The 71,384-nt window shown below is 50.6% G+C and overlaps 2 pseudogenes across 2 annotated transcripts; both read left to right on the top strand.

The window, feature by feature from the left end:
• The first annotated feature begins 14,463 nt into the window (after window positions 1-14,463).
• Window positions 14,464-24,704, top strand: LOC309889545 (dual specificity testis-specific protein kinase 1-like; annotated as a pseudogene). The gene is made up of 10 exons (XR_014319581.1): window positions 14,464-14,700; window positions 20,469-20,590; window positions 20,697-20,745; window positions 20,886-21,032; window positions 21,162-21,244; window positions 21,558-21,648; window positions 21,848-21,931; window positions 22,321-22,410; window positions 22,556-22,706; window positions 22,900-24,704. The product of XR_014319581.1 is annotated as a dual specificity testis-specific protein kinase 1-like (transcript).
• Window positions 24,705-35,812: 11,108 nt separating this feature from the next.
• On the top strand, window positions 35,813-65,894 carry LOC309889520 (non-lysosomal glucosylceramidase-like; annotated as a pseudogene). The gene is made up of 18 exons: window positions 35,813-35,841; window positions 36,690-36,781; window positions 38,051-38,157; window positions 38,301-38,519; window positions 39,376-39,615; window positions 39,937-40,039; window positions 41,883-42,036; window positions 42,125-42,250; window positions 42,327-42,510; window positions 42,712-42,813; window positions 43,414-43,521; window positions 43,655-43,806; window positions 43,926-44,032; window positions 45,657-45,789; window positions 48,358-48,436; window positions 64,771-64,904; window positions 65,115-65,171; window positions 65,823-65,894. The product of its transcript is annotated as a non-lysosomal glucosylceramidase-like (transcript).
• Window positions 65,895-71,384: the final 5,490 nt, after the last annotated feature.

Below are 71,384 nucleotides of genomic sequence, written 5' to 3'. Positions count from 1 at the left end.
TACTATTATCACCAAGAAAATAGCCAAAATCGCAGTAACAATAACCAGAGTTAAATACCACAATCCATGAGTCAGAAAACCAAAATAGGCAACACAATTCCAGATGGACCTTAAAGCGAGCTCCTTCCTTAAGGTCCCCAAATATACTTATGGTGCTAACCACAAAGTATATACCAAATACTGCCTTGCAGAAGATCACCTTCCGACTTACAGACAGTTCCAGATACAATTCCAGATGGACCTTAAGGTCCCCAAACATATACTTATGGTGCTAACCATAAAGTATATACCAAACACTGCCTCGCAGAAGATCACCTTCCGACTTAACAGACAGTTCCAGATGACCGGTCTACCAGAAAACCAAAACAGAATAAAGAATATACTCACTTACAATGATGGGGTCCTTGTCTACCTCCGCAGTGATCCGGTGAGTCGAGGAGTCCCTCCGGGAAATCCCGGGGGTACCCTAGGGAGTCCTGTCCCCAGCGGGTCCTGCAGACCGGCAGAGAAGTTGTCCCATCTGGGTTGCCAAATTGATTTAAAGATCAAAGCCGAAATTTCTTTAAGTGGTATATTCTTTATTGCAGCGCTGGATGCACGGGGGATCCTTCCGCCTATCGTGCATGTTCGAAGTGACAAACTATCTCATATTTATACAGCGAAACAATTAATATTCTATTAACGCCATATCTGATGCTTCACAGACAATGCATGGCTTTAAGTACCAGCCTGTTATTTTTCAAGTTTCTTGTGACATTTTACTCTGTGAGGTGATAATGTTTCTACCCTTATCTGACTTGACACCATGATTTTTACCTAATTGCACTAGGTTCTGTCTGGTTGTTGTCTGCATTTTACAAGGTTGGCATGGTGTAAAATGTATTATCTGTGAAGCGTCAGATAGGTTGTTCTACTGGGTCTGGCTCGGATGGAGTTAACTTTCCCTGCAGCAGCCCAGACAGTGCTGGGCTCTGTACTTTTAGATAGAACAGCACTGAAATCACACCAGTGTTGTGTCTACTGCTGAGCAATACTGGCACCGCATAAGGATTCCCTTCAACCCCCCCAGAGCCAGCAGGCTGGGGGTGGGCAAGAGGTGAGGAAGGAACATCACCAGGGCAGCTGACCTAAACCAACCAAAGGGATATTCCATACCATATGATGTCACACTCAGCAATAAAAGGTGGAAAAACAAAAAAGAGGGGAGGGGTGGGTTCTCGTTGCGAAAACATCTGTCCTCATGAACAATGGCTACATGCGTCAAGGCCTTGCTTCCCAGGACGTGGTCAAATCATCGCTCGTTGGTGGGAAGTAGAGAACAAATTATTTCCTCTGCACTTCCACACAGTCTTTGCTTGTTTGTTTTGTGTTTGTTGTTTTGTTATGTTTTTTTCCTTTTCCCTTTAGTTAAATTATTTAATTAATAATAATTTTCCCTTAATAATTATTTTTCCCTTTAATTAAATTATCCTTATCTCAACCTGTGAGTTCGTTCTTTCCTTTCTTTCTTCACCTCCTCTTCTGAGGAGGGGGAATGAGACAGCGGGGGTGGTGGAGTTCACCTGCCTATGTAGTGGGTTTAAGTGGCAAGGTTTTGGTAGCAGGGGGCCATAGGGGTGGCTTCTGTGAGAAGGATCTAGAAGCTGCCCCATGTTTGGTAAGGGCCCTGGTGCTGACCAGAGCCGAGCCAATAAGTGATGTTGTTTTGCGCCTCTGTGAGAGCATATTTAAGTCAGGGAAAAAAAATGCTGGGGCACACAGCAGCTGGGTGTTGAAGGATTTTTGAAACAGCAAGAATCCCATGGCTTGCTGCAGCTGAGCAAACCAAGCTACCAGGGCAACTATGAGAAGTTCCCATGACAGTGTTCCCACATCGCCCAATTGAGGAATTCAGAAAAATATTGTTACCAGTAGCTGGCTTCAAGGACAAGGTCTATGTGACTGCTAATCACAAGGGGGTTGTTTTCTTGCAGGTGGGGTTGTTTTCGTGCAGTTGTTTGTCTGAGTGCTTTTGACCAATGATCTTGTGTGAGACACTATCCACCCCTGTTAAGTTCACTATAAAAGTTAGGCTATTCGGGCAATAAAAGGGAGCATGATCTGACCATACTGGTGTCTGTCATGCTTTCGGCCGTGTTTCCTGCAACATATGGCGCCCGAACAGGCTGAGACCCGGACAGGCTGACAGATGGAGAGACGCTGAGAGAACTCACAGATGCTGAGAGGAACAGAGAGATTTCAGAGACCCGAGAGACCCGAGAGTCGCGGGGAGACGCGGGAGTTGCGGGGAGACGCGGGGTAAAATCGCGGTTACACGCGGGGAGAGATCGCGGCTAGACGCGGGAAATAAAGGAATCGCGGTGGGACGCGGGAAATTGACGTCATCGCGGTGCGACGCGGGACATCCGGGATCGAGTTGCTACGGGAGACCAGAGGCGTAACTGAACAATGGCAGACGACCGCCACCGCGTGGCGAATTGGCATAGCAGCAGGGCGGAGATCACGACCCTGCAGCCCGTCTGACGTAACCATGGAGACGGAGGCGGCTGTGCAGCTTCTCTCTAGCATTCTCACTATGAGAGGCGTATCTTGCAATGCGAAAAAGATCAAATCCTTGGTACAATGGGACCAGAAGGAGGGTTTTCTAAAGGAAATCCCTCAAACCTTTAGCCCAGATGAGTGGGAGCTCATAGGAGATCGTTTATGGCAGACAACCACCACAAGTGGAAAGTTCGATAAAGATCTATGTACAACCTGGCGTTCGGTGATTGATGCGCTGTGCGGTCTGAAGGCCGAACGCCAGGTGGTAATGGCGGTGACGCAAGCTTTGTCAGTACCGTCCAGGGCCGACAAAACATCAACTACAAAATCCGACACCTCAGGACCACAATTGTTTCCATCGGTTCCTGCACCCACCCCGGTTCGGAGTATGACCTCTTCAATAAAGGAATCAGCGGCAGCCATAACTAAGGGACTATCCGAGCACGGTGCAGATGCGGCCTGCGAATTGCCCTCTTTGCCTCCCGCACCAGAAAATCTTCGCCCAATTGAGGAATTTAAAAAATATCGTTGCCAGCAGCTGGCTTCAAGGACAGGATCTATGTGACTGCTAATCACAAGGGGATTGTTTTCTTGCAGTTGTCTGAGTGCTTTTGACCAATAATCTTGTGTGAGACACTATCCACCCCTGTTAAGTTCACTATAAAAGTTAGGCTATTCGGATAATGAAGGGAGAGCATGATCTGACCACGCTAGTGTCTGTCGTGTTTTCGGCCATTCTTCCTGCAATAAATGGCGCCCGAACAGGCTGAGATCTGAGAGACCTGAGAGACGCTGAGAGACACAGAGAGCCTAGGAACAGAGATGCGGTAATACGCGGGACGCTGACAGACTCGGAGTACAGACCTGGACAGACGCGGTGAGACGCGGAAAGAGAGGAATCGCGGTGAGACGCAGAGACAGAGGAATCGCGGTGAGACGCGGAGAAGTGACGTATCGCGGTGAGACGCGGGACATCCGGAGTCGAGTTGCTACGGGAGATCGGAGGCGTCAGTGAAAACGGCAGACGACCGCCACCGTGTGGCGAGTTGGCACATAGCAGAGGGGTGGAGATTACGACCCTGCAGCCCGTCTGACATAACCATGGAGGAGGAAGTGGCTGTCCAGCTTCTCTCTAGTATTCTAAGACAGGTGTATCTTCCAATGTAAAAAAGATCAAACCCTTGGTGCACTGGGCTCAGAAGGAGGGTTTTCTGAAGGAAATCGCTCTAATGTTTTGCCCAGATGAGTGGCAGCACGTAGGAGATTGTTTATGGGATAAAGCCATCTCCAGTGGAAAGCTAGATGTAAGTTGGACGTGGTGCACAGTGATTAATGTTCTGTGTGGTATGAAAACCGAACAGCAGCTGGCTATGGTGGTGGCGCAAGCTTTGTCAGTACTGTCTGGGACTGACAGAACACCAAGTACAAAACCTGAGACCTCAGGAATGCGGTTGGCACGATCTTTTTCGTCGGTTCTTGCACCCACCCCGGTTCGGGGTATGACCTCTTCAATAAAGGAATCAGCAGCAGAAATAACTAAGGGACTATCCGAGCAGAGTGCTGATGGGGAGTGGGGGCTGCCCTCCCCACCCCCCGTGCCAGAAAATCTTGATGAAGCTGCGCTGCCTGCACCTGTGCCGCTGCCAGGCAGCAATAAATCCACTTGGGATGCTTCGCCAATGAGAGGTGCAGCAGCAGCTTGCGGAAATCGACCTTCACTGGAGGAGTTGTTCCAAGAACTGCTAGAGAAATTGGAGAACTTAAAAATTACGGATTCGGAGGAGCTTCCTCTCTCATCTGCCCCACTGGAGCCAACTCCTTCATTATCCGTTGCTACAACACCGTCAGCACCAAGGAGGGACAGGTGTTCCGATGTCATACGTGATGCCATCATAGAAGGGCATTGGCATGCTACATCCTTGGCCTGCCCTATTATTATCAACCCTGTGCAAGGCACCAAGTTGTGGCAGCCGCATGACTGCAAGCTTTTACAACAAGCTCGAAAAACGGTTATGGACTACGGTTTACAATCCCAGGCGGCTCAACAGATAATCCAATGGATTTTCCAGGCAGAACTAATGTGTCCACTTGACTGTCGAAACTTGGCACGCTTATTGTTAACTCCTTCCCCATTGTTATTGTTTGAAAGGGAATGGTTGCAGTTAGCACAGTGGGAAGCGGGTCAACTGCGTCAACCGGGGGACCCTCTGCATGGGATTACTGCAGAGATGTTAAAGGGGACGTGTCCTTATCTCAATACCCAGATTCAGTTGCAGTTCCCTGCGATTATTCACCAAACAGCTGCACAGCTCGCACTGAGGGCTCTTCTTAGTCTCCCAGGGGAAAAGAAAGCACCTCCATTTGCATCTGTAGAACAGGCCCCTGGGGAACCATATGCTAAATTTATCGATTGGTTGTGGGCAGCAATTCCTGATCATCCTGATCTAACAGCAGAGTCTAAAAGCAGTGTGTTTAAAATGCTTGCATTTGATGATGCAAACCCAAAAACTCAAAACATCTTAGTTACACTGCTGAGAACTGCACCGGTAGAGGACATGTTGGAAAGGGTACAAAGAGCTGATCAGTCCAGGCAACCAGATGTGGTGGCACAGGCTGTACAGGACAGTCAGAGATTTGCTTTTACGGTACCCTCCATTAACAAACAGTCCCCAGCAAAGTGCTATGAATGGCTAGTGCTTCCGCAGGGGATGAAGAATTCCCCTACATTATGTCAACTATATGTGGCCTGGGCATTAGAACCAATTCGGACAGCATGGTGTGATGTAATTATTTACCATTATATGGATAACATTCGGTTTGGTAGGCCAGAATGCTTCCATGATTCAGATTTAAAGTTTATTCAGGATACTTTGGAAGCAAAAGGGTTGAAGATAGCCCCAGAGAAGGTTCAACAGAAACAGCCATGGCTATACTTGGGATGGAAAATATCAGACTCTACTATTCGTTCCCAGAAAGGTGATATAACTACGGTGTTACACAATTTAACAGATGTACAAATGTTCCTGGATAATATTCAGTGGGGTTGCCACATTGGACGGATTACTAATGATGACTTAGCTATATTACTACCTTTATTGCGGTGCAGGAGTGCAGAGTCTCAGGCTCTCTGTATGTTGTCAATGTGGTAAAACGGATAGAGGATGCTTTGATATGGCACACTAAGAGGGACAGATTGTTGCCATTATTTCTGCAGTTGCGAGATGCCATTCAGGGGAGAACTGCACCTTACTGTGTTATCCATATCCGTAGTCGTCAGTTCTTGATTGGGTTAACAGAAGGTAATTCACAAGCAGACAAGTTGGTGACTATAGTCACAAAGGGGCCTGGGAGTGATTTTGCACATGCGCGAGTGTTGCACGAAATTTTACATCAGAATGCAAAGGGTCTTTGGAGAATGCTTGGATTTACTTGGACAGAGGCGAAAGGAATAGTAAGAGTGTGCCCTTCCTGTAGTCATCATGGACCAAGGTTAGGTTTGGGTATTAATCCACGGGTTGTTAAGGCACTTGAGGTATGGCAAATGGATGTAATGCATGTATCGGAATTTGGTACTAAAAGATATGTGCATGTGGGTATTGATACCTTTTCAAGATTCATATGGGCAACGGCGCAGGGGGGAGAAAAAGCACTCCATGTGTGCAGACATCTCACGGGGTGTTTTACCATTATGGGAATGCCATAGCAGATCAAGACGGACAGTAGCCCAGGATATGTCAGCAAAAAGATTAGAACATTTATGAAAATGTGGGGAGTAAAGCATATCACAGGTGTTCCATACTCTCCCACGGGCAAAGCGATTGTCGAACAATCACATCAAGTTTTGAAGGAACAATTAGCGAGATTAAAAGAAATCAAGGACATCAATGAGACGTTGTCCAAGGCGCTGTTTGTCTTGAATCATTTATGTTTGACTGGTGACCGAGAAGACCCTCATGTGAGTATTCATTTTCAAACAATAAATAGAGCAGCACCAAATGTGATACCACAAATAAGAGTGAATTACCGAGATCCTGCTACAGGAACTTGGAAAGTTGACTCAAGTTATCTCAAGTCACAACCTGACTAACGGTTAACAGGATAACGGGGTGTTTTCAAATAACAAGATGCTTAAACATAACAGAAGGTCAACAGATAACAAGATGTCATTTACTTTGTCCTTGCTATCTTTTAACCACAATATTTATTCTATCCTAAAGTGAGTTTATACAATATCAACCCCTTCTGTGCTGCCTGTCCCTTCTGAAGAGCTTATAGCCAGGCATTGCAGCACTCCAGTCATGAGACTGGTCCCACCACGTCTCCATGATGGCAACCAAGTCGTAGCCTGCCTGCTGCACAATGGCTTCTAGCTCCTCCTGTTTGTTACCCATGCTGCGTGCATTGGTGTAGATGCACTTCAGCTGGGCCATTGCCTTATCCCCTGACCTTGCTATTGTTCCCCCTGGCACAGCTCCAACAATCCTTGCTTCAGCCCCATCCCCCTTCTTACCTAGTTTAAAGCCCTCTCAATGAGCCCTGCCAGCTCCTGGCCCAGGATCCTTTTTCCCCTAAAAGATAGGGACCCGTCTGCGGCCATCAGGCCAGGTGCTGAGTAAAGTGCCCCATGGTCGAAAAACCCAAGATTTCTGTGTTGGCACCAGCCCCTGAGCCACGTGTTTAACAGGTGGGCTTTCCGTGTCCTCTCTGTACCCCTCCCTGCCACCATAGGGATGGATGAAAACACCACCTGCACTCCCGCTCCATCCACTAACCGTCCCAGCCCCCTAAAGTCTCGTTTGATAGCCTTCAGGCTTCTCTCTTCAATGTCGTCACTACCTGCCTGGACTATCAAAAGAAGGTAATAGTCAGAGGGGCGTACCAGGTTGGGAAGCTTCCTGGCAACATCCCTGACCCTGGCCCCAGGGAGGCAGCAGACTTCCCTACGGGTAGGGTCAGGCCGACAAATAGGGCCCTCTGTTCCCCTGAGAAGAGAGTCTCCCACAACAATAACCCTCCTGTCTTTCTTGGTGGAGGCAGTCCTGAGGCGTGGAGTCGACCTCCTTGCCCTAGGCATCCTCCTGGGAACACTTGCTACCTCTTCCTCACCCACCGGTCTCTCGAGCTCCAGGGTCTCAAACCTGTTGCGTAAGGGCACCTGGGAAGGTGGGGCTGGAAGGGGAGGGCATTGCCTGCGATGTCAAGCAGGGACCTGTTTCCATTCCTCCTCAACTCCCAGATCCCCTCCCTCTGCCCGACTGCGACAGGGCAGGGGGTCCACCCCCATTTGGGGTGTCTCACCTTCATACCTCTCCTTGAGGCCCTGCAGGGAGTAGCTCCACAAGTCTATCTCCCGCTCACACTCCCTGATATCCCTCAACCTCTCCACCTCCTCCTTGAGCTCCGCCACCATGTGGACCAGGTCATCCACGTGCTCGCACCTCACGCACGCAGTTTCTCTGCCTCCCGCCGATGGCAGGAACAGGCTCAGACACTCCTTGCATCCGGTGACCTGAACTGCGGCATTTTTTAACGGGTAGTCGGTCTGGGTGTGTACCGACTTCCTGGAGAGCACCGTGCCTGGTGGAGACCATTATCACCTAGCTAACGGCTGTCGTTAAGGAGGTGTTCGTATGGGCGGGGGGAGCGCTCTGCCCTTCAGCCTCCTGCCTACAGGAACTTGGAAAGGGCCATATGGATACAGAAATACAAGTAACACCTGTGATTACAATGACACTGCTAGGCAGGGTTTAGGGGCTTATAGTGAGGAGACACGGGGTAACAACTATAGCGTTTGGAACAATCATACAGCTATGGCCTTACCTCCTGATGTTTTTCTGATTTGCGAGGATAGGGCCTGGCAAGGTATCCCTGCGAATGCTATTGGAGTTCCATGTTACTTAGATAATCTTACTATATTTGCTTCTAGCTTGTCACAGTTGCATGAGATCACCAGACATAAACGGGCATTGCTCGCACCAGATTGCAATTGTGAGGAATGTTTTAACAATTCGTGTCAATAGAGAGTGTTGAGGGATTTTTGAAACAGCAAGAATCCCATGGCTTGCTATAGCTGAGCAAACCAAGCTACCAGGGCAATTATGAGAAGTTCCCATGACAGTGTTCCCACATCGCCCAATTGAGGAATTCAGAAAAATATTGTTACCAGTAGCTGGCTTCAAGGACAAGGTCTATGTGACTGCTAATCACAAGGGGGTTGTTTTCTTGCAGGTGGGGTTGTTTTCTTGTAGCTGTTTGAGTGCTTTTGACCAATAATCTTGTGTGAAACACTGTCCGCCCCTGTTAAGTTCACTATAAAAGTTAGGCTATTCGGGCAATAAAATGAAGCTTGCTGATCACTCATATTGAGTGTCCCTGTCTTCCTTCCGTCGACAACAAATGGCGCCCGAACAGGACCCTGCTGGGGGTGAACCTGCGAGCCACGGATTGACGGAATACAGGAACCGGTCCTACAACGCAGCTCAGGAGGTGAAAGGGACAAAAACGCTGAATCCCCGCACCCGGGAGCACCTATAGAGGGTCCCGCCAGCCACGCGTCGCCGAGGTCTTGCAAAGGCTGCAACAGCGCTGATGTAAACAAAGGTATGGAGAGACAAGCGGCGTATGATTTGCTCAAGTGCTTTTTAGAAAAGAGGAGCACGCAGGGTATAGACTGCAAAAAGGAATCGCGGAGGGACGCGGAAAAAGGAATCGCGGAGGGACGTGGGAAACGGAGCCGTGGAAAACGCGGGAAATTGAAGTAATCGCGTGAAATTGAAGTAATCGCGGTGTGATGCCGGACATCCGAGATCGAGTTGCTACGGGAGACCAGAGGCGTCAGTGGTCAACGGCAGCCGACCCTCACCATGTGGCGAGTCGGCACAGAGCAGAGGGGCGGACATCAGGACCCTGCAGCCTGTCTGACCTGACCATGGAGGCAGCGGCGGCTGTGCTGCTTCTCTCTGGCATTCTTTGTATAAGAGGTTTATCTTGCAATGCAAAAAAGACTATTCGTCCCCAGATCAGGATTATAACTATGTTTCTGGATAACATTCCGTGGGGTTGCCACATTCTACGGATTACTAATGACGATTTAGCTCTATTGTGGGGCAGGAGTGCAGAGACGCAGATTACACTGCCAAATGACCACCGGCAGACTTGAGGAGACACTGCTCGGCTGCGGGGATCAGCTGCGGCGTGGACGCCCCTAGGTGCACCCTGAGCGTTTTTGCTCGGAGGGGACTCCACTCTCAGCTGCTCACCAGAGGAGCAAAGATCTCCTGAAGCTGCCGACAAACAGTATGTTTTTGGCTGCTGGAGGGATACTAACTGGAGTGTTAATAATTGTATGTGTTATTCTTAAATGTCCAGGTATTTTGTGTTGAAAGTATTTGTGTAAGGGTAAGGTTTTAAAACAAAGTGTTGCAAGTCACTTCACGAGGAACACAAAGAGAGACAATACTTGTTTGTTTGCTTATCATTCTAAATTATATTCTTGTGAATGAGATTGTGGTATGATTGAGATTGAGATGTGCCAGAGGCCTCTGGGTGTGCAATTGTGCTGTGTGTGTGCGAGTGTGCTGTGTACTGTGTTAGTGAGAGCGCGCTTATTGCCATAGTGCAGGCTGAAATCATAGGAAATTAGTGCCAGCAAAAAATCATAGGAAAATGAAGGACAAAGTAGCCCTAGATTTATTACAGTGCTTTTTAGAAAAATGGGGAGTCGATTGTAAGCAACTAGCAGGACTAGTTGCGATCGGTCGAGCAAAATCATGTTTCACAAGTACGGAGTCATTGTTTGAAGTAGCCACTTGGAGAAATTTAAGGGAATGTACTGTTTAAACCTTTTTGATCATAATGAGTCAATTCACAAATCCATTACTTTCCTGAAAGAGCACATGAGAAGATTCAATATGGTAGCAATCCTTTCAATCAATGGTTCACTGATTTGTTTGAAACAATGCATAGATGGTTACTGGGATTAGTCAAAGTGGGATTAAGGATTCTGTTTGCTGTGGTGTCAATCATCATTGCATGTGGTATTATGATAAATGTGGTTAAAGGGATACTTGCAAAAATGTTATATTGGGCGTGGTTTGCTCAAAAAAGTAAAAAAAAAAAAAAAAAGGGGGGGAATTGTTGAGGGATTTTTGAAACAGCAAGAATCCCATGGCTTGCTATAGCTGAGCAAACCAAGCTACCAGGGCAATTATGAGAAGTTCCCATGACAGTGTTCCCACATCGCCCAATTGAGGAATTCAGAAAAATATTGTTACCAGTAGCTGGCTTCAAGGACAAGGTCTATGTGACTGCTAATCACAAGGGGGTTGTTTTCTTGCAGGTGGGGTTGTTTTCTTGTAGCTGTTTGAGTGCTTTTGACCAATAATCTTGTGTGAAACACTGTCCGCCCCTGTTAAGTTCACTATAAAAGTTAGGCTATTCGGGCAATAAAATGAAGCTTGCTGATCACTCATATTGAGTGTCCCTGTCTTCCTTCCGTCGACAACAAGAGAGCTTGAAAGAAAATGTATTTGTATGTTCTTTCCTTGAAGTCTCTGATATCTGGGGGTTTCAGAACAACTGATAACAACTGATAACTATTATGACTTCTGAATGGGACACTATGCAAGCCCCTGATATCTGGCCAGGAGATTAAGGAGAAGGGAAAAGCTGAAGGACAGCTAAAAGACAAAGCTTGCAGGGAACGCTGTGCAAGCTTTTGACATACAGACAAGGAGTACAAAGAAGAAGGACAAGAAAAAAAAGCCTGAGAGGAAGACTATGAGCCTTCAGCATGAAAGACCCCCAGAGGGCCACCAGAGACTGATATGCATGCTCCAGTAGGAGGGTTCAGATTCCGGAACTAATTATAATAACTCCGTTTTTTTTTTTAGAAATAGTAATGAATATGTATTAGTCTAGGAGCATAAAAAATCAGCATCTTGATGTAACGGGTGTGCGACTAGGTGGAGCGGAGACTCCCAGCACACCCAGCGCTGTTTGCTTACCTCTATTCTTTTAATAAATTGTAAACTTCGATTATAATCCTATTTTGGGACTGAACTATTTATAACACAATGATAATGTTGAATTGCTTGGTGCTGCAGCTAGAGCAGCATTGGCAATTTTCGTGCCAGGAGTGGCCTCTGCGGCCACACTTAACAACTTAGAAAAATTGGTATGCTGGGCCAAGAAGCAAGCCCATGCCACGACAGAGATACTTGAGGAGATGTTACCAGATCAAAATAGTCTGCAACATGCGCTCTTACAGGATTCAGCTGCTATTGACTTCTTGCTTTTGGCTCAAGGGCATGAGTGTGAGGACTTTGAGGGAATGTGCTGTTTGAACCTTTCTGATCATAATGAGTCAATTCACAAATCCATTACTTTCCTGAAAGAGCACATGAGAAAGATTCAATATGATATCAATCCTTTCAATTAATGGCTCACTGATTTGTTTGAAACAATGCATAGATGGTTGCTGGGATTAATCAAAGAGGGATTAAGAATTCTGTTTGTTGTGGTGTTAATCATCATTGCGTGTTGTATTGTAATAAATGTGGTTAAAAGGTTACTTGCAAAACTGTTACATTGGGCTTGGTTTGCTCAGAAAAAAAAAAAAGGGGAATTGTTGAGGAATTTTTGAAACAGCAAGGAGACCATGACTTGCTGCAGCTGAGCAAACCAAGCTGCCAGGACGACTATGAGAAGTTTCCATGACAATGTTCCCACATTGCCTGAATGAGGAATTTAAAAAATATTGTTGCCAGCAGCTGGCTTCAAGGACGGGATCTACGTGACTGCTAATCACAAGGGGGTTGTTTTCTTGCAGGTAGGGTTGTTTTCTTGCAGTTGTTTGTCTGAGTGCTGTGGGAATAGAAATGTTGTTTTTGCAGAGTTACATTGTTTGGAAGGAGGGAATGTGGTACTGAGATATGCTTACAATGATATGAAAGCTTAGCAGGCGACCTTGTAAAATGCAGACAACCAGACTCCTTAGCACAATTAGGTGAAAATCATGGTGTCAAGTCAAGTCAGATAAGTGAAGAAACATTACCACTTCAAGCAGTAAAAATGTCAAAAGAAAATTGAAATTTAACAGGCCGGCAACTGAAGGCCATGCATTGTTTGTGAAGCATCAGATAGATTGTGAACCTGGATTACCCACTCAGTGGGGAAACAGGGGAGGGTCCTGCCATCAAAAGGTATATAAACTGTGTTTTGGAGCTAGTAGATGCGCTCTCTCCTGCTTATGGGGCGCCCGCCATTGCAATCGCGAATAAATTACTACTTCACTGAGATCCTCGCCTGAGCCTAAGTTATTGGCTATGGAGTGTTTCTCACAGTGCTTTTGACCAATGTTAAGTTTGCTATAAAAGTCAGGCTATTCAGGTAATAAAGGGAGAGCATGATCTGACCATACTGGCGTCTTTCATGTTTTCAGCCATTCTTCCTGCAACAGGGTTATTATAATTAGTTCCCGGAATCCGAACCCTCCCACTGGTGCATGTGTATCAGTCTCCGGTGGTCCCTCTGGGGGTCTCTTGTGCTGAAGGCTCGTAGTCTTCCTCCCAGGCTTTGTCCTTGTCTTTCTCCTTTGTCCATCTTGGCTGGATATTAGAGACTCCACAAACCAAACCACAAGGTCCAAACCACAAGGTCGATCTCAGCTGTTTTTTGAGACAGGTTCCCCATTTTTGTCAGGAAACATCTTCTGTGAGGGGCCCCAAGACTCCTCATTTTGGTTAATTTGCACAGTAGTAAGCAAAGACACTCAGCAATATCTATTTTAAAGCAATTAATCAAGCCCCCATTCTTCTATCCCTGGCTTTAAGAGAAGGGACCATAAATCTTGCAGCAACAGTTTCCACAGTCAGGACCCTCTCCGGAGCTTTCATTTATCTGTTACAGCTTAATTGGATGTGAACTCAGCCACTTGTAAGCAGCAGGAGCCCGGAACAGGTGTGGTCCTGTGAGCTTCCCTCTGTAAGATGCCTTGCCAGGCCTCCCCATCTCTGCTTTGGCCCTGCTGGGGCTGCTGCTCGTGTGTGCTCAAGGGAAGGGCAGAGATGGGGAGGCCTGGCCCCACCTGAGCTGGCTTTGCTCCTCTAAGCAGCTCCCTCCACCACCGATGAGCTGCTCCTGCTGCAAAGAAATCAGAAGCTCGGGTCCCTTGCTCTAGGTTGTCCTCCCCTCCTGGGATAAAACCCAGGGCTCTTGGTCTGTGCTGTGTTTGTTGTACCTGGAGCCAAGCACTGGCCAAAAATGCCATGCTGGGAGACACTCCATGGGACTGCCTTTCCCAACAGGGTTGGCAGCAGTGGGACAGCATCCCGGGAAGGGCTGAGGCAGGCAGGTAGGTGGGTGGGTACAAGGCGTGTGGAACGGAGCACAGGCAGGCCCCGCGGCAGGAAGAACGGGGCAGATCACCCGCAGAGCAGAAAAAAGGCCTGTGACGGGAGCAGCAAGGAGGAAAATGGGGAGACATTAGGGAGCTCGGGAAAAAGAGAAACGTGGCAGAGTGCAAGAGACACGGGGCGTTCTAGCTGCGCTTCCCACTTCCTCAGGGGCACCAGTCGGGCAAGGGTGGGCACGCAAGGAGAGGCAAAAGCCCCCCACACTCCCCCCCGCCTCCATCCGATCCTGGTTGGCTGTAAGCAGGGACCAGAGCCCATTCCGGCGGCCGCCAAGGAGTTAAGGGCTGAACCCGCCTCAGCTCCGCCCTGCCGGTGCCTGCGCCTGCGTTCGGGGCGGCAGAGGCGCAGCGCTGTGTCGTGGCGGGGGTTGGGGTTTTGCCACTGGGCTATGAGCACCACGCACCCCACCGGCTCCTTGTCTCTGTCACTAGCAGCGTTGGGTTAAGCCGGACCGGGTGGCGGCGGAGCTCCCCAAGCGCCGTGCTCCGGGGGGATGTGAACGGCGCTGGGGGTGCTCGGTGGAGCCGATATGGAGTGGGAGAAGCAGCCGCGAAGGCCTGGGCTGGCACTGAGGGGGAAACGGGTCGAGGAAGACGAGGGGGAGGTAGCGGGGCCGTGGCCGGGCTGCGGGAGGCTGCGGCCTTCCTCGTATCAGGCGCTGCGCAGCGCAGTCTCCACCCTGGCGCGCATCGACGATTTCTACTGCGAGAAGATCGGGGCCGGCTTCTTCTCTGAGGTCTTCAAGGTATGCGCCGCCCCCGGGGGCTCGCCGGGGGTCTTTGGGGAGGGGTCCGGGCGTCCCCTGTACTGCCGCGATGGGGTTTAGTGGGGGGGGGGTCTGGTGGAGGTGCTTGGGGAGCCCGGCAGCCGCCGCTGCTGTTGTCCCTCCATCGGAGGGTGGAGGGTAGCGGCAGATCTGTTCTGCACTGGGGTTACCGGGGGAGACAGCCCCTGGGGGATGCCCAGAGCCCGCTGTGGGGTCCAGGTGTGCTGGTGGCAGGAGGTGCAGCCGCTCCAGGGCAATCCTCAGTTAGAGGTACACAGGGAGCTCGCTGAAAGTGAGAGGGGTAGGAGTGGGGTGATAGTGCAGAGCCTACCCGGCTGTCACCCCGCAGCTGCCTTCATGCTACAGCCATCTGATGCTCAGGGTGGATGGGCACAGCCTGCCAGAGCAGGGACGCTTTTCATGTGGTTATGCACAGGTTGGGGTCCTAGCAGTGGCACCCACCTACTGCCGCTGTGTCCCAGCTGAGGGGAAGTGCACGTGCGTGTTGTTTTTGTCCTCAGTGCCATCACTCAGCATGCCGTAAACCACTGGGCAAGTGCTGCCCTTACACTTTGAGCAGCTTCGAGAGCAGCTCTGCCCTGCCAGGACCCCGCTGCCATCACTGGGATCCTGCCTGTTGGAGGAGCAGCATGTGGGGAGGGGGGATCCAGGGTGGGGACGCGGGGGAACACTCATTCATGGTTGCTCCCACGAGGCCATGGCCTCTCCATTGTCTGGGCTCCTGTTATCGATTCCTGGCTGGAAGCATGTGGCGGCACCTGGGAGCAGAGGGATTTAATAATGCCAGGTGTGGATACAGCTCTTTAATAATGGATGCTGCCCTGTCTCTGCTAGGCTAAGGTGTCTCCTTGTTCACCTTCCCTGCTCCCCTGGCTCACCCTCCCCCCCAGGAGCCGCAGTGTGCTCCTTGCGCTCCAGCACTGCTTCCCCCGGTGGGGCTATGCCTGCGGAGGGGCTGGGGCTGGAGCCTAGAGCAGGCAGCAGTGGGAGGCAGGGTCAGGAGGAGGCCAGATGGGGTTATGTGCTGCATGGTGGGTTGAGGCCAAGATCTCAGCAGGATGGTGGAGCAGGCCCAGCCTCTGAGCTTGGGGTTTGGGGCTGGTGAAGCTCGTGAGGAGGATGCAGCTTGTCAGGGCAGCACAGGATCCCCTTTTCTCCCACCTCCCTTGTTCCCACAGCGCTTTCTGTGGCCGTGGGTGCTTGCAGCTCCTTCTTCCATACAGACACCAGGTCCTGACTCATTTCAGTTGTAGTGGTTGGGTGGGTGAAGGGGGGTGAGGAGGGGACCCGAGCCTCCATCCCCATGCCCTGGCACACAGCTGGCCCAGGGGCAGGCAGGGCAGTGGGTGCCAGCACAGCCATCTGTCAGCATTCCCAGGATCACTCCCAGTGCAGCCAGAGCCCGAGCGCATCTCTTGGAGAGGCCGTGTGGAGCAGGCAGGATCACTGACGATACAAAGCTGCCCTTGTCCCTGGGGGCTGCTTCCTGCCAGGCCCTGCACTGTTACAAAGCTGGGCCTGGTTTCTCTCCCCAACAGCTGGTTTTCTTCTCCTTCCCCAGTGTGATTTTGGAGGCACCAGGCCCACCCATTCTCTAGTGTGCGTGGACATTGCAGCAAGCTGTGGGGTGGTTTTACTGTGCTGGGCAGCTAAACCCCACAACTGCTCTCTCACTCCCCCTCCTTTAGATGAGGAGGGGGAGAAGTAAAGCAAAGAACAACTCACGGGTTGAGATAAGGATAATTTAATTAAAGGGAAATAATTATAATAATTAAATAAAGACTACCATGAACTAAACAATTTAACTAAGGTGAAATAAAAAGGGAAAGGGGAAAAGGGAGGGGAAAAGGAAAAATAAAAAGAAGGGAGGAAAACAAACAAACAAAATAAATGAAGGCTATATGGAAGTGCAGAGGAAAGAAATTACTCTCTACTTCCCACAAATGAGCGATGATTGACCACGTCCTTGAAGCAAGGCCTCAACGCACGCAGCCGGTGTTCGAGAGGAGGACCGACGTTTTCCCAACGAGAGCCCACCCCTCCCCTCTTCTTCCTGTTTCCACCTTTTATTGCTGAGTGTGACATCACACGGTATGGAATATCCCTTTGATTGGTTTAGGTCAGCTGCCCTAGTGATGTTTCTCTCCTCACTTTTTGCCCACCCCCTAGGAGGGTTAGAGAAAGGCCCAATGCTGTGCCACTGCTGCTCAGCAGCAGACACAACACTGGTGTGATAACACTGCTGTTCCAGCTACAAGTACAGAGCACAGCACTATATGGGCTGCTGCCAGGAAAGTTAACGTTCCAGCCAGACCCAGTACACAAGCTGCTTCTCCATCTCTCTGATAGATGGAGCAGATTGAGTCTGGTGTGTCTGTGTCAGACACTTTTTCCATCCTTTAAACCACTGTTGCATCTCCTTCCCAGATCGCTCGCTTGCTTCTCCACGTGCCATCCACAGCAGGCATGGAGGCTGCAGGCAGCATCCTAGCTTCACACACACACCCCCCCTCCCCCCCGGGGGCTGTGCCTGGACATCACTGTCCTCATGGAGATGCTGGCTCCAGGATGCAGCCCTTTGGCATGCCTAGACCTTGCACAAGGGCTGTGACATGGCACCTGCCTGCCTGTCTCTGTCAGCTTCCCTGCGAACCTTTGAGATTTTCTATTTACTCCTAATGGCATGCTTGCTCTTATCTGGTGCCCTTCATTGATGGACCTTGCCTTGTTTCACAAAGCAGGATGGAGTGGTGTGGCACCGATGGGGGAGGGGCAGGCAGGGAGGAAGCAAATTTGCTGAGGCAGGCCCAGGAGCAGCAATTCAGTTTTTCTTGAATGATCCGCCTTTTCTGCATGATGAGCAGCTTTTCCAGTCCTGCCCAGTAGAAGACCTGTTGCACTACTGGGATACCTGGGAACTTAGGCACAGCTGCTATGGAGTTGTCTGTGGCATTGTGTGTTCCTTTACCTGCCCTCAGCACCTTCCTATGCTGCCCAATGGGGAGCAGGGGTGCAGGATGCTGCCCTTGCGAGACAGCTCTGGGCTGGGACACTGGAGGAGTGCTGGGGGAGGGGGGGGGGGGTACTGAGCCCCTCTGGGGGCTTTGCACTGCGTTTAAATGGGAGTGCCAGCTGTGGGGAGGACCCAGGCCTTCTGCTCACTCTGATTAACATGCTCTTTAAACAAAACTCTGTTTTCTGCTGTTAAAAGGGCCCGTATCCCTTGTGCCCAGGCTGGGGCTGCAGCCAGCCCCATCCCTTCCCCCAGCCCGTGTGGGCGGCACTGGCAGCAGATGGGATGGGGAGCAGGGGCCTGTGGGTCAGGTGAGGTGTCTCCTGCTAGGTGCATGATGCGGGGGCTCCACGGGGTGCTGGGTGGCATCAGCGGAGGGTGAGGGTTGGCTCCCAGGTAGGGATCGGTGGGCTGCTGCCTCCCCCAGTGCCAGGCTGAGCTCAGCTCCGGGGAATGTGCTGGAATTCTTGTGTACAAGGCCAGAGTGTGGAGAGGTGAGGGGGGAACTCATGCTTCCTGGGGAGGCTCTGCTGTCCACTCCCTTCGATGCTGGCATTGGGGGGGGGGGGTGGACACGACAGGAAGGGGATGGAAACCCCATCAGCGTGGGCCTGCGTCACCTGAGGCCGTGGCTTGCTACGTCTAGGGGCTGTCACTGCTTCTGGAAGGCATTCAAGGTGCTGGGATGGTTCCAGCCCCTGACGATGCTGGGTGAAGGGGACAGTGCGTGTGGAAAGCCATCTGCCAGGCCAGAGGACCCTCACCCCTTCTCCTGCATGACCAGGGGTGTCCTCCAGCCGTGGAGCAGGCAGGACAGATGGCAGGACAGCTTATGAGCAAGCTCAGGGTGCTAGATGACCCTGTGGGCTTGTGGGTGGGGCTGTGCTGGGACCCTCTGAGCACCAAGGCCAGGCTGCACTGCCGGGGGACTCACTGGGATCCCTGGGAGAGATCCCATGGCGGTGGGGGGGGAGGGGTCCCGGAGCTTCCCTCCTACAGGATCCTCCAGGATTACATTAGACGCCACGTGTTGTGCTCAGGCCTGACCTTGGCTATTGCAATGGGAGGAGGTTTATTAGTGAGGAATTGGGCTGTGGGTGCAACTTAGCCACTTGGAGTGAGCCACCACCCACCAGGGGATGCTCCCCACTGCTGCTGGCCTGGATCCGGCCCTTCCCACAGTGGATGGCAACTGGGGAGTGCCACAGTGCATGCCACTGGACGTTCCAATTGCAGCTGAGTGGCAACCCTGTGTGAGGCAGCATCATGGGACTGAGCCAGGTGTCAGCACCCGGCAGCTGCTAGTGCCAAGCTGGAGTGACCCAGCTGGTCCTGCCAGCCCCATGCCACATGGGAGGGCAGCACTGCCTGCTGGATGAGCTGGCTCTGCATGCATGTGCCAGATGCTGGTGCCCACCACCAGGAGCTCGTGGGGCTGGGGGTGTCAGTGAAACACATCTCATCCCTGGCACATGTCCCTCCTGTCCCTATCTCTGCAGCATGTGCTTGGGGATCCTGTTGTTTTGCAGATGCCCTTTGTGTTTTGCCAGGGGGAGGGGGGCAGGGCGGAGCATGGGGAAGGCCAGGGGCTGGCACAGGCACAGCAGCTTCAACCAGCATTGACTAAAAAGGAGAAGAGTGTTGAGCTGACAGCAGCGCTGAGGAATGCCTGTGCCTCTGTGTGCAGCTCCCCGTGTGCCAGGGGGGCAGCTGCTACCAGGGTCCCATCCCACCCCCTGCACCTGCTCAGGAGGGGATCCCCGGTATTGTCCCCTATCCGGAGCTGGGGCCCCTGTGCTTGTCCCTTGCCCCCCATGCAGGGTGTGGGGGGGCAGGGGTGTCCAGGCTTGACTGCCTTCCCAGCTGCTGTTCCTGGCAGGGGGCCAACTCCTGGTTCATGCGACAGCATTGGGCTGGAGCCAGCTAAATATATGGCTTCGGCCAAGTGCTGTGCCCTGCAGGGCTGATTTGGGCAGGATGCATCCCCTCTGCCCTCACCCCCCACCAGCTGTTTGGGGTCTGGCTGGGCTTGTGATGCTGAGCCAAAAAAGCCAGCCTGTGCTGCACACCTGACTGTGCCCCAGTCCTGTACCTCTGGGGCTGAGCTTTTGGCTTGCAGTAACTGCCAGCATGTCTCTGGGGGTCTGGGCATGTGTTGGTGTTGAAGAATGGCTCAAAGAGCAAGGGCACGGGTCCCTAGAGGAATTGTACAAGCAAGGCAAAGAAAATACAGAGTTTATAGCCATGGAGTAGGCCGGATGAGAAGTACACTTGTGAAATATGCAAGGAGCACTCTGTCCTTGAGAGAGAGATAAACAGGTGGATCTGAGGCCCGGGAAGATAAGGAAGTAGCTTATGCGCTGTAACCGCAAGTAGGAGGAACAGTATTTTTTGCAACGCTTCTAGGCTTAGCCAATAGGATAGTGACCAGTAGGCATAATTATAACTGTTTGTATAAATATACGGATATCTGTGCAATAAAGTTGAAGCTTGTATTACCACTCATATTGAGTTGATCACTTGCTTCCCCGTGCCGAACTCAGCGGGTCCCGCACTCGCATGTTGGGGGGAGCACAAAAAGTGGAGTGCCTCAGGGAGGGTGGGATTGGCTTTGGGGTGCTGTTGGGCTGGGAGAGCCTCCCCCCCAAACTCTGTCAGTCCCTGGGGTGCTCCACGTGTGGGGTACTGAGCCCTCCCTTGTACCCCCCTGAAGGTGCGGCACCGCCAGTCAGGGCAGATCATGGTGCTGAAGATGAACAAGCTGACAAGCAACCGGGGCAACATGCTGCGGGAGGTGCAGCTGATGAACCGCCTCTCGCACCCCAACATACTCAGGTAGGTCCCACTACCTGGAGCCTGGGGGGCTGGACGAGCTCCTGGGGCTTGTGTCCTGTCTATCCACCGCCCCCTGGGCCACGTTCAGCCCTTCTCTGTCTTGCAGGTTCATGGGGGTGTGCGTGCACCAGGGGCAGCTACACGCACTGACAGAGGTGAGAGCAGGATGGCAGCCGTGAGTCTGGGGGTTTCCATGGGGACAGGGTGGCTGTGCCATGGGGTGGGAAGAGAGGTGGGGACCCAGCTTTAAGGGATGGAGAGGGGGGGTGCAGTGAGGCAATGGCTGTTCCACCAGTACATCAACGGCGGCAACCTGGAGCAGCTGCTGGACAGCCCTGTGCCCCTTTCCTGGTCCACACGCGTCCAGCTGGCCCTCGACATTGCCCGTGGGCTGCACTACCTGCACTCCAAGGGCATCTTCCACCGTGACCTCACCTCCAAGGTACGGTCCATCCTGCTGCCCTAGCTTCCCCGTACACATTGAGGAGCTGCACAGTGCCCAGGGCATCCCAGGAGTGGCGGCTGGTGAGGTGGGGGCTGGCGGTGTGACAGGGTCCCCCTGTCCCCCCAGAACTGCCTGGTGCGCTGCGAGGCCAACGGCTACACAGCTGTGGTGGGCGACTTCGGCTTGGCGGAGAAGATCCCCACCTACAGGTGCATGGGTGGCATCTGCCTGTCTGTCCCCATCTTTGGAGCAAGGGGTTCCAGCTTGATGGGAGCAGGAGCTGGGGAGGGATGGACTTTTGGGGTCCAGCTAGAAGGGCAGGGATGGGGGCAGTGGGGTGATTCCAATGTGCTGGGGACCCACGGGACAGATGAATACATCTGGGGATGGGGAAAGGGCATGGTGTGGGTTGCCTGGTGGCAGGGAGTTTAGTCATGGGGTGCATGGAGGACTGCTGGCACAGGAAGGGAGAGGGAGGTTTGGGGGGGATGGGGGCCCCTGACATCCTGCTGTGTCCCCCAGCGAGGGCAGTGAGAAGGAGCCGCTGGCTGTGGTGGGCTCCCCGTACTGGATGGCGCCCGAGGTGCTGCGAGGGGAGATCTACAATGAGAAGGTGATGCTGCATGGGGCCATCTGCAGGGTTTGCAGCCCTGGGGTCAGCTGGGCACACAGGGGCATGGAGGGATGGGAACAGGCATCCCCAGGGTGCTGAGGAGGTGGGGACCCAGTGTCGCTCTGCAGGGAGAGCTCACAGAAGCAGAGGCATGTCACCTTGGGCTGCAGGACCCCCCATGACTCCCCTCTCTCTGCAGGCTGATGTGTTTGCATATGGCATCATCCTGTGTGAGACCATTGCTTGTGTCCCCGCGGACCCTGACTACCTGCCCCGCACCGAGGTGACTCACTGGGACAGAGGGAGCAAGGATGACACACGGTGGGACCTGGGGACATGTCACCAAACAAGGGGGACCAACATGAGCAGAGCTCCCTGCCTGTGGCAGAGGCTATGGGGAGCTGCCCCACATCTTGGGGTGGGGATACCACATCCCCAATGTCTCCTGGCAGCAAGAGGGATGCTCTCTGCCCATAACCTGTCTTTGGAGCCCAGAATCAGCCCAGAGAGGAGGGTGGGTGCCTTCAGGCAGGGAGCAGGAGGGATCTGTGTCCCAGCACCCTGCAACCTTCCCCCTGCTTGGGTTACCACAGGGTCCCTCCTTCCTTTATGCAACCATGGCGTGTCACCCTGTGGCACCTGGCCTCACTCTTCCCCATCTCCCTGGCACAGGATTTTGGCCTGAATGTCACTGCTTTCCACACCATGGTGGGACTTGACTGCCCAGCGGCCTTCCTCCAGATGGCTTTCCACTGCTGCAGTGTGAGCCCCTGCCGCGGGGATGTCCAAATCCTGGTGTCCCATCGGGGGTTGCCTTTCCCTGCCTACTGGAGCTGCTTCCAGGTGGTGCACCCCAAGGGCTGGGGGGTGGACTGCAGCCCTCAATGGGGACCCATCCTGCCTGCAGATGGAGCCGACCTCCCGCCCCTCGTTCCTGGAAATCTCACAGTGCCTGGAGGGCATCCTGCAGCACCAGCTAGGCACCGAGGGTTTGGGGGCCCCCCTCTTCAGCGCCAGGGACAGCCTGCCTGTGCCCAGCACAGCACCCATGCTCAACGGTATGTGGGTGTCCTGGGGGCGGGGGGGTGCCCCTTTACCACCCCACCAGCTATTGGGGAGCAGGCTGGGGTAGAAGGCTTGTAGGAAGCAGCCCCACTTCTCACTGCCTGGGCTGCTTCCTGTTTTGCCCCATGGTGCCTGGGCACACCCAGGGTGCCAGTGAGACACACACACTCCTGTGCTCTTGCTCAGAAGTAGCCAGGAGGCCAGCCAGCCATGCCAAGCAGTTGCTACTGCATGAGTTGGGGACGCAGCACCTGCAACTGGACCAGCACCTGTCCTGCAGCTAGTCCGACGTATTCCCCTCCAAATTGCCCACCTTGCTACAGCTGCCTGAGCCCTGTGGCAGGGCCAGGACAAAGGAGACACTACTTCACATCAACCCCTTCTCCCAGCGTGAAGACCTGAAGGGGGGGAAGATCAAGCTTTTTGATATGCCCAGCAAGTCTGTCATCTCATTCACTTTTGACCTGCCCCCTCCGGCCTCGCTGCAGCTCTGCTCCCCCATGACGCCCGAGCCAGTCGTAGAAGTGCAGTGTGACTTCTTGGTGCCTGCTGCAGCCCTCCACAAGTGCCACTCACTGCCCACCTCCCCTGAGCTGCCCTGCCATGGGGGCCTGGCACTGGGTGTGGAGTCTCCTGCCCAGCCCCCCAGCTCGAAGTGGAGCCGGGAGGATGCTGGGGAGCTGGGAAGTGGGATTCACGCCTCCCCCCTGGTCCCACAGCAGAGGAGCAGATGGACTGCAGCCCCCACAGCCCCAAGCTGCTGTAGGTCTGTGATTTGGCACATGCCGCCAGCAAATTCATCCACGTGACAGCCTCAGGTGCCCAGCCCTGATAAATGGAGCCATGGGCACCCAATGTGCTGCTCATCAACAACAACCATGTGGTGGTCAGCAAGCCACTGGCTGGGGGCAGCAGGTTGAAAAGTGGCTTCTCCCAGCTCAGCATCCCCTGTGCGGCAGCAGCGCTGGAGCAGACGGAACACGTGGCCCTGCTGCCTGGGCATAGCACTGGCACTGTTGGAGCAGGATGAAGTGCTGTACTGCCCCGGCTGCTGCTTGGGGCCTTTCACTTTCACCTCCGTTTTCCACTGGCTTGCGCCCAGCCCTCCCCACTACCAGAACCTCAACTGCTAGGCCAAGAGCCTCCTCTGCTGCGACCACAGCCGCCTCCAGAAAGCCCAGGGGCTGATGCTGGCGGAGCCCAGCCTGAAGCTGCCAGGAGTGCAGTCCTAGTGCTGGAGACCACAGCTGCAGCCAGGTGCTCCTGGGAGCTCCCCTTGTGTGTGGGGTGGCTTTGTGAGCCTGGGGTTTTGTGTCCTGTTCCCCCCTCCAATGAGTCTGTCCTTGCTCACCTGGTGGCCGTGATGGTAATGCTGAGGTGCCTGTTCCAATGGGATTGGCCTTGGGGGGGCTGCAGGCAGCACCCAAGCAGGCTGGCTTTTTGCAGAGGTCCCAGTGGGGCTGGGCTGTAGTGCAATAACAGTGCTGCCCCAGGCGGCAGGGCCCATCCTCTATCCCCAAGAGCTCACCCCTCAGTGGGCTCTTGCAGCCCCCTGGGATGGGGGATAGGGGGGGATGTCCCGCTGCCTCCCCACAAGTGTGGGGAACATTCCTAGTCCCCCACAGGGGCATGCAGAGTGGTGATGTTAGGGGGGTGCAGCACAGCAGGAGGGTGCCACTGCTTGGGTTTCCCTGGGTGTTGAGCCCTCTGGCATGCGGGACACCCTCCTGCCCCAACACCACACCAGGGTTGCGGGGACACATCTGTGTTGCCCCCCACCAGCAGTGAGTACCCCGTGCCCCCCCCCCCCAGTGCCTCCTGGGTAGCCAGGGGGACAAGGGGGGATATGCCCAGCAAGGATGGGAGCCAGCTTTCCTCCCTCCTACACAATGCACTGGTGAACGTAAAACTCTTGCGGTTTTTTATTAATGTTAATAATAATTGCTAGTAATATATACCCAGCTTATTTAAAGTGTTCAATAAAGAAGTAATGTCCCAGCGAGCCAGGCTGCCGCATGTGTCTCTTGAATGTACTGAGAAGGGTGGGGAGTCCAGACCCCAAGGGTGACAGGGACTTGGTCTGGCTGTGTCCCCTGGGGACCGTGAGTCAGCTCTGGCTCAGTGCCTCTGAAGTGGCAACCTCAATTGAGGCAGCTTTAGTGAAATTCCAGTTTCTGGTTTGGGATCGTTGGCTTTGTGTCCTGAAGTCTGTGTCGGGGTGGTAAAGGCAGAAGCAAACAGCAGACAGGCCGTCTCTATTTGCTACAAAGTAGGTTCAGCCAGTGGACAAGACAGAGGAGTGGTGGACCTCCAAAACACCTGCCTTTAACAGCCCTGTGCTATTCAAGCAAAGTGGTTTACATACTAATTAATCAGTATTGAGACAGAGAACAAGATAAAGGACGTTGATTCCGTAGGTCTTAGCTAGCACAATTGTATGTTAACAACCCCAAAGATAAGGGAGTAAAAGACTATGCATAGATAATGGAACCAGCAAGAACTGAACCAAGTGTATATGGGAGTTTGGGCTACAGGAGTACCTGGGAGAGTGCCTGAAAAAAAAAATTGGTTTAAAGGAAAATGCTCTCAAGGTATGACAAAAGGAATATTCACTAAAGGTAGAAGACAGAAGGGGAATGGAAGGAATAATTAATAACTTTCTTAAATATGGGCTATTAGTAGAATGTGAGTCAGAATATAGTACTCCATATAGGCCCAGTTAGAAAGATAGATGGAACCTATCGTATAGTCTAGGACTTAAGAGCCATCAATAGGATCACAAAAGATTTATACCCTGTAGTAGCCAACCCCTATAACCTTTTGACAAAATTAGAAAACAGTCAAGTTTGGTTCACGGTACTAGATTGAAAGGATGCCTTTTTCTGCCTGCCCGTGGTGACTGAAAGCCAGAAACATTTTGCTGAGGCGATCGGCTCCGGGGCAGACGTGTTCTGCAGCGGAGCAGGGGACCGAGGCGGGCAGGGCTTTTTGTCCTGCATCGAGGCCACTCGGGGGAGCCGCCGGGACCCGGCAGTCCTCGCGAGGGAGGCTGACGAGGCGCGGGCGGAGCCAGCAACGCCCCCTCCCAGGCTGTTTAAAAGTTGCCCCTAGGGAGCGCGACCGACCAGGAGCGCGGCAAACAGGACAGGCAAACAGGGTGTGGCACGTCGAAGGGCGTGGCACGGCAGTTGGTGCGGCAGTTGGCGCGGCAGTTGGCGCGGGCAGGGCGAGCGGGGGGCCCATCGTCACTCTGTTGCAGCTGCCTCTCCCTTCGGTGCTTGTAACCTGCTCGCGTAGAACCTGACCATGGTATCAACCAGGCAGAAAAACGTGGCCTCCGCATCTCGTGCGGCATCTCCAGCCACGGTCACCAGTGTGGCTACTCAGACGGAGGGCTCGGGGAAACACGCAGCGGTCCAGGTCCTGGGCTGCAGAGTGTGCCCCAGCCTTCTGTCGGTCTCCGACAGCAGTGGTAGGTATGCCTGCGGGAGGTGTGCCCAGGTTGAAGAACTGCTCAGCCAGGTAGCGGAGCTCTGGGAGGAGGTGAACAGGCTCAGGAGCATCAGGGAATCAGAGAGGGAAATTGACTGGTGGAGGTGCGCTCTACCCTCTCTGAGGCAGGCTCACGAGCCTGCCACAGCACAGGCGTCTCCTGTTATGCAGAAGACGGAGGTTCCCTCCTCCTGCCAGGCAGCAGGAGGAGACCTAGATCAAGGGGGGGAATGGAGGCAGGTGCCTATTTGGGGTGGTAGGCGAGCCCTCTCTCTGCCCACCTCACCTTCTCATCTACCCTTAAATAATCGATATGAAGGACTTGAACAAGACAATCTGAATGACAAAGTAGATAAAAACCCGTCCCAGTTGGAGGGGGCGCCTAAGACAAGGCGACCTACACATCGCATTGCCACATCATCCTTCAAAAAAGAAAGAAGGGCTATTGTTATGGGAGGTTCCCTTCTGAAAGGGACAGAGGGACCGATATGCCGACCGGACCCAACCCGCAGAGAAGTCTGTTGCCTCCCTGGGGCTCGGGTGAGAGACTTTGCCAAGAAAGTCAAGCGCCTGGTACGGCCCACTGACTACTACCTGCTACTGGTCTTTCAGGCTGGTAGCGATGAAGTAGCAACGAGAAGTCCGAAGGCGATCAAAAGAGACTTTAGGGATTTGGGGCGACTACTTAGAGGATCAGGGGCGCAGGTTGTGTTTGCCTCTGTCCTTCCGATAGGGGGGATCGAAGCTGAAAGGCGTGCTGTTCACATAAACTCGTGGCTTCGAGACTGGTGTGACCGGCAGAATTTTGGGTTCTTTGATCACGGGAAGGTCTATGCTACACCGGGCCTGATGGCACCGGATGGGATGCGCCTCTCTCGGAGAGGGGTAAGGATCTTTGGTCAGGAGTTGGCAGGGCTGATAGATAGGGCTTTAAACTAGAGTCGAAGGGGGAAGGGGCTAAAACCAGGCACGCCGGTGAAGACCTAAGGGATGGTACGCTAGAATCAGAGGGGCTGTGTGCCAGTGAGGTCCTTCGGTCAGATCCACAAGGTGCTGAGTGTAAGGAGACGCACCTGAAGTGCTTCTACACGAATGCACGCAGTATGAGGAATAAAATGGATGAGCTAGAAGTCCTGGCCCAGTCCCGCAACTACGACATCATCGGCATAAGCAAAACCTGGTGGGATGAGTCCTGTGACTGGGGTGTTGCGATAGATGGTTACAGGCTCTTCAGGAGGGACAGGCAGGGTAGGCGAGGTGGTGGGGTGGCGATGTATGTGAAGCATGGGCTGGACTGTGTGGAACTTCAGGTCGGCAATGGCAAAGTTGAGAGCCTCTGAGTAATGATCAAGGGACGAACGAATAAAGGGGATGTCGTTGTGGGAGTCTATTACAGACCGCCTGGCCAGGATGATAGCGCTGATAAATTATTCTTTACAGAACTAAGAGATGCCTCGAGATTAACTCCCCTTGTCCTTATGGGGGACTTCAACTTGCCAGACGTTAACTGGGAGTGCCACACGGCTGACACGAGCAAGTCCAGGAGGTTCATGAAGCACCTAGATGATAACTTCTTGGTGCAGGTGCTAACGGAGCCAACTAGGAAAGGTGCCCTCCTAGATCTGTTGCTAGAAAACAGAGAGGGTCTGGTGGGAGATGTGGTGATTGGTGGCTGCCTCGGTCATAGCGACCATGAAGTGGTTGAGTTCAAAATTTACAGTGACAGAAGGAAAAGTGCCACCAAAACCTCATCCCTAGATATGGGGAAAGCGGACTTCAGGCTGCTCAGGGAACTAGTCAGCAAGGTCCCCTGGGAAACTGCTCTTGAAGGCCTCGATGTCCACCAGTGCTGGTCATTCTTTAAGCGATGCCTCCTAGAAGCACAAGATCAGGCAATTCCTAAATATCGCAAGTCAGGCAGGTGGGGCAGGAGGCCGGCGTGGCCGACCAGGAACATTCTAATGGAGATTAGGCGGAAACAGAGAGTGTTTCGCTACTGGAAGGAGGGCCAGGTGTCATGGAAAGAATACAGGGATGCTGTTCGTGTTTGTAGGGAGAAAGTTCCTGTGGCCAAAGCACACCTAGAGTTGAAGCTGGCTGTGTCTGTGAGAGAAAATAAAAAGGTTTTTTTTAGATATGTGAATGGAAAAAGGAGAACTAAAGAATACATAGGGCCGCTCCTTGATAGGGAAGGTCTCCTCACAGACAATGACATAGGCAAAGCAGAGACGCTTAATGCCTTCTTTGCCTCTGTCTTCAGTGCTGATGATGGGCTTCGGGACCCAGGGTGTCCTGAGCTGGAGGACCGGGACGGTGGGGATGACAAACTCCCAACCGACCCTGAACGTGTGCGGGATTTGCTACTCCACCTGGATCCCTACAAGTCCATGGGTCCGGATGGGATTCATCCCTGGGTGCTGAAAGAGCTGGCGGACGTCATCGCGGAACCTCTCTCAATTATTTTTCAACGATCCTGGGAATTTGGAGAGGTCCCGGTAGACTGGAAGCTGGCAAATGTTGTGCCAATTTTCAAGAAGGGTCAGAAAGAAGACCCTAGCAATTACAGGCCTGTCAGTCTCACGTCAGTGCCTGGTAAAATCATGGAGAAGTTGGTTCTCGAACTTATTGAGGCGCACCTGGGGGACAAAGCAGTCATTGGTCCCAGCCAGCATGGGTTTGTGAAGGGTAGGTCCTGCCTAACTAACCTGATTTCCTTTTATGATAAGATCACCCGTATGGTGGACCAAGGGAAACCAGCTGATGTGATTTTTTTTGGACTTCAGCAAGGCTTTTGACACGGTTTCCCATAAGATCCTACTGGACAAAATGTCCACCATACAGCTAAATAAAAACATCATACGATGGGTGAGCAATTGGCTAATGGGCAGGGCCCAAAGGGTTATGGTAAATGGGGCTGCGTCAGGCTGGCGGGCGGTCACCAGTGGGGTCCCTCAAGGCTCCATTTTAGGGCCAGTACTTTTCAATATTTTTATAAACGATCTGGATGTAGGAATAGAAGGTATTTTGAGCAAGTTTGCTGATGACACCAAACTTGGAGGAGTTGTGGACTCGAATGAGGGTGGAAAGGCCTTGCAGAGGGATCTGGATAGGTTGGAGAGCTGGGCAATCACCAACCGCATGAAGTTCAATAAGAGCAAGTGCTGGGTCCTGCACCTGGGACGGGGAAACCCTGGCTGCACGTACAGACTGGGCGATGAGACGCTGGAGAGCAGCCTAGAAGAGAGGGATCTGGGGGTCGTGGTAGACAGCAAGTTGAATATGAGCCAGCAGTGTGCCCTGGCAGCCAGGAGGGCCAACCGTGTCCTGGGGTGCATCAAGCACGGCATCGCTAGTAGGTCAAGGGAGGTGATTGTCCCGCTCTACTCTGCGCTGGTGCGGCCTCACCTCGAGTACTGTGTGCAGTTCTGGGCACCACAGTATAAAAAGGACATGAAACTGTTGGAAAGTGTCCAGAGGAGGGCTACGAAGATGGTGAAAGGCCTGGAGGGGAAGACGTACGAAGAACGGCTGAGGTCACTGGGCCTGTTCAGCCTGGAGAAGAGGAGGCTGAGGGGAGACCTCATCACAGTCTACAACTTCCTCGTAAGGGGGTGTTGAGAGGCAGGAGACCTTTTCTCCATTAACACCAGTGACAGGACCCGCGGGAACGGGGTTAAGCTGAGGCAGGGGAAATTTAGGCTTGACATCAGGAGGGGGTTCTTCACAGAGAGGGTGGTTGCACACTGGAACAGGCTCCCCAGGGAAGTGGTCACTGCACCGAGCCTGTCTGAATTTAAGAAGAGATTGGACTGTGCACTTAGTCACATGGTCTGAACTTTTGGGTAGACCTGTGCGGTGTCAAGAGTTGGACTTGATGATCCTTAAGGGTCCCTTCCAACTCAGGATATTCTATGATTCTATGATTCTATGACTGCCTGAAACCTGGCACTGAGCTGCTGCCAGGATGGCTCCAGCCTAAACATCGGTGTAGTGAGCACCTTGGCAGAGGCAGGCTAGAGTCATGCCATCCCCTGCTTCTGCCTCCAGGCTGGGGCTGCTGCAGGGTGGCAGCATTGGCTGTGGGGGCTTGCTCATGCGGGCATGGGGTGAGCTGTGAGGCCATGCTGCTCTGCTGGAACGCTTCAGCTGGGGTTGTGGCAGGGCTCTGCAGCACAGTAGGGTGCTGATGTGCATGGGGCAGGCTCCAGTGTGGGGCACAGCAGGGCTGAAGCAGAGGGGGTTGCGGGTTCTGTGAGGGAAAGCAGAGGGATACGTGCTCAGTGGGGCCAGGCCAGCTCCCAGGGATGGGGTTTCCCACATTTTTTCCACCTTTGCTGCCCCTCCTTGCACACCCCAGAGCTGGGCAAACTCAGGCTGAGCTCAGTGCAACGCTGTTGGGGCCAGTGGCCACTGTCATTTGAAAAGGGAGCTCAGCCCTGCCGCCTTCTCACAGATCTGGAGGTGCAGGTCATCCAGACCTTCATGTGGCGCTGGTTTGATGTTCCCACGGCTTATTATGGCACAGGACCTGTTCAGCTTCTAGTGCCATGGCCTGTATGGAAAAACACCATGTCGGGGCTGTCACTGCCCCATCCAGTCTCTGCTGAAGCTGCCGACAGCCAGAGCCAGCAACATTTTGGGGTGGCAGGGAGAGCCCCCTGCTCCCCGAGGATGCGGCAAGCAGGGGCTGGGCACCTGGCCAGACAGAGCCGTTCCTCCCCATCAATTTCAGACACCTCAAGAGGAAGCGGTGGCGTGCCAGGGAGGTGATGCACGTGGTGGGGAGGAGCCCCATACCCCCACAGGTGGGAAGCTCTGATTTCCCCCCTCCAGGAGGACCAGGGAGGTGTGTGGGAGATAGGGGTGGTGCTCAAACACTTTGTCTAGATCCCAAATAAAACCTGTAGTTCCCTTTGTTCTCTCTTGCTGCCTCCTGCTTGCATGAGCCCTCTGAAGCTTGGCTTTCCTTCTGCATGGCCTCTGAGCATCTCAGCACACCACTGCCCAGTGCTCACACCAGGCACTGGGTACTGGTGCTATTTAAAATGTTTCTTAAGGCCTCGCTGGAGGAAAAGGGATTTGGGCAGGAGGTGTTAGCCCAGCCATGCCATGGGTACTGTTCATAAAGTGAGCCATCCACCCAGAACCAGAGGCATCTGTGATCCCATTGCTGCCTAACTCCCCTTCCTCCAGACAGCCGTACCAGGCTGCTCTTCTGCAGCCCGATCCAGTACACAGTGTCCACGTTCTTCAGGAAGCTCTGGGGAAGGAGCAAAAGGGACAGCAGCTTTTCCATGGCATTTAGAGGCTGTTGTATCTTCATCTCCCCACCAAAGCTGAGTAGCTCTGATGCCCCATTCCAACCTAGGGGTGCCAGCATCCTGTGCCACCACGCCGTGCTCCGGGGATGACCCTTGCACCATCCAATGCTTCAGCAGGTCTGGCCCCTCCAAATGGAGCCCTCAGCTACCACTCTGTAGCGCATGGTCCAGCGACTCCAGGATTTGGTAACCAGGACCTGAAAGTATTTCTCACACTCCGCTCTGCTGTCATCCCACATCTCCAACAAGATGAAGAGGCACTTGCCGCGGTAGAGCAGCCAGCCTGAGGGGTAAGCAGTCTGGGGATGGGGCCACAGCTCAGGCGTCTGCCAGGCTGCAGGTGCTGGGGGGGTGGGGTGGGGTGGGGGTGGGGGGGCTGCATCTCCTGGCAGAGCTTCAGCCTTCGAACCACCCCGTCCCCAAAAAACAGTGTCTCTGCCTTGATGTTGTGGCTGCCTAGAGGTGCTGGGGCTGCTCCATCGCTCCTGCATAGCCATGCAGGAACACAGCAGGGTCATGGTGCTCTCCCTGGCGCTGAGCTTCCCCTTGTTATAAATTAAGTCTCAGCTCAATCTGACTTTAGTAATATTTATAAAAGAATATTTATAAAAGGTATAAAAGGCAAGTAAACAGCACTGGGTGCGCGGGGAATCTACGCTCCGCCAACACGCACACACGAACATCGAACATTCTAAATATACAGAACATTGCTTTTACATACTAAACCCAAGTATTGTACATATGTACAATCAGAAAAGGTAACAAACAATACTTTAAGTTCCATAACTTAACAGTCTCCATTTTCCATTCCTTTTCTTGACTACAAACAAGTCTCCATTTTCCATTCCTTTTGAACAATATGTCTCGCTTTAAGTTGTCAAGCAACTCGGTCTTCGGGCCTTATGTATCCCATTCTTCCCAGATCGAAGAAAAGCATATCCATCTGTTGTCGACGGAAGGAAGACACAGACGCTCAATATGAGTGAACAATGAACTTCAACTTTAATGGATAGCTCAGTCGCCTTTTATCTAGTTCGAACATAATCAACTCATACATATTGCAAAAACTAAGCTCAGGATTGGCTAACACTTCCCGCTCTTTTCAGTTAGTTCCTCCTTCTTTTAGCTACCGTCCCGCCTTAGGGACTTTCCCAATCGCTCAAGGGCATCGTGTCCTTGAGCCCGATTGGCTCTCAGCCAGCTGCGTACGTGCCCAGACTCATGTGAGTTGAGTACGGTACTTCACTAGCCCATTGCCTCCTAACTGCCCAACATCCACATGTCCTATTTCACTTAACCATTCCTCCACATCCATCTCCTTTTCAAGGCCAATAGGCCTGGGTCAAAAGGCACGCCCAGGTCAGCAGGGGGTGTAACAGCAAAAGCCTTTGATGGCTGTAGCAGCAGAGGTGCCGATGGCGTAGCAGTCGGATCAGTAAAGGAGCCCGCAGCTCCCTCACTGTCTGGCATAAGGCCTGAAGGGTTGTTTGTTACCTTTTCTGACTGCACATATGTATAGGCATATGATTCAAAGATCGAAGCCGAAATTCCTTTAAGTGGTATATTTTTTATTGCAGTGCTGGATGCACGGGGGATCTCTCCACCTATCGTGCATACCCAAAGCGGAAAGCAGTCTTGAATTTATACAATCAATCTATCAATATTCTACAAGCGCCTATACATATTCATTATCTATCCCCGCCTTCCCTCGCTTCTCATGCTAATTAGCTTTTTGGCACCTTGCGCCTGCGTAGAGCCTCCCAAGAATTGCGGGCAGGGGTCTTTGGGAGGAAGACCCCGAGTCTTCCTCACAGTGTACTTTTCACCTTTGGTCAGGATTCTGCTGAGTTGGCACGTTTCTTAATTGCAAGAGCTGGCTGTTGCTAATTCTTCTGTTTGTTGTATCTTTGTCATGAATTCCAATGTCCAGTTTCGAGATTTATAGTCCTTACGTTTGTTTCTCTGTCCATCTGCTGCTTCCTTATCTGGGGATTGTCCTTGCCTCCCCAATGTCTATTATCCTTGCCTCCTCAACGTCTCCTTAATCACATACTCAGGTTTAGTAAGTCATGGAACTTAAAGGATTGTTCTTTCCTGATTGTACGTATGTATAGGCGTACTCGAGTTTAGTATGTAAAAGCAATGTTCTATATATTTAGAATGTTTGATGTTCGTGTGTGCGTGTTGGTGGAGCGTAGACTCCCTGCATGCCCAGCGCTCTTTACTTGCCTTTTATACCTTTTATAAGTATAAATATTACAAAGTTCAGATTGAGTTGAGACTTCATTTATAACAACTCCATATATAACAACATCCAACCAAGGGTACTCGAAGGCTGCTGTAATTAGCCCACAGGGAGAGAAGAAGAAGGCACCACTCCCAATATTATTCACAAATTGACTTCTAGGGGAGAAAAAGGTGGTGGTGTAATTCTTAATATTTCCAAAAAGATAATCTCCAGGAGACCAGAATGATAACAGTGCAGGGCCTGAGTACCAGACGAAACTGAAGGCCAGTATATTACAGCACCGTGTGATGAAGAAACCAAACACAAATTTTAAAACGTTCACTGATCGGATATAGAGAAAAAAAGAGAATAGAGGACGGATTACATACAACATAGTCACACAGAAAAATATTAACAGCAAACCGAACATTCTGAATAGCAAGTATGTTAGTTGTAAATACTTTAACCAATTCTACTGTTATCTCAACCCTCGAGACCCATGTGGGGCGCCAAAAAGGACTGTGGTGGCTTTACTCAGGTGGGCAGCTGAGTTCCACCACAGCCGCTCTCTCACTCCTCCCTCCTCAAAGAGGAAGGGGGAGAAAATACGACACAAAGAGCTCGAGGTTTGAGATGAGAATTATTTAATTAAAGGGAAAGGGAATGGGAAAAAAGAAAAGAAAAGAAAACAAACAAAAAAAAAAACACAAGACCGTGCGGAAGCACAGAGATAAAGGGAAAAAAAGTTATTCTCCACTTCCCATCAACAAGCGATGTTTGGCCACGTCCTGGGAAGCAGGGCCTCAAAACACATAATGGTTGTTCAGGAGAACAGCCCCTTCCCCCACGAGAGCCCCTCTTTTCATAGGGAATATCCCTTTGGTTGGTTTAGGTCAGCTGCCCTGGCGATGTCCCCTCCCCATCACTTGCCCACCCCCAGTCTGCTGGCTCTTGGGGGCTTGGAGGGAGTCCTGATGCTGTGCCAGCACTACGCAGCAATAGACACAACACTGGAGTGATATCAGTGCCGTTCCAGCTACGAGTACAGAGCACAGCACTGTGTGGGCTGCTGCAGGGAAAAGGTGACTCCAGCTCAGACAGACCCAGCACATGTGGTTTAACCTGGCCGGCAGCTAAGCACCACACAGCTGTTCGCTCCCCCTCCCTCTCTGGGATGGGGGAGAGAAACGGGAAAATGAAGCCTGTGGGTTAAGATAGAGACAGTTTATTAAGACAGGAAGATAATAATAAGAATAATAACAATAATAATAATAAAAATAATGATAATAGTACTACTAATAATAATGTGTACGAAACAAGTGATGCACAATGCAATTGCTCACCACCCGCTGACCGATGCCCAGCTTATTCCTGAGCAGCCAGCCCCCCCCCCCATCCTGGCTAACCACCCCTATATATCGTTTAGCATGACATCAGATGGTATGGAATACCCCTTTGGCCATTTTGGGTCAGCTGTCCTGGGTCTGTCCTCTCCCAGCTCCTGCTACACCCCCAGACTGCCTGCTGGCAGGACAGAGTGAGAAGCTGAATAGTCCTTGGCTTGGTGTAAGCACTGCTCTGCAACAATTAAAACATCAGCATGTTATCAGCACTCTTCTCATCCTAATCCAAAACATAGCACCCTACCAGCTACTAGGAGGGAAATTAACTCTGTCCTAGCTGAAACCAGAACAGGGTTCAAAGGTCTCATTCAACAGCACAAAGTTCCACGTCAAGCCATTGGCCCTGAGGACATGGCTGAAGCTACTTTCACCAGCACTGGTCTCCTTGTGCTGCTGACCAGCAGGAAGGGGACATACTGCAGGCTTGGGGTGTGTTCAACCACAGAGCTGATTAAATTCCGGGTGTTGCCGCACAATATGGGTGGCCTCACCCAGTGTAGGCGTCAAATTAATAGAGATCTCTTCCTCTTGCCCAGGGGGGACATGCTGCAGGGTGCTCTTGAAGGTTGCCATGGCTTGGAGCATCTGGAAAGCTCCTGCATCATCCATGGGGTCCCAGCAGGTTCTCGTAAGGGGACATCCTGGACCTTCAGAGGATGCAAAGCAGGGTGCTGCCAGCCTTGAGGTGGGACTTGGTGCTCACAGGGTAGCTCCTGTGCAGCCCTGCAGGGCTCTGTAGCTCCATGCATACCAGGATGCACTGGTGGCTCAAACACAGAGCACCAGGACAGGGTGCCTGGACAGGTTTTAATTCCATAGCCTGAATGAAAAGCAATGCCCTGTAGACCTGGCATGGCTTGTGGTGCAGAGCAGGACTGCTTTCTCCTGCTTGTAAAATTCCAGTCCTCTCCACTACATGCTGCTGGGACAGCTGCTTGGGGGAGGGGGACGACACCATGAGTTCCCCCACTACCCCACTCCTAAAGGGCTGGGTGCCTCTGGGCTGTGGCAGCAGCAGCTCTGGGTGGGCTCCTTCTCTCCCCAAACCAGAAACCCACTGAGGAGCAGCTGGGTGGGCGCTGGGTGAAGACACGTTTCCTTGGGGGATCGCACTGCTGAACCGGGGCTGCTGCTGCCAAGAAAATAGCAGCAGATGCAGCCATAGATAGCAGCAGTGGGACGGGACAAGACAGTTCTGGTGCCTCTGACCTCCACCAGCAAAGCTGGCCTTAAACAGTCAAACCAAGGAGCAGGTTGACATTGCCCCTAAATTTGCTGGAAAAGTCTTTCCCTGTTGCTGCCCCTGTTCTGCATGGTGCTGCACGACAGTGGCTGTGTGTCTGTTCTGTCTGCTCATTCAGGGCCTGGCACATTGGGCTCAGGGTGGCTCAGCAGTAGTAATCCACTGCTGAGGAACACAGCCTGGTCATACAGGGCTGGATCCTTGTCAAAGAGATATCTGATGGGTGCTGCCTGGCTCTGCCATGCATCGCTGCCACCTACCCACTTTCACTGCTTCTGGTTTCCTTCCAGGTATTTCAGATGGTGGTACAAGAAAACCTGCGTAGAGGAGAAATCTGCCTTCACTGACTTCTTGTGTGCGGTCCCTCTACAGCAGATCTATGGTGAGCTCCGGTTCAGGCACGGGGTGGTGTGGGAGGCAATGGCAGCATCCGCCCCGTTGGTGGGGGAGACCCTGGGGGCACCTCCCCAAGCCTGCAGGCAAAATGGGAGGGGGTGTCGCGTTAAGGGGTGTAGCTGATTAACTGTTATGGGTCCAGTCAGATTCAGGGTACTGAACTATCACAATCACAGATTCACCAATAACGTATTAACCGTTAGGGGTCTGGTCGGATTCAGAGCACTGAACTACCACGGTCACGGATTCACCAATAACATATAACCACCCTTACTCTAGTCGTGTTTAATGAGAACTATCACGACTAGGAACAATGCAATCAAGTGCAATTTATTACAGCAACAAGTACACAGGTTCTTTGGATTGCCAGCAATAGTTACTGTCTGCAAAAGCAAGCTAGCATGCATGAAATACACAGGTGACACAGGTGCACAGCCTGGAAATTAACGCGTTAAAAGGCACAAAGACTCTATAGAGATTTCTAAGTTTCCCTAACGATGGTATCTTCCCCAACATCCCCTCTCTCTTAGGCCAATTTATATTATTTTATATTTTTTAGGTGGACCTTGAGTGACTCTGGTCAAGCATATCTTAGGTGTGATTGGTGAAAAATTCTCCTGTCTCCGTTTAAGGTAATAGTCTCCGAGAAATTCAGAGTGCATGTTCAGTGAGGGGTGGTCGCACCTTGGAGGCGGGTAGCTTTTGAGATGGAGGTGTGTTTTGGTATTATAATGATATTATAATGAGCAAAAGTACACTAGGGTACAGAATTTGTCAAAACATGACAGGTCCTTGGCTCAAGGTAGCAAAAAGTGTGGCTTATCGGTCTCGGTGTGCACAAGAACAATTGAGTCCCCACCTGGTCACAGAGCCTAGCCGTGGTGTCTCCACTCCACTCTACGCTCCATACTGTTCCTTAGAGCTAGCACAGCAGGTTCCCCCAGCGCGATAGCATCTAAGGTTGGAAGCCTAGGGAATGCTCAGGTAATGCAGCTACGCCCTACCCTGAAAGCCTCTTCAATGCTGTACATTTTCTTTAAAATGTGAATGTTAGTTTTATTTTCCTAGTTACTTTAGGCAATTGTACCACAGGGGAGCAGCAGGGGCTTGTCAGGGTCAATTTGGGGAGCAGGCACCTGTGTGGGGAATGAGGTGGGTGCTGCTGGGTGGGAAGGGAGATGCATGGGGCAGCCGAGGCATGAGGGGGTGGTGAGGCGGCCGGGAAGAGGGGAGTACTGATCCCTGTGTCTGTCAGGCTGCCCGCTGGGCGGGATTGGAGGAGGCACCATCACGCGTGGCAAGTTCTGCCACTGGCAGCTGAACCCCAAGAAATACCACTATGGGACGATTATCGCTGACCAGGTAGGGCTCTGTGGCACCTGCTCCCCAAAATGCCGATCTCGGGGAGCAGAGCCAGTGTGGGGCTGCATGCTGCACATAGCCTGTGTTGCTGAGACTTTCACAGCTGGGCTCATCTCATCCCCCTGTGCTCCTTTCCTCCCCAGTTCACACTGTGCCTGCATTGCAAGGGGCAGACAGTTTACCAGCAGGTCCTGTCCGTGGAGAGACCCAGCACACTGCAGGGCTGGAACTGGGGCTACTGCAGCCACTATGCCTTCTACCATGGACTGTACCCCCGCACCTGGATGGTCTACAAGCTGCTGGGGCAAAACGTGGTGCTCACATGTCACCAGGTCTTTCTGGTCATCCCCTATGACTACAAGGTAAGCCAAGCCCTGAGCATCGCTGTGCCCTGGGATGCTGTGGTAGACTTGTCCTTGCCCTGGGAGGAGCAGGGGGGCAAGGCGGTGTCTTCACAGTGATGGTCACAGTGCTTCTGGAGAGCCACAGAGATGCTGCCAAGGCACTAGTTGAAGTCAGCCAGGCTTTCCTCCTTGTTATTTTTTTTCCCAGCCTGGACTTTTCTGTCCTAAGATCCCATCCCTGGTGCTAGCTGCTAGCAGGATTTGTTACAGCCAGACTGGTGCTGCCAGGGGTGGTCCCTTCCAGCCTGTGTTCTGCTCCAGCAGCTGCTCCTTTCCCTTCTCGCCTGTGTTTTGACATTGTGTCCTGCTCGTTCCCTGCCCTTGCTTTTGCTGGGTGACAGTCCTGGCTCCTGCCCACCCAGAGAGGCAGGCCCTGCTGCCCACAAGATTAGCAACAAGGCTTTAGGAACCCCCCAGCCCACACATGCGGATCAGCTGGGCTGAGTGCTCGCTCAGCCACTCCTGAGCATGACAGCTGCCTTCTGCCTGACATCCCCAAGGGAAGGGCTACTTATTAGCTGGGGTTTCCCAGTTGGGCTTTCCCAATGTTTTTCCTGTCTCCAGTACTCATCCCCAGCCCCAGGTGAGGGTGGGAGGCTGCTGACAGCCCTGACCTTGTTCTTACCCTGGCGAGGTATAGGAGGCTGGCAGCAGTCACCAGCCCACACTGAGACACCTGTCTGAGCCTGCAGCACTGCTCCCCCTGCCTGTGTGCTGCCTGGTGTCTGGAATTGAGTACCAAATGCTCCCTGAATCCCCCCACTCGGCAGCCCTGAACACTATGAGCCCTGCACATGGCATTGTGTCCCCCCAGGACTCCAGCCTGCCAGTAGGAATGTTCATCTGGGAAGTGGAGAACAGCAATGAGGAGCCCGTGGACATCTCCATTGTGTTCAGCCTGCAAAATGCCATGGGTGCGAAGGAGGACAAGAGCGGGGAGCACTGGAATGAGCCCTTTGCCCTGCAGGAGGGTGGCAAGTGGGTGGCTGGTGTCCTGCTGCACCACTGCACCCCCATGAACCCCTTCACGCTTGCTGTGGCTTCCTGGGAGAAGGTGAGGGCCAGCAGCGGGTCCAGGACTGTGCCACTGGCAGGGATGCTCATAGTGGCCCTGGGCTGGGGACAGCCCCAGAGCTGGGTGCTGTGTGGGGTTTCTAGTAAGAGGAGCTGTGGGTGAAGCTTGCCAATTGTTAGTCAAGTAGTCTTGGAGGTGGCATCGATGGGCAGCATGTGGGAAGCAAGTTTAGGGTTGTAGGATTGTTGGTGGGTCATTGTCCCCCCACCAAAAGCATCAGCTCCAGACACATTCTGGGGGATCCAATCGCATCACCTGCTCCTTTGAGGTGGGAGCAGTTTCCTGATGCTCTCCTCTCAGGCTGGCACGGTTCTCACTCATCTCATTGTGTTCAGTCCCACGGGGTCAGGCCAGGATGTGTGGCGAGACCTCCTGCAGGATGGTAAGCTGGAGTCCCCCACCAGTGAGTGCTGTGTTGTGGAGGTCTGAGGGGGGTGTGTGTGTGCACAGGGTGTCAGCCGTACCAAGTGTGAGTTTCCCTTCTCCCAGGGCACTGGCATGCCCATGGGATGCATGGTGTCTGCAGGAAGCTCCCCCAGGAGTGGACGAAGAATCAGTCCCCATGGAAAGGTCCTTCCTGTCCCTTGTAGGGTGCAGGGAAGAGCATGGAGGTGCCTTTGAGGCTGTGCAGGACTGCCAGCTGCTCCATGGGGTTACTGCAGCTGCAGCTCCATCCTTGCTCTCCACTGTTGAAGGATTTTTGAAACAGCAAGGAGGCCATGACTTGCTTCAGCTGAGAAAACCAAGCTACCAGGACGACTACAAGAAGTTCCCATGACAATGTTCCCATATCGCCCAATTGAGGAATTAAAAAATATTGCTGCCAGCAGCTGGCTTCAAGGACAAGATCTATGTGACTGTTAATCACAAGGGGGTTGTTTTCTTACAGTTGTTTGTCTGAGTGCTTTTGACCAATAATCTTGTGTGAGACACTATCTGCCCCTGTTAAATTTGCTATAAAAGTCAGGCTATTCGGGTAATAAAGGGAGAGCATGATCTGACCATATTGGTGTGTGTCATGTCTTCGGCCATTCTTCCTGCAACACTCCATGATGCTGAGATTTATTCCCAACTCCAGAGGCACTTGAAGTAGGGTTCAGTATGTATCCAAATTCCCTGGTGTCTGTCGTGCTGACCTTGTAGTTCCCTGTGAACTGTTAGCACCATTTCAGGGCTGTTCTCGACTACATTAATTGCATGTCCCAATGTCCTGTCCATCTGCCCAGTGCTGCATGCTGGGCTGAGGTTTGTTGAATGGCCAGAGTGATGCCTAATTGCCTTCCTTGAGTTCACATTGCCAGCTGAGCCAGTTCCAGTTTGTTTAGGGATCGCTTAGCAGCTCCTGAGTCTTGGAGCTGACATAATTTGCTGCCCTCTTGTTGCTATGGGAGTTTCCTGAAGGCCTCTGGTATTTCCTTGTCACTTCTGCGTCATCCTCAGCTGCCTGCTCGCTCCCGCAGCAGGCCAATTTCAAGCAGGGCAGCACCTTGCAGCCCATGCTAGTAACTTGCTGCCACCACGAAAGCTGAGCGTGCGCCCAACACCAGCCAGCCTTCAAACGAGAATAACACTGATTGATTTGCAATGCTGGCACTGGGCCTCTGCAAAATTTCATGAAGCTTGAATTGTGTCATTGTTTGCATAAATATTTCTGGAAAGCTAAGTCTCCTATCTGCTGTCTGCAGATGCACTCAGAGCTACCGGGATGCGGTCTTCCTTCATGCATGCTAGACATTATCATAGGCAGGATCTGTGCTTCTGTGAAAATTGTTGCCTTAATGAGTTTACCTACTACACACGTCAGGATCAGCATATAATTACCTGCTCACCTGAGGGTGCTTCTTAAATAAGGGCACAGTTCAAGAACCCTTCAGAAAGCTGGAGGTGATAGTTGTCACCACAGAGTGCTGGCGCCTGGTCTGACAGCTGCATGGTCCCTGGTGACAGGGTGTGCCAGCCATTCCACATGTGCCTGCTGGTTTTCCTGCCTCATTTGTTCCTCTGCTTCCGTGACTTTTTTTTTTTTTTTTAAACCCTCTGCCCACAGCAGGTATTTTTGTCCTGGTTGCAAAAAGCAGTTACTCACGTGCACTAATGCCATCTCCAAAACACAGTGGGTGTACCCTCTGGGTTGCAGGGTGATGGGGCATGCCCCAAAAGCCTTGTTCCCCTGGAGTACCAATCCCCCAGTCTCTGTAGGCTTCCCTGGTCACTTGTGGACACTTTTTCCCTAATTTTCCTGACAGATAGAAGCAGGGTGACAGCAAAGGGGGAGGTGACTGCAACTGCTGTGTGCGCCAGCTGCACAGCGCCCACCCGGGGCCACCGGATGCTGGAGCTGGCCCTGGTGTGGGACATGCCCTGCATTCACTTTGGCTCAAAGGAGAAACTGCACCTCAGGTAGGTGACTTGAGGACAGTTGTTGGGGTGGCTGGGCTCCCTGGGGTGCCCCCTGAGCTGAACCCCCACCCCAAACTCCACTCAGCAGGTGGTACGCACACTTCTTCAGCAGCAACAGAGGTGCTGCTCCTGCCTTGTCCTGCTACGCCCTGACGCACTACAAGGAGTAGGAGAGGAAGATCAACATGTGGCAGAAGCCAGTCCTGGAGAATAGGTGGGATGGATGGGTCCGGTGACCAAGCAGGGGACAGCAGGGTTACAGTGACTGAGCTTCCCTTCTTCCCACGCAGCCAGCTACCCTTCTGGTACAAGTCAGCGTTATTCAGTGTGCTGTACTTTGTGATGGATGGGGGCACCATCTGGCTGGAGCTGCCTCCCAACTGCCTCCCCCAGGACCTACAGGGACCAGGGCGGGCAGCCTGTCCCACTTCCTCCCTGTCCTGTGGGAGTATGGAAGGTTTGCTTATTTAGAAGGTAACTCATAGGGACACGATGGATGGTCCCAACTGCACCCTCCCTATCGCTGACCCCAGGTGGTTTTAACAGCTGCGGGGACACTTTCCACACCCCTGTGGGATGAAGCCTTGTGTGGCACGGGGGGGACAGATGGACCTGCCTTTTCTGATGTCCCCATGGAAGGTCTCCCCTCCCTCACCACCTCTTGGGTGCTTTTAGGGCAGGAATACCACACGTACAACACCTACAACGTCCACTTCTATGCCTCCTTCGTCCTCGTGCTGTGGCCCAAGCTACAGATCAGCCTGCAGTATGACATCAGTTAGTTGCCCGGCTGGTGCTACAGGAGCAGGCTTGTGATGGCTTCTGCTGTAGGCATTGGTGCTGCAGAGCCAGAATCCCCCTTCAGCTCCTCTGCTGAGCCCTGGGATTTAGAAAGCCCCCATGCCATGCCCTGTTGGTGCCCCTTGGCATCTCTGCCCAGCTCTGGGCCATGTTCTTGCTGCACTGGGGCAATCCCTAATCCCAACAGGTCTCATGCCCTTTGAGAAGTGTGGGGCTGTTTGCAGACCCTGATGCTCTGGGTGGCCTTGGAGGATGCTCTGTCAGCAGGGAGCAGAGCCCTGTGCTGGGGGCTGAACTCCATGGGCTTACCTCCCTGCCCTGGTTGATGCCACCACCTCGCTTATGGCTGCATGGGGTCCTCAAGCTTGGCCTTGTAGCATGGGGTGGGGACAAAGTCACATTCCCTTGATGTGTGAAGACTGGAAGCAGCCTGGCCTCTCCTTTTGATCTCCACAGCAGGCTGGGGTGAGCCTGGCGTGCTGCGGACACAGCAGGGTGCTGGTGGCCCTACTTGTGCCCACGCTTTGGGCTTGCTGTAGTGTCCGCTACCTTGCTAACACCTCGCGCCCTTTCCAGCTGTCATGGTGATAAACGAGGACATGGAGCCACAGCAGTACCTGATGAGTGGCCAGACGGCCCAGGTAAAGCTGAAAAATGTGGTGTCCCACGACATCGGGGACCCAGGTGAGGGCTGCAGTGGGTGCAATATGTTGCTTCAGTGCTGCTTGATCGTGGCACTTTTGGAACCTTGCTCCTGGCTCTGATTGGGGATGTCTGTTGCTCACTGCCCTGCTGCATCCACTCTGTCCTTGCGCAGATGACGAGCCCTGGCGGCGTGACAACATATACCTGATTAATGACATGGCCAACTGGAAGGACATGAACCTGAAGTTTGTCCTGCAGGTATATCGTGACTACTACCTGACGCACAACGCGATATACCTGCAGGATATGTGGCTGGTCTGCCAGGTACCGGGGGAGACCCTGCCCCTCGCATGGTAGGGGTGACACGGCCTCCCCCTGGCTTTCCATGGGAGACATCCTGAGAGGGATGCTGGGGCTGCATGACCATCCCCTGCCTCCTGCAGGCTTTGATGGATTCGGAGCTGAAGTTTGACACAGATAACGACAGGCTGATTGAGAATGGGGGCTTTGCTGACTGGATGTACGATGCGTGAGCAGTGAATGGAGCCAGGTGAGCAAGAGAGGCAGGTGGGCTGGGTGATGGGGAGCAGCATCTGGGGAACATGGGAGGTAGCTCAGAGCTGAGGACACACTCCCCAACTATCATGGGAGTTCTGTCCTTTTTGCTCCAGCAGCACTGTTATAAATGAGGTCTCAACTCAATCTGAATTTAGTAATATTTATAAAACAAATATTTCTAAAAGGTATAAAAGCTATAAAAGGTATAAAAGGCAAGTAAACAGAGCTGGGTGTGTGGGGAGTCTACGCTCCACCAACATGCACACACAAAAATCAAACATTAAAAATATACAGAACATTGCTTTACATACTAAACCCGAGTATGCCTATACATACGTACAATCAGGAAAGATCACAAACAATCCTTTGAGTTCCATGACTTAACAGTCTCCATATTCCATTCCTTTTGAACAATATGTCTCGCTTTAAGTTGTCAAGCAACTCAGTCTTCAGGCCTTATGTATCCCGTTCTTCCCAGATCGAAGAAAAGCATATCCATCTCCTTTTCAAGGCCAATAGGCCTGGGTCAAAAGGCACGTCCAGGTCAGCAGGGGGCGGAACAGCAAAAGCCTTCGATGGCAGTAGCAGTCGGATCAGTAAAGGAGCCCGCAGCTCCCTCACTGTCTGGCAAGCCACACGTTTCTGACTGTGGTCCCACAGGGCTCTTTAAGGCCTCAGAGATTGCTCGCCAGGTGCCGAGCAATCCCACTGCAACCTTGCCATTTTTAGTTGCAGAGTCCCACACCTTGACCTCAGTTTGGTCCCATATTTCAGGATCATAAACTGTCCGATTGTTAATAAGGAGAATAAGCTGTAAGGTTACCAGGACAGTCTTTGTTCCTAAGGATGTATGATTCCCCATAATGCACAACTGCTTACCAGCGAGAGGCAGTTGTGTGCATGGGTCCGCTTCTCTCAGCTCGAGCTTCTCTCCAGCTCCAGTGCGCCTATTTCCAGTGACTTTCTGTACGAGCTTCTCTGAGCAGTTTGCTGCGTCTGGCCAAACCTATCTTCATGAGGCAATCAAAGTGCCTGTTCCCGTCCTGGTCTCCATTCTGCCAGCCTGTTCCTCTTCATTTCTTTTTCCTGCTTCTTTATTGATGTAACTTAATCGTGTTGCCTTTTTTTCTTTTTTTTTCTTTTTCTTCTTCTTTCTTGAGGGCAGGCTCCCCTCTTATACCCTTCTCTCCACAGCAGTTCTTTTCAAAACAACTTTTCATTGGTCAAACAACTTTGAATGTAACAACAACAGCAAACACCCAGAAACATCCATGCCTTAAGGGCTGGAGAACAAGAGAACCATCTGGAGAACAAGAAACCTGAGACTGCATGGAGTCTCCTGAATCACCCTTCTTTGTTCCCTCTAAACTCTTTTATATTCCTGATGGCCTCGTCGTTAAGAGTCTAATGTTATCTCAACCATGGGGCTTTCCAACCTGCATGGCCACATTCCCAAATCTCACCCTTCTTTATTAATATCAACCATCTTCTAGACACAAATTACTACCTCATATATAATATGTGGAACGGTGTGTGCTTGCCAATGGGAAATCATTATGGGAGGAGTGCTGGGACAGCACATGCGCCAGCTGGGGTGCAGCTACCAATTTACCCAGTTTCCTGTGTTTTCTAGGGAAATACTACAACTATGACAGCAGTGGGAGCAACACCTCCAGCAGTATCATGTCAGACCAGTGTGCGGGACTGTGGTTCCTAGGGGCTTGTGGCCTGGACCAGGGGAAGCTGGAGGTGAGAGGGGGGACAGAGGAGGCTTCACCTGTGAGGGAACAGCAGGGTTGAGCGCCTGCTGTGGGTTGGGGGGGCTCCAGCACCTCCTGCGCACTGGTGTGCACTGGGCAACACTGGGGTGGGAGCTGAGGCATATCAGTGCACTAATCAGCGCTTAGGAACAGGCTGTGCAACAGGAGTGTGCAACCTCTGTCAAGTCTGGCACACTGCTAGGAAGGTCCCGCTTGGTTCTGTTCTCAGCAAAACAGTATTTGCTTAAAAACAGAGAAAACATGCATTTCCACATGCTATGTGCTGCCCGGTTTGAAGTCCTAAATGAGTGTCAGAGGAGATGAAGGTTGATTTGGGGCCTGAAAGCCCACAGCTGTTTGGTTGCAAGAGAAGAATTGTATGAAGACTGCTCACGTGCAATGGGGCAGTAAGAGCAGCGATGGTAACGTAATGCCTGGAACACAGTGGGGCAGCAGAACTTGCTGAGCTTTCTGAAGGCTGCACTGGCGAACTTCTGTTTACTACGATCATCCAGGTTTTTGTGCATGTTTTGATCCCTTGTCCTGCTAATAGAACTCCTGCTTGTAACACATTCCTGCTGCGTGTACAGGTCAGTAATGAAATGCAAAGTAAGAAAAATCAGTGACCTCAGTCCTGAAAGAACTCTGCCCCAAAACATTCTGTTGAAGACTGCTTCCCAAACGATGCTTATACTTATCTCCAGATCCAGAGCCACACTGGAAACATGACTGTATCAGATGCTTGGCTTTAGCACAGATAAAAGGTATCTGCTCCCTTTCCCTGGATGAATCTGCAGAAGTCACCGGGTTAGCCTGCTTAGCCTGCCCCTGGCAGGCACCGTGCTTGCCTCTTCCTTTGCCTTCACAGCAAGTGTGTGTGGAAATTCTATGCATCCCGTGCTAGGGCCAGGTACGCGTGGGCATTGTGCTCGCTCCACACCAACTCCAGCATCGCTTCTGGCTCAGTGGCAAAGGCTTCTTGCTGGGGATTTCCAGGGACTGTGTTGATGGAGGATAGAGGCTGGCTGGGTCCCTGCTGCCGCAGTGCTGCAGTACAAGTTTTGCTTGCAGCTCCAAGGCAGTGACTGCTACTGCGCCAACGCTTCTTAGTTTTTATCACCAATAAACCGTGGAAAAGCGTTATTTACTTTCAGCTATACACAGAGGCTTTTTATCTTAATGCAGTTTTCCCTGTTGTTTGGGCAGTAGGCCTCTTCATGCTCGGATTGTTCTGTTTTGGTTTGGTTTTGCAAGAGCTTACTCAGCATGGTGCCAGTTTGCTCTCCTAACTGTCCTGAGCTTTTGGCTTTAGTTTGTTTAATAACTTGTTTTTCCCTCATCAGTAGGGTGTGGGGCAGGTTCTGCCACTTTCTCCTGTATTCTCCTGAAGCAGCTATTTGTTCTCTGAGAGCTGCTGACCTTTTACAGGTCTGAAAGTTTTACTGGGGTAAAAGTTTCAAGTCTCTCGTGTCAGACCCAGCAAACCATGGGATGTTCTGTGTGTCATGGTCCAATTTCATCACCATGCTGTCCCTTCTTGCCTCAACCTTTGGCTGGGGCCACAGTCACTGCATCACTGCCTAATAGCACAACTGAAGGGATTGAAGTCCTGAAATCAGTCAAAACTGATTTCCTCCCACTGATTCAAAGATCGAAGCCGAAATTCCTTTAAGTGGTATATTCTTTATTGCAGCGCTGGATGCACGGGGGATCTCTCCACCTATCGTGCATACCCAAAGCAAAAAGCAGTCTTGAATTTATACAATCAATCTATCAATATTCTACAAGCACCTATACATATGCATTACCTATCCCCGCCTTCCCTCGCTTCTCATGCTAATTAGCCTTTTGGCACCTTGCGCCTGCGTAGAGCCTTCCAAGAATTGTGGGCAGGGGTCTTTGGGACGTGGGCAGGGGTCTCTGGGAGGAAGACCCCGAGTCTTCCTCACAGTGTACTTTTCACCTTTGGTCAAGAATCTGCTGAATTGGCATGTTTCTTAATTGCGAGAGCTGGTTGTTGCCAATTCTTCCGTTTGTTGTATCTTTATAATGAATTCCAATGTCCAGTTTTGAGATTTATAGTCCTTACGTTTGTTTCTCTGTCCGTCTGCCGCTTCCTTATCATGAGTTTCAGTGTCTTGTTTCGAGATATACAGTCCATGTCTGGGGATTGTCCTTGCCTCCCCAATGCCTCCCCAATACCTCCTTAATCACCACACACATACACAGTCTGCCAAAGTAACTTCCCATGTCCATAACCAGGAATTCAAACATGGCAAGACCAAGTGTGGCTGGCCTGTCCCCCAGAGCAAACCCTGAGAGGAGCCAGGGCTTTGGCCAATGGCTGGAGGGGTTTGTGGAGCCATGCACACTGGAGGTGTCACCCGCTTTCGCCAGGAAGTGGGCATGAAGTTCTGCATCTTCTTTGAGCAGCTGCTTTTCTGTCTTTAGCAAAAAGCCTTTTTCTTCCCCAGTGTTCTCAGGAGGTGCTTGTTCATGCAGTTTCTCCTTAAGAAATGGGACCCTGGTCACCAAGCCACTGTCTCTCTCTGTGCAGATCTTCCCCAAGAGCCATGTTGTCAGTGCCCTGCAGACCATCTTCGAGAAGAATGTCATGGGTTTTGCCAGTGGCACCAGTGAATGGTATGAGGCCTGACGGGGTGCCTGGCACCTCCAGCGAGCAGTCTAGTGAGGTGTAGAGGAAGGAGGAGGGGGATGAGGCGCTCCATCCAGAGCGGCCCCTGCTGGAGCAGGCTGTCCCCCCCGTCCACCCCCCCCCTCCTTCCTGATACTTGGGAAACTGACCAAACACCACAGCAAATATACCAAAACTTCTAGACTGTTACTTAGATAATGCCTACATCCTCTTTCTCTGCTCATTCAACTTCAAACAGCTCTGTCAAACACTACATACCACACCTTTAACACCTTCAGTAACTCTTTTAACACTTCTTTTTATCTTTCTCCAGCCTTTACTTTCACCAAAGGCTCAGTCATTGGCCAACTTAATTCCATACCTTTGTTATAAATGGCTCAGGATTCAAATTAGGATTAAATAAAAAAATAGGATTTATTGAAAGAATATAAAGGAATAGAGGTAAGCAAACAGCGCTGGGTGCACCGGGAGTGTCCGCTCCACCAGGACACACACCAGTTACATCAAGATGCTGATTTTTTATGCTCCTAGACTAATACATATTCATTACTACTTCTAAAAAAACCAGAGTTATTATAATTAGTTCCGGAATCTGAACCCTCCTACTGGAGCATGCATATCAGTCTCTGGTGGCCCTCTAGGGGTCTTTCATGCTGAAGGCTCGTAGTCTTCCTCTCCCCTTTGTACTCACTTGGCACCATACCAAGTTTATAGAACATTTTCTGCAGGTCTTGTCTCCCAGCCGTCCTTCAGCTTCTTTTTCCTTCCTCTTAATCTCTTGGCCCCCTGGCCAGATACCAAAGATCTGCATAGTATCCCATAACAGTCACTAGTTGTTATCAGTTGTTCTGAAACTCCCAGACATCAAACACAAACAGCTTTCTTATTGACGCTTCATGAGAAATTAAAACATTCTTCCCCAGCCATTCACAGGGATGGTCACATCTTTAGCAGTGTTAAGTTAATCTCAAAGAAGACAGGAAAAAAAAAAAAAAGGCTGTAACTGTTAGAAATAGAAGTCCGGAATAACAAAAGCAAACAGGTTCATAAATTTAAGGAGTATTTTCTGAAGACTTGATAAATTGACTAGAATGAGGGGGAGACTGGGACACACTGCATCTGTGGTTCAAGAATTAAATTGCCAGTGCAGGGCCCAGAGGCAGACAGGATTCAAACAGAATTGTTCTTTATGGACACGAATTGTTAAAACATTCCTCACGCCTTTCTCCCTCCTGGATGCTGATTTCATCCCATTTTCCTTTTTTCCTCCTTCTTCAACTCTGGATATTAACATCTTATCAAAGTCTGTCCTTGCCTGCCATTCCTTCATCTCTCTTCCTCTCCTTTCCATTCTGGCCCTGACTCCTCCTGAAGATTTTCTTCCTCTTTCTCCAACCCTCTGCCTCACTACCTGCTGCACTGTCAATACCATTAGTTTCACTCTCTGCTTTTCCTTCTCATCTCCCCTTCTGACACATATCTTCAGGGCCTCCCGCAGGAGCGCCCCCCAGTGACTGTTCACTCCCCACCTTCTGGAGCATTTTCTGTGTATCTTCCCAGGCTTTAATCACAAAATGAACTTTCAAGAGCCCTTGGGATACCGGGTCCTTGGGATTCATCCCCGAGTACTTTCTCATTCTGACCCCAAGTCTCTCATATGATTTCTGTGTTGCACACTATTATTATTCCAGCCAGGATTGGCAAGTGGGTATTTCTGCCCTGTTGGTATTACCCCTGGTCCTGGAGGATGAGCTCTTTCCCATTCTTGTACAGCAGCTCTCCTCCTGATCATTCCCATTTCTTTCCCTGTAAACAACATACTTAGAGACATAATTCCCCCCCCCCCCCCCCCCCCAGTAGTATAAGTTAGGTCGTAGGAATTCGTCTAATTGTTCAGCTAGCCTGATGGGGTCCTCAATTAAACACCCATAAAAGGAACTTGGAAGATTGAGTCTACTCCTGGAGATTTGAAAGTTAGGTTTAAAAGAACTTGATATCGGGACATAGCTACCCCTGTTGGATGCTAATTCTAGTGATTGAAATAATAGGTGGGAAATATACCTAGAGGATTGGTTATCTACTTTGATCAATTGAATTTGATGTGTGTGATGCTGCTAGTGATGATTATTATACACCTTGTGGAACAATGAGTTGGGTGAAATATTCTGTATATGGGATTCCAACAATTGCTAAAAACTTATTTATAAATCTTGCAGAGAATATTGTGAAGGTATTCTCTTGTGGTTCAATTGGCCTTGGCCAAATTCGAAGACAAGACACGAATTAATGATATTCAAAAGAAGAGGAGGGATTGTTATATATGGAGTGGTAATTCGTGTCTAGAAGATGGTTGATATTAATAAAGAAGGGGGAGATTAGGGAATGTGTCCATGGGGGTTGGAAAGCCCCATATGGTTGAGATAACATTAGACTCTTAACGACGAGGCCATCAGGAATATAAAAGAGTTTAGAGGGAACAAAGAAGGGTGATTCAGGACACTCCATGCAGTCTCAGGTTTCTTGTTCTCCAGATGGTCTCTTGTTCTCCAGCCCCTAAGGCATGGATGTTTCTGGGTGTTTGCTGTTGTTGTTACATTCAAAGTTGTTTGACCAATGAAAAGTTGTTTTGAAAAGAACTGCTGTGGAGAGAAGGGTATAAGAGGGGAGCCTGCCCTCAAGATAAAAAAGGAAGGCAACACGATGTGATGAAGTTATGATCAATAAAGAAGCAGGAAAAAGGAGTGAAGAGGAACAGGCTGGCAGAACGGAGACCAGGACGGGAACAGGCACATTGATTGCCTCATGAAGATGGGTTCGGCCAAACTCAGCAAACTGCTCAGAGAAGCTCGTACAGAAAGTCACTGGAAATTGGCGCACTGGAGCTGAGAGAAGCTCGAGCTGAGAGAAGCGGACCCATGCACACAACTGCCTCTCGCTGGTAAGCAGTTATGCATTATGGGGAATCATACATCCTTAGGAACAAAGACTGTCCTGGTAACCTTACAGCTTATTCTCCTTATTAACAATCGGACAGTTTATGATCCTGAAATATGGGACCAAACTGAGGTCAAGGTGTGGGACTCTGCAACTAAAAATGGCAAGGTTGCAGTGGGATTGCTCGGCACCTGGCGAGCAGTCTCTGAGGCCTTAAAGAGCCCCGTGGGACCACAGTCAGAACCATGTGGTTTGCCAGACAGTGAGGGAGCTGCGGGCTCCTTTACTGACCCGACTGCTACGCCATGGGCCCCTCTGCTGCTACAGCCATCGAAGGCTTTTGCTGTTACGCCCCCTGGTGACCTGGACGTGCCTTTTGACCCAGGCCTATTGGCCTTGAAAAGGAGATGGATATGCTTTTCTTCCATCCGGGAAGAATGGGATACATAAGGCCCGAAGACCGAGTTGTTTGACAACTTAAAGCGAGACATATTGTTCAAAAGGAATGGAAAATGGAGACTTGTTAGTAATCAAGAAAAGGAATGGAAAATGGAAACTGTTATGTCATGGGACTTAAAGGATTGTTTGTTACCTTTTCTGATCGTGAATATGTATAGGCATACTCGATTTTAATAAGTTATGGAACTTAAAGAATTGTTTGTTACCTTTCCTGATTGTACGTATGTATAGGCATATTCGGGTTTAGTATGTAAAGCAATGTTCTGTATATTTAGAATGTTTGATGTTTGTGTGTGCGTGTTGGTGGAGCATAGACTCCCCGCACACCCAGCGCTGTTTACTTGCCTTTTATACCTTTTATAAATATTTGTTTTATAAATATTACTAAATTCAGATTGAGTTGAGACTTAATTTATAACAGCAATATCTATTTTAAAGTGATTAATCAAGCCCCCATTCTTCTATCCCTGGCGTCAACCAAGGCAAGTTGCCATGCTGCGGTGTGCATGACTTTGGTGGGACTACCCCCCATGCTGCCCAGCACTGAATAAACATACATACACTCTTTACAATCTTCCTGATTGTTGTAGTGGGTTTATATGGCAAGGTTTTGGTAGCAGGGGGCCATAGGGGTGGCTTCTGTGAGAAGAATCAAGAAGTTGCCCCATGTAAGATAAGGGCCCCATTGTTGATCAGATCTGAGCCAACAAGCGATGTTGTTTCCACCTCTGTGAGAACAAATTTAAGAAAGTATAAAAAAAAAAGGCAAAAAAAAAAAAAAGCTGCCTCACAGCAACTGGGAGAGTGAGAGGAGTGAGAAATAGCCTTGCAGGCGCCAAGGTCAGTGAAGAAGGAGGGGGAGAGGAGCTCCAGGCGCTGGAGCAGAAGTCCCCTGCGGCCTGTGGTTGAGAGAGGGAGTTAGGAGAATACAATAAAAGAATTTTTTAGAAAAGGGGGGACTGAGAGAGGGAGTTAGGAGAATCTTAACAAGTAGAGATACAGTGCTGATGGCATTAAACTAGGATGCTACTTAGTGTCTTTGCTAACTATGGTGCTTTGTGCAAATTAACTGAAGCAAGAAGCCTTGAGCCCCTTACCAAGATCAGTCTCTTATTAAGAGTGTGAGCCTATCCTAAGAAACTGGCAGAAACTGGTCCTGCGGATGGACAAGAGCCAAGGAGCAACTGAGTCTGTGCAAAGACAAGAGGTCAACTAGTGGTGACAATGAAGAGTCATCAACCTTCATCCCCACAACCCCCGACGACCACCACCAGGAGACACAAAAGGGGAAATAAATTGGCTGATGCAGGAGCCAAAGGGGTGGCAGAACAGGCATCTGAAAGTCAAATTTTGGCACTAGTACCAGGAACAGAAAACCAGGCATTAACAAAAGCTTTAGAAAATGAAGTAGAGTATTCTAAGATGTAAACAGAAAATGTTACCTGCAGGTTTAATGTAAATAAATGATGGGAGAATTGTGATGCCATATTAAATTGAATGGTAACTGGAAAACATAATAAAGCATGCTGGAGAGCTGAAGTAGTATAAGAGCTTTTAAGTAGAAAATGGATAGGGCCTAATTTGTATATCATTGTTAGACAGGTATAAAAGTAATCAAGCTCCAAACAGTGGCAAATTATTTTTTTGAACTCCCAAGAAAAGGTGGGTATCAGTATTTATTGGTATTAACTGACACGTTTTCAGGATGGCCAGAAGCATTCCCAACTAGAACAGCCAAGGCTGGGGAGGTAATTAAGATACAAGAAATAATACCACGTTTTGGAGTTCCAGCAACTATATCCCCTGACAGGGGACCACACTTTATCTGAAGTGTGGTACAAAAAATTAGCCACCATTTGGATACAGACTAGCAACTTCATACTCCATATTGCCCTCAGTTGAGTTGCCAAGCAGAAAAAACGAACCACTTAATCAAACAGCAAATTGTGAAACTGGGACAAGAAGGAAGTTTGGCCTGGCCTCAGTATCTTCCTTTCAGGAAGGTTCATAAATTTAAGAAGTGATAAATTGACTAGAATGAGGGGGAGACTGGGACACACTGCAGCTGTGGTTCAAGAATTGAATTGCCAGTGCAGGGCCCAGAGGCAGACAGGATTCAAACAGAATTGTTCTTTATGGACACGAATTGTTAAAACATTCCTCACAATCCCTTATCTTCTTTTTAATATCAACAATTCGTGTCTCTTCTGTTGTTAATAACTGGATTTCATCAGTCCGTTCTTGGAGGGTCCAATTCTTAAACATCATAATTGACATATCCCCTTCCTTTTTTAATGAAGTTATTACAAATGTACTATTTATCACCCGGTGTATTAATAATGTAAGACAAGGTATCATACAAGGTATATACAATAACATAATTACACCACATGACAATAAAAATAACACTCTTTTAACCCATGGTCCACCAGGCAGCCATGAAAATAAATCCCATTCCATATCCTTCCAGGTTTGTGTTTGCTCGCTCACCTCCCCCCTCCTTCTCTGGGATGGGAGAGAGAAATGGGAAAGTGAAGCCTGTGAGTTGAGATAAAAACAAGAAAATAATAACAATAATAATAACAATAATGATGATAATAGTACGACTAGTAATAATGTGTACGAAACAAGTGATGCACAATGCAATTGCTCACCACCTGCTGTCCGATGCCCAACCTAACCCCAAGCAGTCCGGCCCTCCTCCCAGCCTGCCTGCTGACAGGACAGTGAGAAGCTGAATTTGGCTTGGTCCTTGGCTTGGTGTAAGCACTGCTCTGTAACAATTAAAAACAATTAAAACATCAGCATATTATTAACATTCTTCTCATCCTAAACCAGAACATAACATTCTATCAGCTACTAGGAAGAAACACCCTTTTTATCAATCTTTAAACAGCAATTACTAAAGCAAAATTTTCCACAGACTTCTCCTTCTTGTGCTAGTAAATAATCCAAAGGTAGGCAATTTTGATACAAAGCAGTTCTCATCTTTAAAACTCATTTAAATCAGTTCTCATCATTTATAACTATTTCTATTATTATTTCTATTACTATTTCTAGCTAATAACCTAATTATTCTATTAAGTATATATACTGAGGTCCTATAGCCCCAGGATCTGTCTTCTGCCCACGTAGCTGGATCATAATAGGCAAAAGCCTTCAGTCAAGGAGTTAGGCCCGCTTTCAGGGTCAATTCAGGCTTGTGTTACCGTTCGGCCTGTCAGGGTGATCCAGCTCCTGTAAAACGAATCACAATTTTATATAGGTTTAAAAAAAAAGAGGTTTTTTTATGTTATTTTCTCGGGACAACCTGATCTTAGTGTGGGAGAAGTCCGGTCGAGGCCCTCTCACTCGGCAGTCAATACCCATAGGGGTTGCCTCCCTCGGTAGACCATACACACCACAGTGGAGGGTCCTGCCCCGGTCTTGCCTTCTCCCTTTCCTCCCTTTAGGCTTGTTCCCTTTATTTGGCATCCTTAATTCATGCAGAGCCTCGTTGCCAGAATATTAGTTCTCCCTTAGCTTGAGTTTCAGTTTCCCAGGAGCGGACTCAACCCTCCAAGTTTCAGTAGTTACTGGTCCTTTTATTCTGGATGCGTGGGTCCCTTTCTGCGGTTCTCACAGCTGTTTCAGTAGTCAGTAAAACAAGGTACAGTCCCTCACATCGGGGGTTCAGTGATTCTTCCCTCCCATGGCTGCTTGTTGAAACACTTTCTTTTTTATCTTCTGACAAGTTAAATAACAGTTATCTAATTTGCTTTGCCGTATGGCCCTTTCCAGGTTCCTGTAGCAGGATTCATCTGATAGCCTTTCAGGTTGATACAGATTTGACTACAGATACCAGGGTTTTGGCATTCATCACTATCTCCACAGTTTCCCAGCTGGACAGTCACATTCATTTATGTTGCATTCCTTCAGGGGCTCATCACCCCAGTCCTTGCAGTCTCTCTGCTGGTTACACACTTTATTGATATCTATGCATTCTCCACTTCTGCACTTGAATTTGCCAGGTCCAGAGCACTGAACAACATTGTTACAGTTTGCTTCATCAGTGCCATCCAGACAGTCTCTCACACCACTGCACTGCCTACTCCTATGGACACAGTTCCCATCTTCACATCTGAACTGGTCTGGTCCATAGGTCCAAGAAGGGCAGTTAATTTCATCACTTCCATCCTTGCAATAAGGATCTCTGTCACATCACCACTTCTTGTAGATACATTCACCTGAGCCGCACTGCACCTCACTCACAGAACACTTCACCGGAGGTGCAGGCTGGCAGCCACACTGCTCCAAAGATTCATCCGAGTGGTCGGAGCAGTCACCTTGACCATTGCAGATAAAGCTTTTGGAAATACATTGTCCACTACTGCATGTGAACTCTGCTGCACTACAAGTCACATTACCACAATTCTCTTCATCTTCTCCACTGTCACAGTCTTTTTCACCATCACATTTCCATGACACTGTTCTCATATGACACAGCTCAGCACTTTCGTCAGACCCATCTTCACAATCCGGGTCCCCATCACACTGCCATCTGTTTGGCACACACTGACCACTGTTGCACACAAAGTCAGATTCAGCACACATCTTCTTCACACAAGCACTCTCATCACTGCCATCTGAGCAGTCTTCACATTTTACTCTAGCACCGTCGGCAGCAGTGCACAGTCAGGTGAGGGCGAGCAGCAGGCAGAGCGCCACGCACTGTCACCTGTGTCACTTATACTACTCCTATTACCCATGCTGTTAGTGTCAGTGGCATCCTCCTTTTCTTTTTGCCACTGACCATTCACCACAACTGGATGAGACACATGATTACTAGTTAGGAAAGAGAGTGTAACGTCTGCTATACGGCTGCAGGCAGTGCCAGCTGCAACCTTAGGTTTGTGAAAGAGCCTGCCGGTGGTCATTTGGCAGTGTAATCTGCGTCTCTGCACTCCTGCCCCGCAATAGAGCTAAGTCGTCATTAGTAATAGTTATAACACCGATCTGGGGACTAATAGTCTTTTTTGCATTGCAAGATAAACCTTTTATAAAAAGAATGCTAGAGTGAAGCAGCACAGCCGCTGCTGCCGCTGCCTCCATGGTTACGTCAGACAGGCTGCAGGGTCCTGATGTCCGCCCCTCTGCTCTGTGCCAACTCGCCACACGGTGAGGGTCGACTGCCGGTGTCCACTGACGCCTCTGGTCTCCCGTAGCAACTCGATCTCGGATGTTCCGCAATTACTTCAATTTCCCCGCGTTTTGCAGCTTCTGTCAGGTCTATTCTGTGTCTCTCAGAGCTGTCCGTGGCTCTGCAGCGTCTCTCAGGGCTCTCTCCGTCCAGCGGTAGTCCCTCCGTAGTTTCTCTGGTCTCCCAGCGCCGCTCCAGTCTCTCGGCCTGTTCAGGTCTCAGCGAGTCCAGGTCTCGGCCTGTGCGGGCCTCATATGTTGCAGGAAGCACAGCCGAAAGCACCAGTAGAGTCAGATCATGCTCCTGCCTTTTTCTTGTCACAGTCAAAACATTTAAGAGCAAAAAATAGGATACACAAGATACACAAGATACACCGGGCACCACCACTCAAAACTTGGATAAAACAGCACTTCTTTTCAGTCTGTCAAGCACTTCGTTCGTCTCTGCCCACTGCCCTTGCAGAGAGTATGGAACAACAGATCGGAACTCTGCACTTGCTTTGCAGCAACGCTGCGTCTCACTCACACAGCACAATCGCACACGGAGGCCTCCAGCACATCTCATTCATACCACAGGAATATAACTTAGAACCATAAACAACCAATAAGTATTGTCTCTGACTGTGTTCTTCGTGAAGTGACTTGTAACACTTTGTTTCAAACCCTTACACTTACACAAATACTTTCAACACAAAATACGTACAATATGCAAATATTACAATATACAAAATTTCAACACAAAATACAACACAAAATACATACATAAAAACACATACAATTATTAACACTCCAGTTAGTATCCCTCCAGCAGCCGAAAACATACCGTTTGTCTGCAGTTTCAGGAGATCTTTGCTCCTGCAGTGAGCAGCTGAGAGTGGAGTCCCCTCCGAGCAAAAACACTCAGGGTGCACCTAGGGGCGTCCGCGCTGCAGCCGATCCTGCAGCCGAGCAGAGTGTCTCCTGCCTGGCTCACCAAAATGACTCACAGAAAGCTGACTCCACAATCAGTAAGATTGTAAAGTAGGTATGTTTACTCAGTTCCATGCAGCACGGGGCGGGTAGTCCCACCAGAGTCGTGCACGCCTAACGTGGCAAATTGCTCTAGTAAAGAGTTACATATACATGAACATTCCTATACATATACATATTCCTAACCTGTCCCTTTGTGAACAGTCCTCCTTATCTCAGACCCCTTGATTAAAGTCTGAACCATGAGGTTGTTTTTGATCTGGTTCTCGGGGTCTGAGAGGCTCCTGTTATCTGGAGATATAAGTGCAGCACAGGCACAAATGTAGCACATATTCATTCTTAATCAATTGCTCTCTAATTTCTAATTCCAATGTTTCAGCTTGCTCTTTTCCCGATCCACGGGTATTCTACTATTAATGTTCAAAGCCTGACAGACCCCGTCCTCCGTGGATCAAAATACATGGGGTCTTAAGGGTTCTTTTGGTCATTCTATCATAAAATACTGGATCATTTTCAATTTACTCTTTAATTTTCTGGGGCCCCTATTGTTCCAATTTCTAATCATTATTCATAATGGACTTTTTGGTCATATATCTGGTAATTTGCTCCCTTTCTGGTCCTTGGTCTTCGATTTTATCTGACCCATCCGGGAATTTTACTAGTGGCAATTCCCACAGCCCTTGGTTGCCCCCAGTGAGAGCGTCTTGCAGGGGGTTTAGGACCTATCACCCACCCACGTATCACTCCATTCACCAGCCCAGCCCCCCCGACAGGAGATTAGAACCGGTGAGAAAACAAAAAGACCTCCACGCTGACTTTAGAAGTCTCAGTTACACTCTCACACACAAACACTGGCAACCGCACCTTTACCCAACCGGACGGTATCTTACGAATCAGTCGTCTTCATCCAGAGTCCAACTGGATGGTATCCACAAGCATCTCTGCTGTCTTCGTCTGGGATCGAACCAGACGGTATCCACAAACGACTGTCGTCTTCATCCGGTTCGATTCCGGACACCGGAATCCAACTGAACGGTATCCAAACGACCCTGTCGTCTTCATCCGGATCTTCGCGCGCAGAATTACGGGCAAAAAACAGCCGGCAAGGGAGCTCAAAAAAAATCAAATTCTTTGCTTACCTTTATTCAGGTTCAGGATGCCATTAGTCCTGATCTGACTCAAACAGGAGCCACCAAATGGTGGGGCGCCTCTCCTAGATTAAATCAGAATTCAGGAACTATAGCCATCCCGGACGAGCCCCCAAATTGTTATAAATGGCTCAGGATTCAAATTAGGATTAAATAAAAAAATAGGATTTATTGAAAGAATATAAAGGAATAGAGGTAAGCAAACAGCGCTGGGTGCACCGGGAGTCTCCGCTCCACCAGGACGCACACCAGTTACATCAAGCAGCTGTTTTTTATGCTCCTAGACTAATACATATTCATTACTACTTCTAAAAAAATAGATTATTAAAATTAGCTTCCGGGGTGCAGTCCCTCCTACTGGAGCATGCGCAGTCTCCTCTGGGGTCTCTTCTGGGGGTCTCTAGGGGCCTTCCATGCTGAAGGCTCGCAGTCTTCCTCTCCCCCTTTGTACTTACTGGGCACCATCCCAAGTTTACGGAACATCTTCTTCAAGTCTTGTCTCCCAGCCGCCCTTCAGCTTCTTTCTCCTTCCTCTTTATCTCTCGGCCCCCCCTAACCAGATACCAAAGATCCGCATAGTATCCCATAACAGTCACTAGTTGTTATCAGTTGTTCTGAAACTCCCAGACATCAAACACAAACAGCTTTCTTATTTGACGCTTCACGAGTAATTAAAACATTCTTCCCCAGCCATTCACAGACACATCTATAGCAGTGTTAGAAATAGAAGTCCGGAATAACAAAAGCAAACAGGTTCATAAATTTAAGAAGTGATAAATTGACTAGAATGAGGGGGAGACTGGGACACACTGCAGCTGTGGTTCAAGAATTGAATTGCCAGTGCAGGGCCCAGAGGCAGACAGGATTCAAACAGAATTGTTCTTTATGGACACGAATTGTTAAAACATTCCTCACAACACCATATATATATATACACCAGATGCTTAAACGATAAAACCCCATGCGTAGGTACAGGTCCACTTAGTTATTTAGCCCTGGAACCCGACAACTGTAGTATGGCAGAATACGTAGGAACTTTTAATCTTACTAAAATTAGAGATAATGGTGTAGGTGTCACAATATGTGCTGATAAAAAGGATACGAACTCAGGATCTCATGGCCTCAATTCTCTCATGCAATTTTGCAAGCTACAAAAAGGATTCTATTGGCTATGTGGAGATGGGCATGCTAGAAAAAGCTTACCCTTAAATTGGAAGGGTCATTGTATTGGGGGCTATCTTAGCCCTCGAGGGGGTATATTCACTGAACCAACCTCCGGGAATAGTCCGGACCTTATGGAGACAAACACGTACTGTTTTGAATAAGCCCCTCGTGATGAGACCCATGGGATTCCATAGTTTTGTAAGGTGGTTGATTCCATCCCTGGGAATAAGTGAATTAGAAAAAGCTGTTGTAAATATCTCAGACACATTAGAAATTATTGAAAATGCCACAGCCTATGCTCTTTCAGCATTATAGGAAGAAATTTCCTCCCTACACAAAGTAGTGCTTCAGAATAGGATGGGATTAGAAGTGCTTTTAGCCAAGGAGGGAGGATTGTGGACAGTCATAAACCAAACTTGATGTGTATACATGTATGCTAACAAACAAAAACGGATTGAGACTGACCTGGAGAAGATTTGGGAAAAGAATAAAATTTTGCATGCAGTAGCTCAGGATGATATATCCTGGGGATTTACAGACTTGGTAGAAAAATTAACTTCCTGGTTGCCAAACCTAACCTAGCTGAAACAGTTGTTTATCACAATAATCGTGGTCGTAGTTTTATCCATGGTCCTTTGCGTAATGATCCAATATACCTTATGGTGTTTTAGGAGTACAGGAAACTCCTGCAGTGAGTGGAAAAAGAACCAACTCAGACAGAAACTGGAGTCTAACAGATATTTTGAAAGAGTGATAGAGAAACACTATATTGAACCTAGAAATAGTAAAAGAATTCACTAACTTTTTAGAAAAGGGGGGACTGAGAGAGGGAGTTAGGAGAATCTTATCAAGTAGAGATAGAGCACTGATGGCATTAAACTAGGATGCTACTTAGTATCTTTGCTAACTATGGTGCATTGTGCAAATTAACTAAAGCAATGTTGTGGTATAACTCAACCGGCAGCTAAACACCACACAGTTGTTCATTCACCCTCCCCCCTCCTTCTCTGGGATGGGGGAGAGAAATTAGAAAGTGAAGCCTGTGAGTTGAGATAAAGACAGTTTATTAAGACAGGAAAATAATAATAACAATAATAGTACTACTACTAATAATGTGTACTAAACAAGTGATGCACAATGCAATTGCTCACCACCCGTTGACCGATGCCCAGCTTATCCCCGAGCAGCCGGCCCCCCCACCCCAGCTAGCCACCCCTATATATTGTTCAGCATGACATCAGATGGGATGGAATGCCCTTTGGCCATTTTGGGTCAGCTGTCCTGGGTCTGTCCCCTCCCAGCTCCTGCTGCACCCTGTCCTGGTTTCAGTTAGGACAGAGTTAATTTTCTTCCTAGTAGCTGGTGGAATGCTATGTTTTGGGAGGGTGAGAGAATGGCTTTGTGGTGTTTAGCTGCCGGCTGGGTTAAACCACGACAACCCCCAGCCTGCCCGCTGGCAGGACAGAGCAAGAAGCTGAAAAGTCCTTGGCTTGGTGTAAACACTGCTCTGCAACAACTAAAACATCAGCACGTTATCAGCACTCTTCTCATACTAATCCAAAACATAGCACCCTACCATCTACTAGGAGGAAAATTAACTCTGTCCTAACTGAAACCAGGACAAGCAAGAAGCCTTGGGCCCCTTACCAAGGTCAGTCTCTTATTAAGAGTGTGATCCTATCTTAAGAAACTGGCAGAAACTGGCCCTGTGGATGGAGAAGAGCCAAGGAGCAACTGACTCTGTGCAAAGACAAGAGGTCAACTAGCGGTGACAAGGAAGAGCCACCAACCTTCATCCCCATGACCCCCAATGACACTGCGCAAGAGCAGACGGGAGAAGCTTATGGAAATGACTCCTTGGAACTAATTTTAATATGTAGCGGGGACAGGTCATGAATATGTATAGGCGCATTGTGAAACTTCATGCATATGTAGTAGGGAGGAGTGAGAGAGCGGCTGTGGTGGAACTCAGCTGCCCACCTGAGTAAAGCCACCACAGTCCTTTTTGGCGCCCCACATGGGTCTCGAGGGTTGAGATAACAGTAGAATTGGTTAAAGTATTTACAACTAACATACTTGCTATTCAGAATGTTCGGTTTGCTGTTAATATTTTTCTGTGTGACTATGTTGTATGTAATCCGTCCTCTATTCTCTTTTTTTCTCTATATCCGATCAGTGAACGTTTTAAAATTTGTGTTTGGTTTCTTCATCACACGGTGCTGTAATATACTGGCCTTCAGTTTCGTCTGGTACTCAGGCCCTGCACTGTTATCATTCTGGTCTCCTGGAGATTATCTTTTTGGAAATATTAAGAATTACACCACCACCTTTTTCTCCCCTAGAAGTCAATTTGTGAATAATATTGGGAGTGGTGCCTTCTTCTTCTCTCCCTGTGGGCTAATTACAGCAGCCTTCGAGTACCCTTGGTTGGATGTTGTTATATATGGAGTTGTTATAAATGAAGTCTCAACTCAATCTGAACTTTGTAATATTTATACTTATAAAAGGTATAAAAGGCAAGTAAAGAGCGCTGGGCATGCAGGGAGTCTACGCTCCACCAACACGCACACACGAACATCAAACATTCTAAATATATAGAACATTGCTTTTACATACTAAACTCGAGTACGCCTATACATACGTACAATCAGGAAAGAACAATCCTTTAAGTTCCATGACTTACTAAACCTGAGTATGTGATTAAGGAGACGTTGAGGAGGCAAGGATAATAGACATTGGGGAGGCAAGGACAATCCCCAGATAAGGAAGCAGCAGATGGACAGAGAAACAAACGTAAGGACTATAAATCTCGAAACTGGACATTGGAATTCATGACAAAGATACAACAAACAGAAGAATTAGCAACAGCCAGCTCTTGCAATTAAGAAACGTGCCAACTCAGCAGAATCCTGACCAAAGGTGAAAAGTACACTGTGAGGAAGACTCGGGGTCTTCCTCCCAAAGACCCCTGCCCGCAATTCTTGGGAGGCTCTACGCAGGCGCAAGGTGCCAAAAAGCTAATTAGCATGAGAAGCGAGGGAAGGCGGGGATAGATAATGAATATGTATAGGCGCTTGTAGAATATTGATAGATTGATTGTATAAATTCAAGACTGCTTTCCGCTTTGGGTATGCACGATAGGTGGAGAGATCCCCCGTGCATCCAGCACTGCAATAAAAAATATACCACTTAAAGGAATTTCGGCTTCGATCTTTGAATCATATGCCTATACATATGTGCAGTCAGAAAAGGTAACAAACAACCCTTCAGGCCTTATGCCAGACAGTGAGGGAGCTGCGGGCTCCTTTACTGATCCGACTGCTACGCCATCGGCACCTCTGCTGCTACAGCCATCAAAGGCTTTTGCTGTTACACCCCCTGCTGACCTGGGCGTGCCTTTTGACCCAGGCCTATTGGCCTTGAAAAGGAGATGGATGTGGAGGAATGGTTAAGTGAAATAGGACATGTGGATGTTGGGCAGTTAGGAGGCAATGGGCTAGTGAAGTACCGTACTCAACTCACATGAGTCTGGGCACGTACGCAGCTGGCTGAGAGCCAATCGGGCTCAAGGACACGATGCCCTTGAGCGATTGGGAAAGTCCCTAAGGCGGGACGGTAGCTAAAAGAAGGAGGAACTAACTGAAAAGAGCGGGAAGTGTTAGCCAATCCTGAGCTTAGTTTTTGCAATATGTATGAGTTGATTATGTTCGAACTAGATAAAAGGCGACTGAGCTATCCATTAAAGTTGAAGTTCATTGTTCACTCATATTGAGCGTCTGTGTCTTCCTTCCGTCGACAACAGATGGATATGCTTTTCTTCGATCTGGGAAGAATGGGATACATAAGGCCCGAAGACCGAGTTGCTTGACAACTTAAAGCGAGACATATTGTTCAAAAGGAATGGAAAATGGAGACTTGTTTGTAGTCAAGAAAAGGAATGGAAAATGGAGACTGTTAAGTTATGGAACTTAAAGTATTGTTTGTTACCTTTTCTGATTGTACATATGTACAATACTTGGGTTTAGTATGTAAAAGCAATGTTCTGTATATTTAGAATGTTCGATGTTCGTGTGTGCGTGTTGGCGGAGCGTAGATTCCCCGCGCACCCAGTGCTGTTTACTTGCCTTTTATACCTTTTATAAATATTCTTTTATAAATATTACTAAAGTCAGATTGAGCTGAGACTTAATTTATAACAAGGGGAAGCTCAGCGCCAGGGAGAGCACCATGACCCTGCTGTGTTCCTGCATGGCTATGCAGGAGCGATGGAGCAGCCCCAGCACCTCTAGGCAGCCACAACATCAAGGCAGAGACACTGTTTTTTGGGGACGGGGTGGTTCGAAGGCTGAAGCTCTGCCAGGAGATGCAGCCCCCCCACCCCCACCCCACCCCACCCCCCCAGCACCTGCAGCCTGGCAGACGCCTGAGCTGTGGCCCCATCCCCAGACTGCTTACCCCTCAGGCTGGCTGCTCTACCGCGGCAAGTGCCTCTTCATCTTGTTGGAGATGTGGGATGACAGCAGAGCAGAGTGTGAGAAATACTTTCAGGTCCTGGTTACCAAATCCTGGAGTCGCTGGACCATGCGCTACAGAGTGGTAGCTGAGGGCTCCATTTGGAGGGGCCAGACCTGCTGAAGCATTGGATGGTGCAAGGGTCATCCCCGGAGCACGGCGTGGTGGCACAGGATGCTGGCACCCCTAGGTTGGAATGGGGCATCAGAGCTACTCAGCTTTGGTGGGGAGATGAAGATACAACAGCCTCTAAATGCCATGGAAAAGCTGCTGTCCCTTTTGCTCCTTCCCCAGAGCTTCCTGAAGAACGTGGACACTGTGTACTGGATCGGGCTGCAGAAGAGCAGCCTGGTACGGCTGTCTGGAGGAAGGGGAGTTAGGCAGCAATGGGATCACAGATGCCTCTGGTTCTGGGTGGATGGCTCACTTTATGAACAGTACCCATGGCATGGCTGGGCTAACACCTCCTGCCCAAATCCCTTTTCCTCCAGCGAGGCCTTAAGAAACATTTTAAATAGCACCAGTACCCAGTGCCTGGTGTGAGCACTGGGCAGTGGTGTGCTGAGATGCTCAGAGGCCATGCAGAAGGAAAGCCAAGCTTCAGAGGGCTCATGCAAGCAGGAGGCAGCAAGAGAGAACAAAGGGAACTACAGGTTTTATTTGGGATCTAGACAAAGTGTTTGAGCACCACCCCTATCTCCCACACACCTCCCTGGTCCTCCTGGAGGGGGGAAATCAGAGCTTCCCACCTGTGGGGGTATGGGGCTCCTCCCCACCACGTGCATCACCTCCCTGGCACGCCACCGCTTCCTCTTGAGGTGTCTGAAATTGATGGGGAGGAACGGCTCTGTCTGGCCAGGTGCCCAGCCCCTGCTTGCCGCATCCTCGGGGAGCAGGGGGCTCTCCCTGCCACCCCAAAATGTTGCTGGCTCTGGCTGTCGGCAGCTTCAGCAGAGACTGGATGGGGCAGTGACAGCCCCGACATGGTGTTTTTCCATACAGGCCATGGCACTAGAAGCTGAACAGGTCCTGTGCCATAATAAGCCGTGGGAACATCAAACCAGCGCCACATGAAGGTCTGGATGACCTGCACCTCCAGATCTGTGAGAAGGCGGCAGGGCTGAGCTCCCTTTTCAAATGACAGTGGCCACTGGCCCCAACAGCGTTGCACTGAGCTCAGCCTGAGTTTGCCCAGCTCTGGGGTGTGCAAGGAGGGGCAGCAAAGGTGGAAAAAATGTGGGAAACCCCATCCCTGGGAGCTGGCCTGGCCCCACTGAGCACGTATCCCTCTGCTTTCCCTCACAGAACCCGCAACCCCCTCTGCTTCAGCCCTGCTGTGCCCCACACTGGAGCCTGCCCCATGCACATCAGCACCCTACTGTGCTGCAGAGCCCTGCCACAACCCCAGCTGAAGCGTTCCAGCAGAGCAGCATGGCCTCACAGCTCACCCCATGCCCGCATGAGCAAGCCCCCACAGCCAATGCTGCCACCCTGCAGCAGCCCCAGCCTGGAGGCAGAAGCAGGGGATGGCATGACTCTAGCCTGCCTCTGCCAAGGTGCTCACTACACCGATGTTTAGGCTGGAGCCATCCTGGCAGCAGCTCAGTGCCAGGTTTCAGGCAGTCATAGAATCATAGAATCATAGAATATCCTGAGTTGGAAGGGACCCTTAAGGATCATCAAGTCCAACTCTTGACACCGCACAGGTCTACCCAAAAGTTCAGACCATGTGACTAAGTGCACAGTCCAATCTCTTCTTAAATTCAGACAGGCTCGGTGCAGTGACCACTTCCCTGGGGAGCCTGTTCCAGTGTGCAACCACCCTCTCTGTGAAGAACCCCCTCCTGATGTCAAGCCTAAATTTCCCCTGCCTCAGCTTAACCCCGTTCCCGCGGGTCCTGTCACTGGTGTTAATGGAGAAAAGGTCTCCTGCCTCTCAACACCCCCTTACGAGGAAGTTGTAGACTGTGATGAGGTCTCCCCTCAGCCTCCTCTTCTCCAGGCTGAACAGGCCCAGTGACCTCAGCCGTTCTTCGTACGTCTTCCCCTCCAGGCCTTTCACCATCTTCGTAGCCCTCCTCTGGACACTTTCCAACAGTTTCATGTCCTTTTTATACTGTGGTGCCCAGAACTGCACACAGTACTCGAGGTGAGGCCGCACCAGCGCAGAGTAGAGCGGGACAATCACCTCCCTTGACCTACTAGCGATGCCGTGCTTGATGCACCCCAGGACACGGTTGGCCCTCCTGGCTGCCAGGGCACACTGCTGGCTCATATTCAACTTGCTGTCTACCACGACCCCCAGATCCCTCTCTTCTAGGCTGCTCTCCAGCGTCTCATCGCCCAGTCTGTACGTGCAGCCAGGGTTTCCCCGTCCCAGGTGCAGGACCCAGCACTTGCTCTTATTGAACTTCATGCGGTTGGTGATTGCCCAGCTCTCCAACCTATCCAGATCCCTCTGCAAGGCCTTTCCACCCTCATTCGAGTCCACAACTCCTCCAAGTTTGGTGTCATCAGCAAACTTGCTCAAAATACCTTCTATTCCTACATCCAGATCGTTTATAAAAATATTGAAAAGTACTGGCCCTAAAATGGAGCCTTGAGGGACCCCACTGGTGACCGCCCGCCAGCCTGACGCAGCCCCATTTACCATAACCCTTTGGGCCCTGCCCATTAGCCAATTGCTCACCCATCGTATGATGTTTTTATTTAGCTGTATGGTGGACATTTTGTCCAGTAGGATCTTATGGGAAACCGTGTCAAAAGCCTTGCTGAAGTCCAAAAAAAATCACATCAGCTGGTTTCCCTTGGTCCACCATACGGGTGATCTTATCATAAAAGGAAATCAGGTTAGTTAGGCAGGACCTACCCTTCACAAACCCATGCTGGCTGGGACCAATGACTGCTTTGTCCCCCAGGTGCGCCTCAATAAGTTCGAGAACCAACTTCTCCATGATTTTACCAGGCACTGACGTGAGACTGACAGGCCTGTAATTGCTAGGGTCTTCTTTCTGACCCTTCTTGAAAATTGGCACAACATTTGCCAGCTTCCAGTCTACCGGGACCTCTCCAAATTCCCAGGATCGTTGAAAAATAATTGAGAGAGGTTCCGCGATGACGTCCGCCAGCTCTTTCAGCACCCAGGGATGAATCCCATCCGGACCCATGGACTTGTAGGGATCCAGGTGGAGTAGCAAATCCCGCACACGTTCAGGGTCGGTTGGGAGTTTGTCATCCCCACCGTCCCGGTCCTCCAGCTCAGGACACCCTGGGTCCCGAAGCCCATCATCAGCACTGAAGACAGAGGCAAAGAAGGCATTAAGCGTCTCTGCTTTGCCTATGTCATTGTCTGTGAGGAGACCTTCCCTATCAAGGAGCGGCCCTATGTATTCTTTAGTTCTCCTTTTTCCATTCACATATCTAAAAAAAACCTTTTTATTTTCTCTCACAGACACAGCCAGCTTCAACTCTAGGTGTGCTTTGGCCACAGGAACTTTCTCCCTACAAACACGAACAGCATCCCTGTATTCTTTCCATGACACCTGGCCCTCCTTCCAGTAGCGAAACACTCTCTGTTTCCGCCTAATCTCCATTAGAATGTTCCTGGTCGGCCACGCCGGCCTCCTGCCCCACCTGCCTGACTTGCGATATTTAGGAATTGCCTGATCTTGTGCTTCTAGGAGGCATCGCTTAAAGAATGACCAGCACTGGTGGACATCGAGGCCTTCAAGAGCAGTTTCCCAGGGGACCTTGCTGACTAGTTCCCTGAGCAGCCTGAAGTCCGCTTTCCCCATATCTAGGGATGAGGTTTTGGTGGCACTTTTCCTTCTGTCACTGTAAATTTTGAACTCAACCACTTCATGGTCGCTATGACCGAGGCAGCCACCAATCACCACATCTCCCACCAGACCCTCTCTGTTTTCTAGCAACAGATCTAGGAGGGCACCTTTCCTAGTTGGCTCCGTTAGCACCTGCACCAAGAAGTTATCATCTAGGTGCTTCATGAACCTCCTGGACTTGCTCGTGTCAGCCGTGTGGCACTCCCAGTTAACGTCTGGCAAGTTGAAGTCCCCCATAAGGACAAGGGGAGTTAATCTCGAGGCATCTCTTAGTTCTGTAAAGAATAATTTATCAGCGCTATCGTCCTGGCCAGGCGGTCTGTAATAGACTCCCACAACGACATCCCCTTTATTCGTTCGTCCCTTGATCATTACTCAGAGGCTCTCAACTTTGCCATTGCCGACCTGAAGTTCCACACAGTCCAGCCCATGCTTCACATACATCGCCACCCCACCACCTCGCCTACCCTGCCTGTCCCTCCTGAAGAGCCTGTAACCATCTATCGCAACACCCCAGTCACAGGACTCATCCCACCAGGTTTTGCTTATGCCGATGATGTCGTAGTTGCGGGACTGGGCCAGGACTTCTAGCTCATCCATTTTATTCCTCATACTGCGTGCATTCGTGTAGAAGCACTTCAGGTGCGTCTCCTTACACTCAGCACCTTGTGGATCTGACCGAAGGACCTCACTGGCACACAGCCCCTCTGATTCTAGCGTACCATCCCTTAGGTCTTCACCGGCGTGCCTGGTTTTAGCCCCTTCCCCCTTCGACTCTAGTTTAAAGCCCTATCTATCAGCCCTGCCAACTCCTGACCAAAGATCCTTACCCCTCTCCGAGAGAGGCGCATCCCATCCGGTGCCATCAGGCCCGGTGTAGCATAGACCTTCCCGTGATCAAAGAACCCAAAATTCTGCCGGTCACACCAGTCTCGAAGCCACGAGTTTATGTGAACAGCACGCCTTTCAGCTTCGATCCCCCCTATCGGAAGGACAGAGGCAAACACAACCTGCGCCCCTGATCCTCTAAGTAGTCGCCCCAAATCCCTAAAGTCTCTTTTGATCGCCTTCGGACTTCTCGTTGCTACTTCATCGCTACCAGCCTGAAAGACCAGTAGCAGGTAGTAGTCAGTGGGCCGTACCAGGCGCTTGACTTTCTTGGCAAAGTCTCTCACCCGAGCCCCAGGGAGGCAACAGACTTCTCTGCGGGTTGGGTCCGGTCGGCATATCGGTCCCTCTGTCCCTTTCAGAAGGGAACCTCCCATAACAATAGCCCTTCTTTCTTTTTTGAAGGATGATGTGGCAATGCGACGTGTAGGTCGCCTTGTCTTAGGCGCCCCCTCCAACTGGGACGGGTTTTTATCTACTTTGTCATTCAGATTGTCTTGTTCAAGTCCTTCATATCGATTATTTAAGGGTAGATGAGAAGGTGAGGTGGGCAGAGAGAGGGCTCGCCTACCACCCCAAATAGGCACCTGCCTCCATTCCCCCCCTTGATCTAGGTCTCCTCCTGCTGCCTGGCAGGAGGAGGGAACCTCCGTCTTCTGCATAACAGGAGACGCCTGTGCTGTGGCAGGCTCGTGAGCCTGCCTCAGAGAGGGTAGAGCGCACCTCCACCAGTCAATTTCCCTCTCTGATTCCCTGATGCTCCTGAGCCTGTTCACCTCCTCCCAGAGCTCCGCTACCTGGCTGAGCAGTTCTTCAACCTGGGCACACCTCCCGCAGGCATACCTACCACTGCTGTCGGAGACCGACAGAAGGCTGGGGCACACTCTGCAGCCCAGGACCTGGACCGCTGCGTGTTTCCCCGAGCCCTCCGTCTGAGTAGCCACACTGGTGACCGTGGCTGGAGATGCCGCACGAGATGCGGAGGCCACGTTTTTCTGCCTGGTTGATACCATGGTCAGGTTCTACGCGAGCAGGTTACAAGCACCGAAGGGAGAGGCAGCTGCAACAGAGTGACGATGGGCCCCCCGCTCGCCCTGCCCGCGCCAACTGCCGCGCCAACTGCCGCACCAACTGCCGTGCCACGCCCTTCGACGTGCCACACCCTGTTTGCCTGTCCTGTTTGCCGCGCTCCTGGTCGGTCGCGCTCCCTAGGGGCAACTTTTAAACAGCCTGGGAGGGGGCGTTGCTGGCTCCGCCCGCGCCTCGTCAGCCTCCCTCGCGAGGACTGCCGGGTCCCGGCGGCTCCCCCGAGTGGCCTCGATGCAGGACAAAAAGCCCTGCCCGCCTCGGTCCCCTGCTCCGCTGCAGAACACGTCTGCCCCGGAGCCGATCGCCTCAGCAAAATGTTTCTGGCTTTCAGTCACCACGGGCAGGCAGAAAAAGGCATCCTTTCAATCTAGTACCGTGAACCAAACTTGACTGTTTTCTAATTTTGTCAAAAGGTTATAGGGGTTGGCTACTACAGGGTATAAATCTTTTGTGATCCTATTGATGGCTCTTAAGTCCTAGACTATACGATAGGTTCCATCTATCTTTCTAACTGGGCCTATATGGAGTACTATATTCTGACTCACATTCTACTAATAGCCCATATTTAAGAAAGTTATTAATTATTCCTTCCATTCCCCTTCTGTCTTCTACCTTTAGTGAATATTCCTTTTGTCATACCTTGAGAGCATTTTCCTTTAAACCAATTTTTTTTTTTCAGGCACTCTCCCAGGTACTCCTGTAGCCCAAACTCCCATATACACTTGGTTCAGTTCTTGCTGGTTCCATT

Source organism: Aythya marila, assembly GCF_965140915.1.
Source record: "Aythya marila genome assembly, chromosome: W".
Lineage (NCBI taxonomy): Eukaryota > Metazoa > Chordata > Aves > Anseriformes > Anatidae > Aythya > Aythya marila.
This window is presented reverse-complemented; position numbering and strand designations above follow the sequence as displayed.